The 72,089-nt window shown below is 47.5% G+C and overlaps 1 protein-coding gene across 2 annotated transcripts; it reads left to right on the forward strand.

Annotated features, from left to right (window-relative positions):
- The first annotated feature begins 22,611 nt into the window (after positions 1 to 22,611).
- Positions 22,612 to 58,694, forward strand: LOC138258027 (protein mab-21-like 3). 2 transcript variants are annotated; one of them, XM_069205923.1, is made up of 5 exons: positions 22,612 to 23,246; positions 34,856 to 35,084; positions 39,884 to 40,034; positions 42,035 to 42,281; positions 57,604 to 57,904. In XM_069205923.1, the coding sequence occupies exons 1-4, from the start codon at positions 22,697 to 22,699 to the stop codon at positions 42,269 to 42,271; spliced, it is 1,167 nt and encodes a 388-aa protein (XP_069062024.1). In that variant the 5' UTR covers positions 22,612 to 22,696; the 3' UTR covers positions 42,272 to 42,281; positions 57,604 to 57,904. The 2 variants fall into 2 exon arrangements, with proteins under 2 accessions (XP_069062024.1, XP_069062016.1); XM_069205915.1 differs by lacking the exon at positions 57,604 to 57,904 and adding an exon at positions 57,912 to 58,694 and having other exon boundaries at positions 22,613 to 23,246.
- Positions 58,695 to 72,089: the final 13,395 nt, after the last annotated feature.

The raw sequence follows: 72,089 nt of genomic DNA on the forward strand, positions 1-72,089 counted from the left end.
TTTGTTACTAAACACCAATTTAACAGAAGTAATAACAATGCAGTTATCAAAGAAAAACATTCATCAAGTTTCATATTTCTAGACACTTATAGTCAAATATAACATTGACAAATAGCGTGTGACCAGAGAGGAGGAAAAAGATCCAATAATCCTGAAACATATTTTAAGTTTTACGTAGTTGGGACAGTGGTGTCTGTAATGAAAACCCGGCATGAGTATTTATCGATATGTGAGATAGTTCACATGACTTCGAAAATTGTATCTGCTCTGATGATAATGTCGCTAATAAAGGCTCAGCAAGAATGTTGTGTCACGATATTGTATAGTTTACACCACTTAAAGAGATGCGTCTCTTTTGGCAATGTTACATATATAGTATACAACACCCGTGGGGAAAAAAATAAATTGCAATAGCCAATACTTTAAATTAATTACATCCTAACTTTGGGCCCAATATAAGTATGGCTGTGAGTTGCGGCATTATGATGATTATAAATATCCTGAGAAAACAAAAGTGTTTTCAAGCTCCAATTACCAATCCAGCATAAAACGGGAGAACGAGCTTGAAAATGTCACGGGTTAAATCCCTGGCCTTGAATCTAGCTGAGCTGTGAGCTAGCATCCTAGTTTAGCACTATATTTGAGGGAAAAGGAGATCTTGTCCTACTTCTGTCTCTATCAAGTGGCATTTTCTCGAAAGCCACAACGGCGGCCATAAAGAAAGAATGTTATGTTAGCTATCGAGGCTATGGTTAATTTGGAATAGAGCTTTGGGAAGAAGAAAAATACAAATAAATGAAAAAAAAGGAAACAATAACTCTAATCTGTTGTAACAATATAACCATCTTGATGGGTCCCTAGCATGAGGAGTGTACATACTAATTAAGTAGGTGCCATATTGGTAAAGACAGGGAATATGTTCGTGTTATATTCAATTGTCCTTTTGTAGTTTCTATTATGGAACCATTGCTCCTGCTGCATGAGTTACTAAAAGGGCAAGTGATGCCTGGTGTAAAGATATCTAAGGGTGATTAATGGACTATGTACATCTGTTATTAGATCTAGATATAGATTTATGTCAATCAGTATTTTGCTGCACATTTTAGCAGGTTAAAGGTCCATAATTTTGGGCAACTCCAAATCCTGAGGGTTCCTGTTCCATATTCCTGCACAAAAAGAAGGCAAGAGTTATTTGTTTTGCACATGTTTGTTCGGGAAACTGTGGTAGCCCACAGTGCCACCCCAGTAACCCGACCGGCAAGTGGTACCAGATGTAAACATTATCTCAGAATAATTAATGATTGTATGCATATAACTAATCAAGGCACAAAACAAATATACAATGTTGTGTTGCTCAATTTAGCAAATTTAAAGTACATAATTTGGACAACCTCATGTCCCCTGGATGGCTTATCCATGTTATTACATAAAAAAAGAACAACATAAGTAGTTTGCACATGTCCGTCTGAGCGGTTAAGGTAGCCAATAGTGCCATTCCACATCTTTGTTCAGACCATGTCGAACTGTGTCAAAACGGATAATAAGGGAGCTTTCACATTGTCGTAATTTCAGTTCTAGGTCTCCTCCTTGAGGATGATGTTTTAGGCCCTTTTTACAACCCTGGCGGTCAGTGTTAAAGCGGCGGTAATACCTTCAACAGGCCGGCAGAAAAAAAAATGGAATTACGACCGTGGTGGAAACCGCCAACATAGACAGCCACTTTAACACTCCGACCGCCACGGCGGTAGAAACAAACACTGTGGCGGAAACCGCCAACAGACAGGCGGAAGACTATGTACTGCCCACACTATTATGAGAGGCCAATCCGCCACCTTTTCCGGGGTGGAACCAATGCGAACAAAAGCACAGTGGAAACAGGACTTGGAAGGGAAAACACTCACCTCTCCACACCCCATGAGGAACCAGGACGCCATGGAGCCTGAACTCCAGATACTCCCTGCAATGGTATTCCTGCTCCTCTATCAGACGACCACGGTGAGTACTGCACCTACAACACAGGGGAGGGAAAAGAGAGTGACACACACACACGCAACACGCAAAACCCCCACCCCCACCCTCACCCACAACAACATACACACAAATACATGCTGCATCATTACATTTACACCCCCCACCGCCCCCTGGAAGAACGCAAGGACAAAAGGAAATGAGTGGAACGATTGTAATCATGAAAAAAACAGTAGTCAAAACTCGAAATACAGTATATACAAATATGTACACCAACTACACAAGTCCGGATAGTGCACCAATTATTGTCCGTGGACCACTGGGCCCAAAATGCATGGGTGAGGCCCACACAAGATACCAGGCTTCAAACGGACAGAACACTGCAGGGGCATCAGATCGAAATGAAACAGGCACCTCAGGGGGAAGTGAAGGGGGGGCACCTCAGCCGGATGAGTGCACAACGCCACTGCTCCACGAGGGGGCTCCATGCCCACTGCTGTATCCTGGGGAGTGCAAAGCCACAGTCTCTCAAGTCTCTCCAGTGGGTGGTTTGCCCACTGCATTATCCTGGGGAGTGCAAAGCCACAGTCTCTCAAGTCTCTCCAGTGGGTGGTTTGCCCACTGCTGCATCCTGGGGAGTGTAAAGCCACAGTCTCTCAAGTCCATTCAGTGGGTGGATTGCCCACAGCATAATCCTGGGGAGTGCAAAGCCACAGTCTCTTAAGTCTATCCAGTGGGTGGGTTGCTGTTGGAAGGTGGGTCATTAGTTGTGTGGCCTGCACAAGTAACGAGTCCGCACACGACCGCCACTGGGAACCAAACACCCCATTGTAGCGCTTGACTCTCATAGGGTAGCGTTGCAGAGCAGTCCAAGGCTTACTCAAGGGAGGTGGTGTGGGCTAGTAATCCCCATTCACGAGCACAAAAGCATGACTCTCAATAAATGATTGTCCAGTCTGTGCTTTTTCTTTTGATAAAGTAAAAGTACATTTATTATTCTCACACACTACTCAATACTATGCACCAATCTACAAATACATACAAAGTGATGGAATCACTCTGGGCAAACATTATGTAATCTCTCAGGTCTCCTCAAGGGAGAGTATAATCCAACAATCCACATGGCAAAACAATCCCAGTGTCCCCCTTGCAACATTTTGAACATTTGCAGTACGGGGAAATGAAGACACCTACATTTATAATCAAATACTTCCATCTTGCCCAGAGATGGCTGTCAGTGTCATTATTCAAATTAGCTTAATTAGGGAACATGTGGGACCAAATCCTAGCACTATAACCATTAGGATTACTCCTAATTGATCATAAAATAACAGTTCAATACATGGGGCAATACCAGCCTACACCTATAGTGGGCAACCTTCCACAAGCAGGAACAAAAGTTCATTTTAACTTGTGCTTCGCACACACACACCAGTCCAACCCTTGAGGGGTTATCTTCCATGTGTCCCACCCTACCTAGGGTGGGGACACCAACCGATGTTGGGGGGAGGCTGCGTTGCTCCTGCAGCTCCCCCTGTCACTGGGCATTCACTTGGTGGTGGCCCCATCTCCCTGGGACCACCACACGCCGTTTTGGGGGTTTAAACTGCGGCCCCTGTCCCGCAAAGCATGCTGGGGCAGCCGCATATGTGATGAGCAGCTCTCCCACTGCGCTGGGGAGAGCCGCTGTGCTGACATTCTTCCCGGGGGTGCCGGTCCCACCCTGACACCCCCGCACCAAACATGGAGTCCTTCGTTGGAGGGTGGCCCAGGGACCCCACCCCTGGCCGCCCCCCTGCACGGGCAGCACCTCCGGGTTCTGCCGCGGGAGCCGGCCTGCTTCCTGAGGTCTGCCCGCTCCAGCGGGCAGACCTCAGGAAGCAGGGGGCTCCAGCTCAGGAAGCAAGGGGCTCCAGCGGGCAGACGCGGAAAGACTTGCGGCCGGACGGGCCACTCGGGGGAGTGCCCCCTTCCTCCCGGCATCTTCGGGGCCCCGGGATGGGGTCCGGGGCTCTCCTCGTTGTAGCGGGGAGCGCGACGGTGCTCCCCGAGGCCCTCCTCTTCTCGGGGCCCTGGGATGGGGTCCGGGGCCCCTTCTGGCCCTCTTCACGGGGGCGCGACGGCGCCCCCGACTTCACTTCTGCTGGCGGCCCCACGATGGGGTCTGGGGCCCCCCTGCATTCCTACATGGGGAGCGCGACTTCGCTCCCCGGCTTCCGCTTCTGTTGGGGGTGCGTGACGGCACCCCCCACTCTCCCTCGAGCTTCACGGGGCCCCGGGATAGGGTCCGGGGCCCCTCTTCACATCTTCGTGGGGAGCGCAACGGCACTCCCCGGCTTTGCTTCGCCGCAGGGGGCCCCGGGATGGGTCCTTTCACACCGTGGCAGGGGGGTGGGTGATGGCGCCCCATCAGATAAAAATGTACCAGGCTTCACGGAGCCCCGGGATGGGGTCCGGGGCCCCTTCCATGTCCAGAGGAGGAGTGCAACCGCACTCCCCTCGCTCCTCTTCCTCCTGGGGCAGCCTCCAGGCCCTGGCCCACCCTGGGGGCACAGTCTCAAGCAGCTGCGGAGCTCCAGTGCTTCGCAGCTGCTTTCCCAAAGGTCAAAGGTCGCCATCCTTTTTCTTGTGATATCTCGGGCCCCCAAGGGCCAATTTTCATCCTTCTTGTGTCGTTTCGCTCCTGGTGACAAGCCCTTGCCACCAGGAGCACTCTCCTTAGGCCTCCTGGCCTCGAAGGGTCCCAGATCATAGGGAGCCAGTCCCACTGACTCCCTGCGCCAACCTTTCCTCTGGGTTCCCTCTTTTCCTTCTGGGCAGCGCGCTCTCCTTGCGCTAGCCCAGTCCTTTCCCCAACTAGTCCTCTGGGTGGGTAAGGGGGCCAGCTTGCCTGGTCCTGGCATTCGCCTCGCTTGCCTGGAATCCTTCAGGGGCAGAATCCCTGCCCCAAGGGCAGTCAGGAGGTTCTTCCTTCCAGATATCCATGACGCCCGTCTGCAGTCCCAGTGTCCAGCAGTGAAGCACAGCCAAGAGAGAGAGCTCTCCCCTGTGCAGGACCTTTTAAGTGGGGGCGGAAGTGTCCAGCAGGTCTGCACCTCTGGCCTATCCAGATGTGCCACATCACTTCCTTGCCCCCGTCCCATCCTTCTTGCACAGTCTTCTGGGATAGCTCAAAATGGCATCCTCCAGGAGTTAGTTGCCACATGTGCTCTGAAAGTCTCAGCCCCTCCTCCCTGACATTCCTCGCAGGGCCTCTCCAGCCTGCTTCTGGCACGGAATGACAGCTGGCTGATTGATGCAAGGCCCTGCTCAAGCAACTGGACAGAGCAGTAATTGGCCCTGATCCTGAGCTGAGTCAGAGAAAGATGACATCCATGGATGACCCATACGTTGTACAACTATGCCCTTGTAACCTACTGCATCATTCTTTTCTTACAGGTTACAGTGAACTTTGGTGTGACTCTGGTCTCGGTGGACCCCAGAGAACTGGAGTTGCACCCTAGGCCCTCCTTTCCCATTGACATTTAATGGTGCATCCCTACAATGCACATACCTTAAGCACACTGACATTGGCATTGAACTGAGTGTCCCTGAGTGAAAAGACAGTAAGCACACTGACTCTCCCTCACATGTGTACACCCCTCTCATGAGACCTACTCCAGGTCACCACCCACTCTGCATAGTTCCTCCTGCACCAGGATTACCTAAGCGCAGTTCTTGGGCTGCGCACACCAGGAATCCTCCTCCCACAGCCCTCACATGGGTGCACATCCATGCGCACACATGATCACATGTAACCTGCCCGGGGCCTCCTGCCCTTGCTGCGCCACAGCAGCCTTTCCTTAGCACGGCGGCACCAGCGGTATCATGCGCAGTCCATTTCACCATGTGTTTACTGTCCGTGAATCACCTCATAGGAGGCTTCCTCACAGTAAAAAGTCAAAAACCAGGTGGTCAAAAATCGAAAAATCAGGGCAGACCTGATGGTCAGAACCGTCCCCTAAAAGTTGCCCACTGCATTATCCTGGGGAGTGCAAAGCCACAGTCTCTCAAGTCTATCCAGTGGGTGGGTTGCCCACTGCATTATCATGGGGAGTGTAAAGCCAGTCTCTCTAGTCTCTCCAGTGGGTGGTTTGCCCACTGCTGCATCCTGGGGAGTGCAAAGCCACAGTCTCTCAGGTGGATGCTTTTCTCCACTGGTTCTGGAGGGGGCTTTGTGCCCAGAGTGCTTCATCCTGCCAAGGACTGAGGTAGTGGATGTGATACTCCACTGGTTCTGGAGGGGGCATTGTTCCCAGAGTGCTTCATCCTGCCGAGGACTGAGGTAGTGGATTTGATACTCCACTGGTTCTGGAGGGGGCTTTGTGCCCAGAGTGCTTCTTCCTGCCAAGGACTGAGGTAGTGGATGCCTTTCTCCACTGGTTCTGGAGGGGGCATTGTGCCCAGAGTGTTTCATCCTGCCAAGGCCTGAGGTAGTAGATGCCTTTCTCCACTGGTTCTGGAGGGGGCATTGTGCCAAGAGTGCTTTATCCTGCCAAGGACTGAGGTAGTGGATGTGATACTCTACTGGTTCTGGAGGGGGCTTTGTGCCCAGAGTGCTTCATCCTGCCAAGGACTGAGGTAGTGGATGCCTTTCTCCACTGGTTTTGGAGGGGGCATTGTGTCCAGAGTGCTTCATCCTGCCAAGGACTGAGGTAGTGTATGTGTGTAGGAGGTCTAGCAGCTTAGGCTGATAGAAGGTAGCTATGGCAAAGCAGTTTAGGCTGAACTAGGAGACATGCAAAGCTCCTACTATACCACTTATATCATATAGCACAATATCATAAGAAAACACAATACTCAGAGTTACTAAAAATAAAGGTATTTTATTTTTATGACAATATGCCACAAGTATCTCAGTGAGTACCCTCAGTTAGAAGGTACGTAATATACACAAGTTATATGTACACAAACCCAAAACAGGTAAGTAATAGTAAGAAAAGTAATGCAAACAGTGTAGAATTACAATAGGATGCAATAGGTGAACATAGGTCTAGGGGCAACACAAACCATATACTCCAAAAGTGGAATTCGAATCACGAATGGATCCCAGACCTATGGGAGCTTGTAGAGGGTCGCTGGGACTGTAAGAAAACAGCCAGGGTGTCCAAGATACCCCACCCCAAGACCCTGAAAAGTAGGAGTAAAGTACCCTTACTATGCCAAAAGGACACAATAGTCGTGATAGGGGGATTCTGCAAGAACCACAAACACCAGAAAAGCACTGAAGACGGATTCCTGGACCTGAGGACCTGCAAGGGAAGGGGACCAAGTCCAAGAGTCGCGATAGTGTCCAGGGGGGGCAGGAGCCCAGGAAACCCCGGATGAAGGTGCAAGAAGGCTGCCTCTGGGTGGAAGAAGCCAAGGATTCTGCAACAACGAAAAGGGCTAGGAACATCTCCTTTGGATGCAAGATGTCCCACAGCATGCTGGAGGTTGCAGAAGTGTTTCCACGCCGAAATACAGCAAACAAGCCTTGCTAGCTGCAAGGGTTGTGGTAGAGGTTTTTGGGTGCTGCTGTGGACCAGGAATGACCAGGATGTCACCCCTTGGAGGAGGAGACAGAGGGGGTGCTCAGCAACTCAGAGAGCCCCCACAAAAGCAGGCAGCACCCGCAGAAGTACCAGACCAGGCACTTAGAAGATTTGTGAACCGGAGTCCACTCAGAGTCACAAAGGAGGGTCCCACGACGTTGGAGTCCAACTCAGAGGGTTGAGCACTACAGGATAGAGTGCAGGGGACCCAGGCTAGGCTGTGCACAAAGGAATCCTTGGAGAAGTGAACAGAAGCCGGAGCAGCTGCAAATCACGCAGTACACAGGTTTGCAGTCTAGAGTGGGGAGGCAAGGACTTACCTCCACCAAACTTGGACTGAGGGATCACTGGACTGTGGGGGTCACTTGGATATAGCTCCTGTGTTCCAGGGACCACACTCATCGAGATTAGAGGGGACCCAGAGGACCGGTGATGCAGTCTTTTGGTGCCTGCGTTAGCAGGGGGAAGATTCCATCGACCCAGGGGAGATTTCTTCTTGGCTTCCATTGCAGGGTGAAGGCAGACAGCCCTCAGAGCATGCACCACCAGGAAACAGTCGAGAAAGCCGGCAGGATGAGGCGCTACAATGTTGTTGGTAGTCATCTTGCTACTTTGTTGCGGTTTTGCAGGCGTCCTGGAGCAGTCAGCGGTCGATCCTTGGCAGAAGTCGAAGAGGGAAGTGCAGAGGGACTCTGGTGAGCTCTTGCATTCGTTATCTGAAGAATACCCCAGAGGAGACACCCTAAATAGCCAGAAAAGGAGGTTTGGCTACCAAGAAAGGAGGATTGGCTACCAAGAGAGGTAAGAGCCTATCAGAGGGGGTCTCTGACATCACCTGCTGGCACTGGCCACTCAGAGCAGTCCAGTGTGCCCCCAACACCTCTGAATCCAAGATGGCAGAGGTCTGGGACACACTGGAGGAGCTCTGGGCACCTCCCCTGGGAGGTACTGCTCAGGGGAGTGGTCACTCCCCTTTCCTTTGTCCAGTTTGGTGCCAGAGCAGGGCTGGAGGATCCCTGAACCGGTGTAGACTGGCTTATGCAGAGATGGGCACTATCTGTGCCCATCAAAGCATTTCCAGAGGCTGGGGGAGTCTACTGCTCCCCAACCCTTTACACCTATTTCCAAAGGGAGAGGGTGTAACACCCTCTCTCAGAGGAAATCCTTTGTTCTGCCATCCTGGGCTGGGGCTGCCCAGACCCCAGGAGGGCAGAATCCTGTCTGAGGGGTTGGCAGCAGCAGCAGCTGCAGTGGAAACCCCGGAAAGGCAGTTTGGCAGTAACCGGGTTCTGTGCTAGAGATCCGGGGGATCATGGAATTGTCCGCCCAATACCAGAATGGTATTGTGGTGACAATTCCATGATCTTAGACATGTTACATGGCCATGTTCGGAGTTACCATTGTGACGCTATACATAGGTAGTGACCTATGTATAGTGCACACGTGTAATGATGTCCCCGCACTCACAAAGTCTGGGGAAATTGCCCTGAATGATGTGGGGGCACCTTAGCTAGTGCCAGGGTGCCCACACACTAAGTAACTTGGCACCCAACCTTCACCAAGTGAGGGTTAGACATATAGGTGACTTATAAGTTACTTATGTGCAGTGAAAATGGCTGTGAAATGACGTGGACGTTATTTCACTCAGGCTGCAGTGGCAGGCCTGTGTAAGAATTGCCTGAGCTCCCTATGGGTGGCAAAAGAAATGCTGCAGCCCATAGGGATCTCCTGGAACCCCAATACCCTGGGTACCTAAGTTCCATATACAAGGGAATTATATGGGTGTACCAGTGTGCTAATGAGAATTGGTAAATTTAGTCACTAGCCTGCAGTGACAAATTTAGAAAGCAGAGAGAGCATAAACACTGAGGTTCTGGTTAGCAGAGCCTCAGTGATACAGTTAGACACCACACAGGGAACACATACAGTGCACATATTATGAGCGCTGGGGTCCTGCCTAGCAGGATTCCAGTGACACAAGGGCTAAAACACACATACATACAGTGAAAATGGGGGTAACATGCCAGACAAGATGGTACTTTCCTACAATGTGATACTCCACTGGTTCTGGAGGGGGCTTTGTGCCCAGAGTGCTTCATCCTGCCAAGGACTGAGGTAGTGGATGCCTTTCTCAACAGAAGGTGGTGCATCATGGAAGCTGCCCAGGCTCCTGAAACTGACCCTCAGGCTCGGACGACTGACCACTGGGGATGGTAGCCATGTCTGCGCTGGTGCCACTGGCTCAGGATGTCACAGGGCCGCTGGCGGTGCTTGCGGCGGTCTCTGTGGTAGCGGTGCTTGCGGCGGGCTCTGTGGCATCGGTGCTGGCGGCGGACTCCATGGCAGCGGTGCTGGCGGCGGGCTCTGTGGCATCGGTGCTGGCGGCGGGCTCTGTGGCATCGGTGCTGGCGGCGGGCTCTGTGGCATCGGTCCTGGCGGCAGGCTCTGTGGCGGCGGTGCTGGTGGTGGGCTCAGTGACTGTGGTGCTGGTGGCAGGCTCAGTGACTGCGGTGCTGGTGGCGGGCTCAATGACAGCGGTGCTGGTGGCGGTGCATGTGGCGGTGCAGCTGGCGGTCTTCTCCGCTGTACAGGTTGGCGTCGACGTGGACAGAAGGTGTGACACTGGTCCCATTGTCGGTGCCACCATGCCCTTTCCTGACCTGCCCTTTATTTTCTGGCCCTTCCCCACCTTGGATGGTGGTGCAGCTGTCTTGCCACTATCCCCTTTTGTTTTCCTTGAGCCCTTGGTGGCAGGTGTTTTTGGCTTCTCCCTCTGGGATGTGGGCAACTTTTTTACTTTAGCAGTTGGCGGAATGTCCTTGCCCTCGCTCCGTGGCACACTGGCAGCCCTGATGCTTGGCTCACTCCAATAGCCTGCAGTTGCTGGCACCACTGTGCCCGGTGATGTGGTGGCTGAGGTGCTGGGTTGGGACCTGGAAAGGCAGGCCCTCGGGGACGGACGGGGGGGAGGTGTAGGGAAGAGGTCAGCATTTGAAAGGAAAAGTTTTTTAGACACACTGGGACGGGTAGATGGAGTGGGTTTGGGAGTGGAGGAAGAGGTAGTGGTTGTAGGAGGTGTACATTTACTGAATTTGGGTGAAGGTGCATGGGCTGGAGGCTGTTGTGAGGTGGATGGCTGTTGGGTGGGTGTGTGCCTGCGTTTGTGTACTTTGGGAGGAGGGCTCACAGACACACTGGTAGAGGACATAGGGGATGTGTGAATGTTAGTGGGGGTGGTGAGTGCACGTGAGCGGTGTGTGGTGATGGGCGTGCTGCTGATGGAGTTAGTGGCTGAAGATGTAGTGCATGCAGGTGTGAGTGGAGACGAGATAGGGAGGGAGGAGGATGACGTGGAGGAGGGGGACACAGTGGAGGCAGTGGATGTTGGTATGTCTGCATGGGTATGATGCTTGTGTGAGTGCCTGTGGGATGTGTGGTGCTTATGTTTTCCAGAGCCACCCTTGTGTGTTGAGGTGTGTGCATGCTGGTCTGATGGTGTGCTCGGGATAGGCTGAGGTACAGTGGATTGGGTCTGGGTGGAGGAAGTTGGAGGGGGAGGCTTGACACAGGGACAATGGCTGCCATCAGTGCTGAGGCCAGAGCCTGAAATGCTCTCTGTTGGGCTGCCTGGCCAGAATGAATGCCCTCCAGGTATGCATTTGTTTGTTGCAAATGCCTCTCGACACCCTGGATGGCATTCATAATGGTAGACTGCCCAACAGTGAGGGATCTCAGGAGGTCAATAGCCTCCTCACTGAGGGCAGCAGGGCTGACTGGGGCAGGGCCTGAGGTGCCAGGGGCGAAGGAGATGCCCACCCTCCTGGGTGAGCGGCCACGGGACACACGCTGAGGGGCTGCTGGGAGGGTGGTGCTGGTAGGGGGGTGGCGGCTGTACCTGTTCATGCGGGGTGCACAGAGGGGCCCGCCACCGCAAGGGAGCTCCCATCAGAGGAGGAGTCGCTGTCGCTGCTGTCACCTCCTGTCCCCGCCGTGGAGCTCCCCTCGCCCTCCATCCTACTGGTGGCTTCAGACTCTGTTGTCGCGCCCTCCAGGGCCAAGTGGGATGCAGCTCCCTCCTGCTCCGGTGCCACTGCTCCTCTACCTAATGATGCTATTGCACACAAGAACAGGGAGACCACAAAAAGGGGGGGGGAGACAGAAGAAAGACATGTTCAGTGCATGCAATACCACTACAGTTGGCGGACACTACAGACACAGCAGCCCTCTGCACAACGCCATGCACTTATAGTTCCTAGATTAATCACATGCCCCTGGGGTACAAGGCCTATGCCCGATTGCTGCACACATGGAAGTCACAGGAGCCTGACTAGGTGTAGATGGCTCTTACCACTGGTGGGGTTGGGGTGCCACATAGCCTGCCTCACAAAGGGTCCTTGCCTACAAAGCTCGTCCTGGCCTAGGGTAACCCACTGACCACCTCCCCCACCCAGACACCTCGTAAGGCGCGCAGAGTCAGATGGATGTGACAGTACTCACCCCCTTGTGGCTGCTGTGATGTCCTCAAGCGCCCATTCAACTCCGGATAAGCCACCGCCAGGATCCGGAACATCGGGGGGGTCATGGCGCGACGGGCACCCCTCCCACGTTGGGAGGCCATCCCCAGCTGGGCCTCCACCATCTTCTTGCTCCAGCGGCGAATGTCCTCCCATCTTTTCCGGCAGTGGGTGCTCCGTCTGTGGTGGACCCCCAGGGTACGGACGTCCTTGGCGATGGCACGGCAAATATCCTTCTTCTTGTGGGCGTTGACCTAGAGGAATAGTACAGGGGAAAAGGAAAAACTTTAACCGTCCGGACCGTCACAGTCATTGGCTCACATTCCCACCCATGCCCTGACGCACATACACTCACCGTCCGCTCATGCAGGGCTCAGTCCCCCCCATGTATCTTCCATCCACAACACTCCAAACAGGCATTGCCCATGCAGCATGCTCACAGTGTACTCACCTGTTTGTCTGGAGGACCGTAGAGTAGCGTGTACTGGGGGAGGACCCCATCCACTAACTTCTTCAACTGCTCCGAAGTGAAGGCAGGGGCCCTTTCCCCAGACACATGAGCCATTGTCGCTTCCAGACTGAGCTCACAGCAGCACTTGCAGTGTAGGTCCTCTCCTGTCGAAGGTCAGGTATCAAGTGAGTGAACAGACAGAAAATGACGGTCACGTCCGCGGCAGTGTGTACCGTCACCGCCGGCGTACATCGTCATTGGCTTCTCAGACCCATAGGGTCCAATGTTAACCAATGCAGGATTGCGCTGCGGTCTTCGACCGCCTACCGCGACGGTGTAGAATGCCAGAGCAGTTACATCATATCCCCTTGTCCCACCTTACAGGTCAGGCAGCCGCCATTTCAGGGGGCCACATGGCATTAATAATAACTGCGTCACACCTATCTGGGCCTTGCATACACACAGTAACAGGCACATTGCGGATTGACAAATGTGTGCTAATTACTTTTTGTAATACCTCAGTGTTGGCTGACTCTCTGCTCGCTGTTCTCGTCCATAGGGCACGTCCGCTGGGGCAGGTGATGAGATGGCGGCACCCTCTGGTATACAGACCGCTGGTGGACCTGTCGACAACAGAAGGGAGACACGTAATAGTCACCTACAGACTTGATTGTGCAACAATCCATGAACTGTGTGCCCAGTTGGAGCCAGACCTGATGTCAGCTATCCGCCATCCCACAGGGATCCCCCCTCTAGTGCAGGTCCTGTCAGTACTCCATTTCCTGGCAAGTGTGTCTTTTCAAACTAGAGTGGCCATTGCATCAGGGATGTCCCAGCCTATGTTCTCAAACGTATTGTCCAGAGTGTTGTCTGCCCTGCTGAAACACATGCACAGCTACACCGTATTCCCTAAGGTGGAGGATTTGCCTACAGTGAAAGGTGAGTTCTATGCCCTGGGACATATCCCCAACATCATAGGTGCCATTGATGGGACACATGTGGCCTTGGTACTCCCCCACAGGAGTGAACAGGTGTACAGAAACCGGAAGAGCTACCATTATATGAATGTGCAGATGGTGTGTTTGGCCGACCAGTACATCTCCCATGTGAATGCCAAGTTTCCTGGATCAGTGCATGACGCTTACATTCTGAGGAATAGCAGCATCCCCTATGTGATGGGGCAACTCCAGAGGCACAGTGTGTGGCTAATAGGTTAGGACAAGGACCCTATACCCTGTGAATAGTTGTCTGTGGTTGTCCCTAAGGGTTAGTGTGTGCCTAACAGTTGTCCCTCGACATATGCAGGTGACTCTGGGTACCCCAACCTGTCATGGCTATTGATTCCAGTGAGAAATCCCAGGACAAGGGCAGAGGAACGCTACAATGAGGCACATGGGCGAACTAGGAGAGTGATTGAAAGGACCTTCGGCCTCCTGAAGGCCAGGTTCCGGTGCCTCCATATGACAGGTGGTACTCTGTACTACTCACCAAAGAAGGTGTGCCAGATCATTGTGGCCTGCTGTATGCTGCACAACCTGGCTTTGCATTGACAGGTGCCTTTTCTGCAGGAGGATGGTCCAGAAGGAGGTCTTGTGGCAGCTGTGGAGCCTGTGGACAGTGGAGAAGAGGAGGCATAAGAAGAGGATATCGACAACAGAAACAACGTTATCCAGCAATACTTCCAGTGAGACACAGGTAAGAAGATGTCACTGCCTCACACATCTCATACTATTGTTTGAGCTAGCATATGTCTGTCACTTTCACCCACTGTATGGACCCTGACTTGTCACTTTGCCTTTCCCACTGTGTGACCTCTGCTATATTCCCTCATGGACTAGAGCTATGTTACATCGGTATGTTGACAATACAATTGACATTGCTATATTCCATAGTTATTGCAAATACACATTTGTGAAAGCACAGACTGACTCCAGATTGTTTTGTGATTCAAGGGTGTTTATTTCAGTGCTAATTAGTGGAGGGGGTTGTAAAATGGGCAGGGGTGATGGTGGAGGAATGTCCATGGCAGAGCCCAGTCTATTTGTTTAACAGGTGCATTGTCCAAAGGGGCATAGGAAGTGGAGCTAGGGCAGTTGATGGATGGACAGGGTGACAAAGTGGGACAGAGGGATGACATTCAGGGGGGTCTCATTTCCTGGCGGGGGTCTTGGCATTGTTCTCTGTCTTTGTCCTGGATCTCAGGGACCGTTTGCGGGGTGGTTCTCCATCTGCAGGGGGTGGGGTGCTGGTGTCGTGGTCCTGTGGCGGTGCCTCCTGTCCACTAGCGGCGGCGGAGGTGGTGGGCTGTTCATCATCCAGGCTAGTGTCAGGGGCCCCTTATTGTGCCACAGTGTCCCTCCTGGTGTTCAAAAGGCCCTTCAGCACCCCTACAATGTTGACCAGGGTGGTGTTGATGGACTTAAGTTCCTCACTGATCCCCAGATACTGTTCCTCCTGCAGCCGCTGGGTCTCCTGAAAGTTGGCCAGTACTGTTGCCATCGTCTCCAGGGAATGATGGTACGCTCCCATGATGTTGGAGAGGGCCTCTTGGAAAGTGGGTTCCCTGGGCCTGTCCTCCCCCTGTCGCACAGCAGTCCTCCTAGTTCCCCTGTTTTCCTGTGCCTCTGTCCCCTGAACCGTGTGCACACTGCCACTGCCCTCAGGTCCCTGATTTTCTTGGGGTGGTGGGTTTGCCTGAGTTCCCTGTACTGGTGGACACACTACTGCTTGACGTGTCCTGGGGACAGAGGAATGGGCCCGCTGGGTGGGTGCTGTGCTGGTGTTTCCTGAGGGGGGAGACTCTGTGGTGGCTTGTGACAGTGTCAGGGGAACCGACTGTCCCGAGGTCCCAGATGGGCCGGGCTGGTCATCTTGATCCAGTTGGACAGAGCTGCTGTCATCACTGTGGGCCTCTTCTGTGGGGGGAGTGGACATGTCTGGAACCTCCTGTCCGGTGACGTTGGGTAGGGGTCCTGCAGGGGTGTAGAGGCATGATTATTGCATCTGTGTGTGCCATCGTGTGCAATGGGTGGGTGACCCTGTACTCCAGTGCTTGCATTGTTGTCTATGACCTTGAGTGATAATTGGTTTGGGGTCTGTGTGGGTATCTGTAGTGGACATGCTTTGGTGATGGGTGTCAATGCTTTGGTGTTGCATGCAGGGCTTGTTGTTGGGATGGGTGGGTTGTGATAGTGGGACATTTGTGAGGTGTTGGAGTGATGGGGGTGAGGGTGAGGGTGGGGTATGTGATGGCATGCAGGTAGGGTGGGGGATGTAATAGTTAAGATATGACTTACCAGAGTCCATTCCTCCTGCTACTCCTGCGAGGCCCTCAGGATGCAGTATAGCCAAGACTTGCTCCTCCCGTGTTGTTAGTTGTGGGGGAGGAGGCGGGGGTCCGCCGCCAGTCCTCTGTACTGCAATCTGGTTTCTTGAAACCACGGAACGCACCTTCCCCCGTAGGTCGTTCCACCTCTTCCTGATGTCATCCGGTGTTCTTGGATGCTGTCCCACTGCGTTGACCCTGTCTACAATTCTGCGCCATAGTTCCATCTTCCTAGCAATGGAGGTGTGCTGCACCTGTGAACCGAATAGCTGTGGCTCGAACCAGACGATTTCCTCCACCATGACCCTGAGCTTCTCCTCAGAGAACCTGGGGTGTCGTTGAGGTGCCATGATGTGGTGTGGGTGATGTGTGAGGTGGTGTCGGTTGTGATGTGTGAGGGGATGTGTTTGTGTGTGTTGTCTGAGGTGCGTGGATGTTGTGTGTGTGATGGTGTTGTGTGCCTGTGGATGCTAGTGTTGTTTCTGGTGGTGTCTCTCTCTGGGCTTCTTTCTCAATTTTGGTCGTAAGGGTTTGTGGGTGATGTGGGTGTGTGTTTTATATTGGATTGGGTGTGTGGGAGTGGTGTGTGTATGTGTATCAGGTGTGTGTATTTCGAATTGTCCAATGTGGTTGTGTTTTGTAAATGTGTGTGTATTTTGAGCGCGGCATTCCTCCACTCATCTAATTTCCCTGGTCTTTTCCTAGTTTGTCCATCTTCTTCCTGATCCCATTGAACTGGCCTCCTCCTGAATTAAGCTCTATGTACACTAGTCATTTACTTTCTTTGTTCTGCCAAACTGCTACCCAGTCTCTTACTACATGAATACTTTAATATTCGACCTTCTTTATTTTCCCTTCGTTCCATCTATCTCTCTCTGCTCACATGTATTATTCTCCATTCTTGCTCTTTGGTAAATTAAACTTCCTTCTATTTATTAAATCTTTAATCTAAATGTATCCTTTGTTGTTATCCCTTAGTCTGTCCTTTTATTTATGTTCCCTCATTTCAACTTTCTTACACGTTACCTCACACTTGTTGTGCCTCCCTGCTTCTCTTCATATGAAATATCAAATAAGTAACTCTTCTATATTTTCCCTGCCTTTCTGCTTTACGCCTAAAGTCTCTGATCTTCTGGTCTCTACCAAACTACCTGTAAGTTTTGCACTTTACAAGTGTACTGTCCTCAGTGTCAATATCATGGGTACACCATGTGGTGAGTCCTGGGGTAAGGGTGACTGGCAGTAGTCTCTCTGTTGCCCCATTACGGACTTCATCCTTAATTCATGTAAGCTACCTTCTTCTTTTCTTTTTTCCTTTTCCTGTGTGTGCGTCATAGCTTGCTCTTAATATTTATTATAGGTTTTATTCAAACGTTTAAGGCCCAGATGTATGCTAAAGTGATGCAGCGCGTTGCTGTGCCAAAAATAGCAGCTCCCGCTGCACCACTTTTGAACGGAGGGGTGCGCCGTATTTAGAGGAATATTGTGCCCCCCTGCGCTCGCGCTGAACTAAGCTGCCTAGCGCCAACGCAGGCATCCTTGCACCATAGTGCAAGGGTGTCTGCATTGAGGGGATAGATTGTTTATGTGCAGGAAGGTGTCCCTTCCTGCACATAAACAATCCATAATGACGATTTGGCACTTCAGTGTGCTGCAAAAGCACACATAGAAAAAGCAGCCAAACACGAGGAGGAATAAAGGCATTCCTCCTTGTTTTGCCATGCTAATGCCACCCCTGGGGTGGCGTTAGTTTTTGGAGCTGCCTCAGATATATGACAACTTGTAAATCTGAGGCAGCGTCAAAAGCAATGGGTGTTGCGTTGGAACGTCCACAGCAACACCAATTGCACTCCCCTCTGATGCAGAAAACTGCATCGGAGGGACCCATATTTACAAGGAGGCGTAACGCCACAAAAATGTGGCATTACACCTTCTTGTAAATATGGAGCAATGCTTAGCGCCACCGGAGCGCCATGAAAAGTGACGCTCCAGTGGCGCTAGGGGCTCTTAAATATGCCCTTAAGTGTATTAATACTATTATTCCATATAAACATTAAAAACAAATTTAAAATGACAATGAAAAAAAAAATCTTGAAATCCAAACACCATAACACATTACAACCATTCTCGATGAGCAGCACTTTATAAAATGTGACATATTATTAAGAAAAATGGCTTTACATGCCGTTTGGAACTAGAAGCCTAAAGCAGGATAGGCCTATCCTTGCCTCAACATAGTTGGCGAATTTCACTTCTGTCAACTTCAGGAAATGTTTTTTAAAACCATCACCAATTTCGAATGTATGTTCTCCTCTCTTTTCCCAACCATTCATATTCAAAATATCGTTTACATTGTAGTGAGTTCAGACTTTTTGCAAGAAGGTGAAGCCACTGAAATTCCACTGATGTACACCCCAAGTTCAAGTGGCACTTAACAATGCAAAAAATAAATCAAGGAAATTAAACATGACATATGTGACACCCCAGGCCATATCAATTAATCATTGGTAGGCTGATCAATCAGTGAAGAACAAATATAGATAGGATTCGCAATGTTAAGATGGTTTGGGATGCAATAAGAGCTTCAGTTATCCATACATGTATAGGAACTGCCATGTTTCAGAATAAGAATTCTAATTAAATTCCAATAAATATGAAAGCGATATTAAGAACTTAGGAGTGGTACACATCACTACTAATGATCATGATGTTTTTGTAAAATTCTAAACCTTGACATATAAACATACAAAGATCTTCTTGAAAAATGCTGGTCATCTAACAGAATCATAACAGGCATAGGTAATGTTTTAATCTAAAAGGGGCCATATCCTTATTTAGAAAATAAACATCAGGCGTGCACACTGCTGCTGGGGCCGCCAAAGGGACAACAGTCTGTTCTAAGAATGAAATGTGCTAAAATTCAGTGGCCCTTTCTCAATCCAAAGGCTGTAAATGAAACTAACCGGGTGACTTCTGGTACTTTGATGGAGGTCGCCTCCCCCCCTCGTATTTCTCCTAAGCCTTGAAGCTCTTTTGTGCACTTTGAGTACACATGAAGATGGAAAAGAACATCAGGTTTGGGAGTCGTTGTTATATAAACAGGCTCCTCGGGCAGAGACCATCATTTGGTTTGTCTAAGATTCACATATCAGATCCAGGTACACTAAATACTGCAGAGTCCTAGTGTGCCATTTTAAAGCATACCTTCAATATGACTAAATCGTCAATGTACCATTACACGCACTTATCCGAAGAACCATTGCTAACCACATTGCCTGTCATCACCCCAGAGGAAACCACCATGTCGTCCACCCACACAGGCCCCATCTGCCCCCTGCCCCCACCACTCCTACTCCTGAGGGCTGCAACCCATCAGTGCCATGCTCATACCCATCATGAATACCTCCACCTCTTCTGCATCCTTACCAGATGCTTGGAAACATGCACCTGCCCCCCCTTTTAGGGAGAAACCCTCTACAGAGCCTTCATCACTCACCAACTACAGACTGATATCCCTGCTACCATTTTTGGCCAAAGCCTTAGAGAAAATCATCGAAAGAGACCTCAACAAATACCTCAATGTCCACCAACTACTCAGCACCATTCAGTCTGGTTTCAAGCCCAATTACAGCATGGAAACTGCCCTTATCGCCACCACGGATGGCATCTGCATGACTCTGGGAAGAGGGGACACCATGGTCCTCATCCTACTAGACCTCTCCGCAGCATGTGACACTCTCACACCCCACCCACATCTCATACTTACAGTGGTGGTTGAGCCCTCTCCAACATCAATCCTAAAACGTGGAATGACCTGCCATTTACACATAGCGGCCACCTGCTCACTTCTCGATTTCCGCAGGAAGTTAAAGAACTGATTTTTGAGTAGTCCCACTAGGGCCTGCGTTTGGTTGGACTCACACCTGTTTACTACCAGGATACCCTCCCGGGTGACTGTGCACTGTACAAATCTGCATGACGTATTATACTGAGAACAGTGTAGTAGACATTCAACATTCCAAACTTTCATTGGGAATGGAGTCTGTAGCCTGGAGGTGACAGCCTCTTGATACCCTGTTCAGCCAGCCCCTCAGAACACAGCTTATTGCACATCTTCTCAGGTTAACCTAATTGGTGGTTAGACATATCTCACAGTTGGTCACCCCCAAGACTCACCAATATGGGCCACTTCTCCAAGTCCTTGCATCCTTCTTGGTGGCTAATCGACTAAGGCCAGGACACTTAGGGGGTCATTACAACATTGGCAGTGGTGAAAGCCGCTTACCGCCGTGCAGAAGACCGCCAACACACCGCCGCGGCTGTGGAAAACTGCCACAGCTATTATGACCCACATCTCGGAATCCGACAAAATTCAGACACCCACACAAGTCCGCCACACCAAAGGTCAGTGATAAACTGGCAAAAACAAAACCTCCAGCGTCACGCCAACATAAATACGGCCACACTATCACGACACACGAATCCACGCGGCGGTCTTTCAACCGCGGTATTCCATTGGCGGTACACGCCGCCGCACTCAAAATACACACACACATAAAAAACACCGCCACATTGGACAATTCAAAATACACACACCTGATACACATACACACACCACTCCCACACACCTATTACAATATAAAACACACACCCACATCACCCACAAACCCCTACGACCGATATTACAGAGAGAAGGCCTGAGAGAGACACCACCATCCACAAACTAGCATCCACAGGCACACAACACCATCACCCACACAACTTCCACGCACAAAACACCACACACCACTACATATCACCACACTTAACACCACACACACCACCCCACACATCACCTACACCACCCCATGGCATGGCAAAGACACCCCAGGTTTTCGGAGGAGGAGCTCAGGGTCATAGTGGAGGAAATCGTCCGGGTAGAGCCACAGCTATTTGGATCACAGGTGCAGCACACCTCCATTGCAAGGAAGATGGCGCTATGGCAAAGAATCGTCGACAGGGTCAACGCAGTGGGACAACACCCAAGAAATCGGGACGACATCAGGAAGAGGTGGAACGACCTACGGGGGAAGGTGCGTTCCGTGGTCTCAAGACACCACCAGGCGGTTCAGAGGACTGGCGGCGGACCCCCACCTCCTCCCCCACAACTAACAACATGGGAGGAGCAGGTCTTGGCAATTCTGCATCCTGAGGGCCTCGCAGGAGTCGGTGGAGGAATGGACTCTGGTAAATCTTAACTATTACATCCCCCACCCTACCTGCATGCTATCACATACCCCCGCCCTCTCCCCCACCCCTATCACTCCAACTCCTCACAAATGTACCAATATCACAAACCACACATCCCACACATCTATTTTGGAAAGGTTCCTTCCATTCACAAGGCTCAGATACTGTTTCCTCATTCATTTTAACCGTTTCATTCTGTAATTTCAAGTGCTACGAGGCACATAAAGCACTAAAAAGGTAGCCAATATAACATGTCTGGAGTTCTGTGTGCATATATAAAGGCCTGTTGGTCCGGGCAGGTGTCTGTACCCGTCTTGTTGTGTGTCATGGTTACCTTTAGGTATATTACTCTGCATTTGTGCATGAACGTATGATCTGAGAAACGTCTGTCTGCTCAAGCACTACACAAAGTCAAATATATGGGCTTTGCCAAAACGTGTCTTTCCTGGAAATAGTTTATTTGTAAAATGTAAAAATTTTGTGACATACAATGGAATGTACCAAATTCTCACCCAAGGCAGCAGCCAAAAATGGTGCGCTGCATGAGAAGGAGAGAGCAGGAGAGCACCGTATTTACAGAGTTATGGCTCTCTCCTCCCCTTTCCCTAGCGGCGGTGCACAATCAGGGAGCCGTGCGTCATGCACACACCTCTGCACCATAGTGCAAGGGTGGCTGCGTGAGTCTAGCATAGGTTTTGTACTGGAAGGGCACCATTCCAGTAGAAAATACAATGATTAGACTAAGTTTAAAAACTTTTCCAACTTTGTGTATGTGCTGAAGAGAGCAGCACACATGCAAAGTCGGAAAAGAAAGGAGAAAGAAAAGCATTTGTCCTTGATAGTGGCTATTGGAAATGAGCGTTATTTTTTGATGTAACCTTCTTTTTTTTTAGTAAACAGGGTTTTGCGTCAAAAAGCATGGATGGTTGCATGGGAACGTCCATGTATCATCCATGGAACGCCCTCTTGGTGCGAAGTAACACAAAGCAGCGCGGTGCACTTGTTTACATTGCTTTCAAGTGAATTTCCAGCGAAAATAAGTTGGGAAAAAAATCGAGTTGATTTCCATCTGTTTTGTGATGCAAACAGGGCTCAAAATCTTAGTAAATAAATATACCTCATAATGTTAAAATACATTATAGGACAAGCAGGGGGCACAAGAGGGGCCCAAGGGGCAGTGGGAAGGGGGAGGAATGTGGATTGATGGGTAGTAAGTGAGATACAGCACATTATTTCGTGAAAAGATCAACATTTTTGCCATTCTCTTTCCAAAGAGAGAGGGAGCTAGTGTGTGCGTAAACATTCCTGGTGAAATCCCACTGACACCTCACCATACCAGACTGAAAGCACCTGTACCCAACTATTTATTAGAAAATACATTTATTAGGGGGATGTAATGTAACACCAACCCCCCCCCCCACCTCCCCCTCTTGGATGCCTGCCTTAGGAGCCGCCAGTTGGCCGTCGGCATTTTTTACGTTTATTTAATGACGTTACCAGTTCAGGTAGAGTCTCCCCGGAAACGAAAGTGAAAGTGTTGCGGTGTCGGTATATAAGCCGGCCTCCTGGTCCCCCCACCAGCAATACCTGCAGGAGCTGAGGCAAGGTGCGTCCTGTACCTGTCCCATCCCTAGACATGAGCGCGCCGGCAGGATGCTGGGACCAGCTGGACCCTCGGGCCCTGGAGACCTTCCTGAAGGGCCAAGTCCTGGTCAGCAGTAAGGACAACGCCCGAGCCCTGCGGGGGGTGCTGGCGCAGCTGGAGCCCATCCTGGACCAGGTCCATGCCCGGGATGCCAGGCTCTCCTCTAACTTTCAGAGGTCCGGCAGCTACATCGAGGGGCTGAAGGTGTCCGAACCCAACGAGTTCGACTTCTTGGTGCCGCTGAATGGCCTCCCCGGGCCCCCTGCGGAGCACCCTTTACCCTCGGGTCCCTCGGTAGTGGGTGTAGCTGAACCGCCCCCCGATGGTTCATTCCGGGCTGTGATGCTCAGAAGTGACCCTCTTGCACGTCCAGAAGGTTCCGCGTTCATAGTGATGCCCTGTTCTGCCCCCTTCACCCTTATTGTGCCATCACGCCAGTACTGCTGGTCGGATGTCACCGGGTGCGCGAGCCTGCTGATCCCCGAAAAAGTGATGGATCTCTTCAAAACGCACGTCCGTGAGGTCGTCAGCTCTCAGAAAGGTAAGATGTTGAGGTGATAAAGTCAAGTCTTGGGATGGGCCCTGCAGGAATGTGTGGCGCGTGCATTCACGGCCGTAGTGACCTGAGGCTGCGCCTCATCTTTAAAATGAAAAGTGTCTGGACAGAGGTGCTCTCAAGAGCCCGCAGCCTGCGCTCATGGGTGTATGGGGGACTGAAACCAGGCTGTGAAGTCTTGAATCCCACCTCATGCCTCTAACATCCTCAACTCTGCACTTCCTGGGCTTCAGTTACCAGAGGCCTCGCCGATGGCGCGCCCTGGGGCAGGCCCCTCAGTCATATATGTGAGGCGACCCAAAGTCACCCTGCGCGACTTTACACGGCCTCAAAGATAGGGAGTGAGGCAAGGCCGAGATTTCGCCGCGTTGCCTTACTCTGCGTCAAGGAGGCGTTCCATGGGTGTTAGGTGGGTTTTCCCACACAACACCAATGGGTTTTGACACATTCTTAGATTTACTAGGATCTGTAAACCTAGAAATGTCTCAAACCTGGCGAAAAAACGTTATTTATCCTCATTTTTAGGGTCGAGCCTGCGCTAGCATGCACTTGCGTATGCGTATCGCTTGCAGAACTCTTTAGTAGTTAGAAAAGGGCTCGGAGCCCCGTCCATGTCAATTGAGTGTCTTTCATTGGTTCGTGGGCTTGCCTTTTAAAATCCGCTTGCTTTCATTAGTGGAAGACACGCATACGTCATGCCTTTTCCAGTGGTTAGCCCTCCTTGAGCGCATCGACCAAGCACTCAAAACATACGAGGCTCGCAGTTTTCTGTCCGACTGGTGGACTACTTTTTATCTTTTTTCGCAGCGCGATCTCGCTTGGCAGAAGTCTAGCGATAGGTTTCACTACGAGTGAACTGTAGCAGCACAATTGCGCTCTTTTTTCCATTTAATGTAGCAAGAAAAGTCCAGTTGGGAGTTTACAACTGCTAATAGCTCTAACTCGGAGAAATGCGAGACCCGTTGCATTGCAAATGCTTGTTTCCTCTTTCCACGTGTGCTGCATTCTGTAGAAAGAGGAAAAAGCCTCCAGTGATTGTATTTGTGCAGGGAGGTGTGCCTTCCTGCACACAAACAATCATTCCAACAACGCAGACACCCTTGCACCATGGTGCAAGGGTGCCTGCGTTTGGCGCTAGGCACCAACTTGAGCACCAGCAGAAGGTGTAGGAATGCGTCGTATTTCATTAATACGGCATATTCCTGCCCTTTCCTTTCGAGAGAGGGCACCGCAGCAAAGGGACTTGCTCCACTGCCCTGCAGCAAAAACTAGTAAATGACTCCTAAGTGTTTTAAGAAAATCCGTCGCACCCAAAATCACCGAAAACTGATGCGCAGCGCTATGTACAGCCGTAAATAATAGCATATGTTTAAATTAAGAAAGTGTCCAATACTGGAGTTTATTCTGCTTGTGTCAACTCAGAATATTGACAGATAATAAAAACGATGTGCCACAGTGCAGGAAGTGAGGGAGATCCAAAAGAGGTGGGCGATTTACAATTTACGAGTTACAAGGCCAACTGAGCCAGAGCAGAGCATTCTTCATGCACTCATTGTTCGTGCACTCATTCTTCTTGCACTCATTCTTCATACATGGATTGATGCTGCTCTCATTCTTCCTGCTCTCATTCTTCATGCACTAATTCTTCCAGTTCTCAGTCTTCATGCGCTCATTTTTCTTGCACTCATTCTTCATGCATGGATTGTTGCTGCTCTCATTCTTCCTGTTCTTATTCTCCATGCACTCATTGTTCCTGCTATCACTCTTCATGCACTCATTCCTCCTGCTCCCAGTCATTCACTCATTCTTCCTGTTCCCATTCATGCACACATTCTTCCTGTCAGTATTCTTCCTGCACTCATTCTTCCTGCTTTCATCCTTCATGCTCTCATGCACTCATTCCTCATGCTCCCACTCTTCATTCACTCATTCTTCCTGCTCTCATTCTTCATGCATGCTTCATGCACTCATTACACATGCTCTCATTCTTCATTCACTCATTTTCCTGCCATCATCTTCATGCACACATTCTTTGTGCTTTCATTATTCATTCACTCATTCTTCCTGGTGGTATTCTTCATGCACTCATTCTTCCTGATATTATTTTCCCTGCCCTCATTCTTCAGGCAGTCATTCTTCCTGCTGTCATTCTTCAAGCACTGATTCTTCTTAAGTTTATTATTCCTGCATGTATTCTTCCTGCTAGTATTCTTCATGCACTCATTCTTCCTGTCATTCTCCCTCCTCTCATTCTTCCTGCTCTCATCCTTCCTGCTTTCATCCTTCCTGCTCTCATTGTTCATGCAGTCATTCTTCCTGCTATCATTCTTTCTGCTCGCATTCTTCATAAACTCATTCTTCTTGCACTAATACTTCCTGCTGTCATTCTTCATACACTCATTCTTTCTACTATCAATCTTCCTGCTCTTATTCTTCCTGCTGTCATTCATCATGCATTCATTCTTCATTCTCTCATTCTTCCTGCTCTCATTCTTCTTGCACTCATTCTTCCTGCTGTCATTCATCATGCATTCATTATTTTTCTTCCTACTATTATTCTTCATGTACCCATTCTGTCCACTATCAATCTTCCTGCTCTCAATCTTCCTGCTGTCATTCTTCAAGCACTCATTCTTCCTGCCATCATTGTTCTGCTTTCACTCTTCCTGCCCTCATTCTTCATGTCTTCATTCTTCATGCCCTCATTCTTCATGCTCTCATTCTTCATGCAGTCATTCTTCCTGCTCTCATTCCTCATGCACACATCTGTTTTACTAGTCTGCTTCATGTGCTCATTCTTTATACTATTATTCTTCATGCTGTCATTCTTGATGCTCTCATTCTTCATGCATTAATTGTAATTCAACTAAAAAATGGCTTAACTGGTGTGAACTCAGTAGATCAAAACATGAAACCCATGCAGAACATGTTCTCCAGTGACGTAGGTCCCTGCATTTAGCATCCCCTCTGAAGAGTGTTAATACTCATCCAATACCTGCTGAGAAGTGCTTCTCAAATTATATTAAAGGTAGGGAAGGCCCTGTAAGATGTGTTAGTACTGACGCCAAACTCAGGGCTCGAAAAAACTACTGACATCTACTGACCACTGGATACGGCGAGTTTGTTTTATTTTATGAGGGCCAGCTGTTTTTAGATTCCACTGGACCCTTCTGGCAAGTGGACAAAGAACATGTGTTCTGTTCAGTCAGAAACTGAAATAGCTATTAAGATGCCTTTAAATCTTATTCTTGTCACATTTGCTCTGTGTTCAGAGGCAGAGGTCATATTTTAATAGGATGAAAAAAAAGTCAGAACACTTTATTTGGTGATGTGTAAATGATAAATATTTTCTGAAACCCAGTTTTCACAGATTATTGTTAATACACTATATAGTTTTATCAGTAAAGCTTCAAGTTAGTGGGAAGGTTTTTGGATATTTCTTGGAAATTTCTGTCTGTAAATGACAGTGCGCTACCACATCATGATTTAGTAATATATTTATTAAAAGTGAGTGTTTAAACATAAACTGAGAAACACTCCTGCCCTGATGCAAAGCTATTAGTAAACTAAGGCAAGTCATGCATGGACCATGTGTACCCTATATGTGGGCTAGATTTATTACGTTTAGTGTATTTAATCAAACAAAAGAGGATTTTGTTTACAGCAGAAAAGCTGAACTCTCATATATTTGAAGGTGTACTCATGAGAATAAAGAAAAAGGACACTTGCACACCCTCAGTTCTGGCTCTGCACTGACAAGTCTTCTTTTTGTTCCTTGCTAGTGCAGCTGGAGTTTCATCGCCTGTCTCCTCTGTGGCTTCCCTCAGCCACCCTCATGTTTCAGCCTTCAAACTTATTTGGGAGGAGGACACACGGTCCCCCCCCGGGCCAATTTCTGCCCCTAGGGCCCAGCCATAATAATAATGGTGAGGTAGGTTGTGTGTCTCCACAGGCCGATTTCGGCCCTGGGGACTCCGTACCCTGAGCCCAGCCGTAATTTCAAAAGGGAGGCGGGTCACGCGGCCCCACTCCTGGAGCCATTAATGGCCCTGAAGAACCAATGCCCTAAGGCTGGCTCTTGCTATGTCCCAGACTGCCCAACCCTGGAACATAGTGGTTTCCCTGCCCACACTGGCACAGGCAGAGAAACCTGTGTTTGCTCTCATTGGCGGGAGCAATAACAAAGGTCCCGTCAAGTGAGAGGAAACACGAAGTCCGCTCCCGGCTGACCGGAGCTTTAGAAATGCTGCCAGCAGCTGGAAGCGGACTTCAGATCTCTTTCCTTGCCCACAGTGATACGAGAAGAGAACAGATCTGAATATTGCTCCCACCCGCAGGGAGCAGCAGTTGTAGCTGCTCCCTGCGGGCAGGAGCAATCCTGGCTCTGGGCCGCTGGGCCTTGGGGCTCCCACGGGGCCTCAACAAAGATATGGTAAATGCCATGGGTGTGCACCCGGGCACCTTCTTTTGTTGGCTGGGCCCTGGGGAATGGGGTCCCGGGGCGATATCAGCCCAGGGAGGGGGGCGTACAGGTCCCTTACCATTAAGGTATTGGCCAGGGGATAGGGTCCCAGGGGTCAAGTAGCCCTCCTCCTCCTCCTCATTAACTTTGGTCAGACCCCAGGAATGGCATCCCAGTGGTCAAAATTGGCCCAGGATGGGGGGCGCATACCCCCTCCCATATGTTAACAAGGCCAGGTCCCTGGGATGAAATCAACCAGGGAAGGAGGGCTGCGTCCCCCGTCCCTCATAAATATAATGCTGGGGTCCTAGGGATGGGGTCCTCAGGGCTAAAAACAGTCACAGGAGGGAGGCCATGTACCCCCTGCCCTAAAAAAATGTGCCGGGCCCTGGGAGAATGCGGTCCCTAGTGCCAAAACCAGCCCATTGAAGAAGACACGTGCCCCCCTACCTCTTTGGAATATGGCAGGGCCCCAGGGCATGGGATCTCCAAAGCCAATATTGGCCCGAGGAAGGGGGCTGCATGCCTCCCTCTCCCATAAATATAATAGTGGGCCCTGAGGGAAGGGGTCCCCAGGGTCCAAAGGGGCTCGGGATGGGGGCTCGTGCCACCCTCCTCATAAAAATGTGCCAGGCCCTGTGGCCCCCTGGGTCCAAAAGCGTCCCAGGGAGGGAGCCTGTAGGTTTGATGCCTTTGGGGAGTTGGCCACAACCTGTGGCCAGCGCCTTAAAGCAGCCAATCTGTGGGCCCCCTCCATGGGCGTTAGGGCACAAATTATAGTTACTTTAGATAACTCTAACTGCTGAATTTCTATGGTTTCATCTTTGAAAAATCTGAACCTAACCATAATATCCCTGTAACCTTTGTTTATTTTACTGACGGTAAGTGTATTTATGTAAGCATAGATGTACTATATTTAACTCCACATCTGCGTACCTTAAAGATCTATACATTGCTTTTCTTAATTCCAGCTTAGCTTGGATGGTATTTTACCAATCCAAAGCTTTAATACTGTACTTGGAGTGGTAAAACGCTTTTGCCATTTTACAGCTTGATGTGGATGGCACTGTGCTAATCCTGTGCTTAACAACTTTGCTGTAGAAATAGCGAAAGGCTTTGTCCATTTCCAGCTCGGAGTTTTGGGTACACTAGCACATCGAAGAGCTCGATTACAGTAAGATGCTGTTGCTTGCAACATCCAGACTTATGTGGGGGTATTCATTATATCCTTGAAAATCAAGTTTGCAATAACCAATGCTTGTAAAATGTCTCATTTATTATAACCAATGCTTGTTGATTATGCACATTGTATTCCACGTGCTCCAACTGTAAGTGCCAAAATATGTGCTTTTAACAATGTGATCTGTTTTGAACATGTGCGACAATCAGGAGGATAATTGCTCATTTCCTTAACACGCAACCAACTGCCTTTCCACCTGCTCCAACTGTAACTGCCAAATCAAGTGCTCTTCAAAAAAGCACAATGTGATATTGAAATGTACCACAATCAGGTGGACAATTGCTCATTTCTTTTAACAAGCAATCAAGTGCCAAATGGCACATGTGTACATTTGCTTCTTTAAGGATGTGAGGCCTTGCTTTGCCTCGTACCTATTGCTCTGCTCACCTGTTTCCAGTACAAGTCAAGTTCCTTGTTCTCCAGCCTGCCTCCAGTCGAGGTCCAGTGTTCTTTGTTCTCTGACCAGCTTCCAGTCGAGTTCCAGCATTTCTTGTCCTCCGGACAGCCTCCAGTTGAGTTCCAGTGATTCTCGCCCTCCAATGGCTTCCTGCGGAGTCCCGGCTTTCCTCTTCTGTCTTCTGCCGACGATCCCTTATTTCCTGTAAAAGAGAGAAAATAAGAAAGGTGAAAAAAACCAGTTTGGGTTCTTCTGAAATTTTCATGCAAATAATTTCATTTGAAAGTAGAGAAAGATTAATCGCTGAAATGAAACAAAAAAGAGCTCTGTCTTTTGAATAATTTATGACCATAAGAACGAGCATGATTTATCGTTCGGGTGGGAATCCAAGACACCGCTAAACAGACATTAAGGGAAGACATGCTTCCTGTAACTAACACTCCCCTGAGAATTAGGAGATATGAAACAAAGCAAGTTTATTAAAACTATTATTGACAAGCGATCACACCAGAACACAAAGAAGCCCTTTAATTAACTGGATTGTTTTTGAGTTTGGCCATTGCTTCAGAGAATCTGAAAGTATTGTAAAAAGAGGAAGAGACTTGTCCAGCTTTATCAAAACATATGCACAATGTGTGAACAATGTATAATTTCGCAATAGTTTATTCAAATTCAATGTATTAATGAAGTAATTCTTTTGCGGCCCAGCATCCTAAAAACCAACAACCCAGTATTTTGAGAAATCAGCAGTCCTGACACCCAATAGGACATGCAGTCCAGGGTCTAGTAGGGATTGTAGGGAGCGATCACTTATCCGCTAAGCCTGCTTTTTCCATACTTCACTGGCTCCCTATTAAGCAGCGTATTTATTTCAAGACCCTATGCATTGTTCACAGAGCCCTGCAAGATAAGGGTCCAATGTTCTTTAGAAAGCGGCTATATCTTTATGTCCCCTCTCGAAGTCTAAGGTCCTCCTCCTCTCGACTTGTGACCATCTTGCGGTCTAAGAGAGCCTGGGGGGCCAACTCCTTCTCCACCAAGGCCGCTCGTCTCTGGAATGATCTTCCCTCTGAACTCCGTCATGAACACTCAGAACTGCTTTTTAGAAAAAAACTTAAGACCATTCTTTTCTGTAGGTAGCTCTCTGAATTCTCCTATTGCTAGCACTGGTCAGGTTAGGTTTAGCGCTGGGATGCCTTCGGGTCACTACGCGCTTTATAAATCCTTAAAACTAAACTAGTAGTCCGATTCTGCAGTTTACAAAGCAGAAGCTGGTATTTTCTCTTTTTTCTCTTACCAAAACCTCCTTTCCCTTAAGAACTTGCGAGAGGGCAATATACTCTTCCTCGCAGTCACGTTGGTCCTCACCAGGATTGGGTAAGTATCATTGCCCCATCCGAACGCCTGGAATTTAGGTGAGTGGCACGCACAGAACACTTGGTGTGCCTCGCACTGTGCTAATCCTATGCTTAAAAACTTTGTTTGAAAAACAGACATTTGTGGTGAGCAGATTCAGAGTGTTGCTGGTACTGTAGGGTGCTCTGTACAGGAGCTGCTTTCCTCTTCTTGTTTGCATTATGTTTGCAGCACTCTAAGCCTGAAAGCGTAGTTTTTGGCATGTACTGGGTGTTCCCTTGTGTCTGGACAAAGCTAAACCTCTCTGAAGAGCTATAATGATAACAAGGCATAGATTGCTGTTATTCCTCCCAGGTTAGCTTGGGTGGTAGTTTTCTAGTCCAAAGCTGTAATACTGTGCCTGGAATAGTAAAAGGCTTTTGTTATTGTACAGCTCGCAGTGGATGGCACTTTGCTAATTCTCTGCTTAAAATCTTTGCTAGAAAAACAGACATTTGAAGTGAACAGATTCAGAGCTGCACTGGTGTTGTAGGGTGCTCTTTACAGGAGCTACGCTAAACCTAAACTTGGGAACTTCCCAGAGTTCTTTGCTTCTTTTTTGCATAATTGTTTTGACTTATATTGGATCTTCCCTTGTGTCTGGAAGAGCTAAACATCTTTGAAGAGCTATAATGATAGTGAAACACACGTCAGATGTTGCCTTTATTCATTCCAGGTTAGCTTTGATGGTATTTTACCAATCCAAAACTGTAATACTATGCCTGGAGGGGTCAAAGACTTTTTTCATGTTACATCTCTTTTTTTATTGTTAAGTAAAATGCCCATTGCAATGCATGGTGTTGGGGGTGGGGGAGTTGGATGCGGGGCCTGGCCTGGGATTGTGCTGCCCGCACCCACGCTTGCTGCTCCTGCGCCACCTCCTCCTTGCCATCCATTGTCCAAGTCCATGAACCTGCTCCCTCATTACAGCCTTGTGCAGCCATTGTTCTGCTATTTCCCTTCACACCTGCACTGAACAGTTAGCTTCCTGCCCCATCCACCTCCTCCCTACCTTTTGTTTGAGTCCATGCACTAGCCCCCTCCCTGGTTGTCCGATGCACTGCCACTGCCCTCTATTTAACTTGATGTCCCTGTACTCCTCTCTTGCCCTCCATTGACTAATTCCATGCCCCATTATTGCCCCCTGCTTAGCCTCTGTGCTTACCTTGCTTCTCCTCCTCTCCTCCCCCTGTCCTCTGATGCCTGTGTGCTTTCCCCGCTCCCTCTTATTTGCACACCATGTTTTGTGGACCTGCCACTGACCCTCCTGTCTACTCTGAGTGTTCAGTTGAGCTGTCACTACCCCTCCCACCTGCCTAGCATGGTCCGATGGCTGCCTCTTGTCCCTGCCACCTCCACCCTGCTTGTCCAAGTTCCATGCCCCTATTTCTTCCCTCCTCTCCTCCATGGTCCATTTTGCTGCCACTTCCTTCTGCCCTCTATGATCTGTTGTGCTGCAACTGCTCCTCCTGCCTGCCCTGCATGGTCTGTTGTGAAGCCCCTTCCCCTGCCCTATCTTGTTGGTGACCAGCCCCTACCCATCCCTTCTGTCCTCCTGGTCCTTTGTACATGCCTCTGCCCCCTCCCTCCTGCCCACCATGGCCGTTGTGTTGCCACTAACCGTCCTGCTTGCCATGCATGTCCTTCTGTGCTGCCACAGCCTCTCCTACTTACCGTGTGCAGTCAGGTTGCTGCCCCTAACCCCCTCCCACCTTCCCTCCATTGTCTGTGTGTATGACATAGTCTCACTGGTGTGATGTGCTTCCAGTGCCCATCCTGCCTTGCTGTTCTAGCCCTAACCCCTTCCCTCCTGCCCTCCGTTTTGCATGTGCAGGCCCCATCCCCTCCCTTCTGCCTTGCCTGGTAAGTTGTTGTGCCCCTACTCTCCCCCTCTTGCCCTTCATAGCCTGTTATGCTGCAACTGTCCCACCTGTCTGCCCAGTATGGTCATCTTACTTGCCTTTTTCCCTCTGCTTTCTGTTGTCCATGTGCATGTCCCTGTCCCTGGAGTTTTTGTTTTTAAAAAAGACAGTGCAATTGATTTTCTCCATTGACTTTCATTATAAAAGAGGAGATTTTAGGCACGAGACAGATAAAAAAAACATTTGGGGCTTAAATACAGCGGGAGTCTCCTGCCTGAATCGGTTCTATTGCCTGTATGATTGTACGGACACTGCCTTTCCCTTCCGCCCTCAGTGGTCTGTTATGTTGCCACAGCCTCTCTTGCCTGTCCTGCGTGGTTGGTTTGTTGCCCCTGCCCCACTTTCCCCTGCCCTCCATGGTCCGTAGTGCTGCCACTGCCCCTCCTGCCTGCCCTGTGTGGTCAACTTTTTGCTACTGCACCCTCCCCCCTGCCTGCAATTATCTGAGTCCATGCCCCTGATGTCTGCCTCCCCACAGTAATGAGCAACTAGATTGCTGACATTCTATATTTATTACCAAAGTAAGGTATGTATGATGTCATCTTGATGCAATCAAAAGTGTAATACCTAAAGCATATCCTTTAGAAATTATAAAAATGAAAGGGTCTTATTCCTATAGAAATTATGGTTAGTGCACTAAAAAACTAAAACAAGGACATAGTTTCTGAGTTCTCTAATAGCGGCAAAGCACTTTTAAATTATTTGCAATCTTGATGTGCTTTTTTATCCAGTTGATCACTTGATTATATGTTACATTTAAGGGAGAGAATGTAGCGTTACGGCCAAAGCTGCAGACTTTGCATCTTTGAGTTTTAGGGTTGGTACGACATCCTTTGATTCTGGGCAAATAACTTAATCTTCCCTTGCCTAAAGCCTAAAAGGAATATGTCCTTATGTAATGTAACTTATGCTCATGTAAAGCATTCCTATACTTCTGGGTCAAGTCTGTGCTATATAAAACTGCAGAAAACAAAAGAAATAAGTGTTTTGCACACTTCTATCATTGGCCTATACTTGGGTTATATTTGGGTGATATTTGTGCTACATTTGGGCTCTTTCTTCACTGGTGGCCATCCTGGGAGACCTATTTGTTATGAATCTCCCTAATCTCATTTACTACAGTATCCTCAGTAGAAAATGCTTTCAGTATTCCATTTCGATTCCATCAAGATGGTAGTCAGATGTGTCACACTTTTGGCATGAATTCAGAATGTTAGCACTCTAGTTGCTCATTAGAACACTGTAGTAAACTGCTGATAACCTCTATGGGGAAATCATGAGAAAACTGTTTTCTCTCAACCGTGATTCATGAAATCGCAGCAGAAGGCTTTTTCGAAGGATTAAATCACCTTAGCAACAAATAATTTATATTGTAACTAAAATCTGTTATCACCCGTTATACATTCTCCTTTTTGTGAACCACAAAGCCTGCCATTCATTACAATGCATTTTAACGGGGTGCTATCATGTATATGGTCCCAAAATGGCTGCCAGCACTTTCTGGTTAAAGAACTGACAGCCAATCAGATCACACCATGAGATCCGTGCTTAGGGTCCGCCCAGATAGCTATATTTCTTTTTCCTTTAAAAACTACTGAATGAATTTACACCAAATCACCAAAAGCACGCTTTCTGGACCAAGAGCTAGCTTTCTGCCAAATTGGGTGTAGCTCTGTTGAGTGGTTCGGGATGTAGTCGTGTTCAAAATCCCTATGGAAATTACCATGGAAAACCCACTATTTTTTACACCCCCTACTATTTTCTTAGCTCCCACTTGACAAAGCACCCTGGAACCTACCATGCACAGTAAGACCAATAGGACACTGTTTTTTGAAAAATTTCATGAAGATTCGTCAAACGGTCAAATAAAACTTTCCCTATAGAAACTAGTATGTAATATGCACACACATATCATGAAGGTAAGCGTATGTACATAAGCATACGTTTACTATAGTAAACTCCACATCTGTGCACTATATATGTGTGTGTGTGTGTGTGTGTGTGCATGTGCATATATACAGTATATATCATGACGGTAAGTGTATGTACGTAAGTACAGATTTATGGCAGAAGGAGGAGTTTGGGAAGAGTCAATATATTTGCAGTCCCTTGATGATATCTGCATTTTGAACTATTGTTTCTTCTTCCTCCACCCACCTGTACACTCCTACTGGCTAGGTGCAGTAACAGTCCGGCCACTGCTGAAGGAGACACCCGCCGTCACACTCATGGTGACCTATTATAGGAAGGAGATCAGCGTGGACCTGGTGCCGCTCATCAAGAATCCTTTCTTTGGGTGGACCATCCCATGGCCACGTTCTGGACAGTCCTGGCTGTCTGCAGAGAAGATCAGTGAGATCAAGGACACTGGCGTGGACCTGGTGGCCAAGCACAAACTGTACTGGAGGTAGGAGATGGACTGGAAAAATAATAACTTGAAAAGGATTCTTGTCTTTACGAGGCTGTGACGTGGTTTTGGGTCTCCTTTTTGCTACTTCCATGAGGAGAATGGGATTGCATGGTCCCCTGCAACACAGAAAGACAGTTCTAGTATCCACTTCATTCCAATCTCCCCCCATATTAACAGCTTACCAGCCTGGGCTTTGTTAGTGCTGAGTGCACAATACAGCCCTGCAATGGGACAGTGAAGTCACATTAAACAATCAAATGTGTAGGGGGCTTAATATTGGGAGTATCTGGGGTAATTGAGAGGCTTAGGCACTTCTGGTAGGACTTTAGGTTTGTCTGTTTTCCTCCTGACCTCCTTTTGTGCTCTTTCAAACCCCTTCTACTGAACTAGCCATCTCAGGCCAAACCACCCCAGTCTCCTTATGATATAGGAAGCCTGTGTCTACAAAAGTGTGCACCTCGCTCCCCTAATCAGTGACAGCTGGTTACTTTTGAGATTGATGGTGGTGCAGAAGTCATTGGTGAATTTCACTGAGCAAGTAAGTGAGCCCAACTCATACAAGGAGTGCTCGTGGACAGCAGTGTTTACCTCCCCAGAAAATGTTAGTATGTATGTGGAATTTGTGTAGCACAAAACTAGTCAAAAGGCAGTAGCATGCTGTACAGGGTCAAACGTAAGCATGCTGGCAATAAGTGATAGGGGAGGCAGCTGGTTTGTGGATTGTTAATGCATCGTGATGTGGTGTTCTTTAAAGTGGTCCATCTTCAACTGTTTCCTAAATTCGGGCAGTCTTGTGGCAGTCCTGATGAGCGCCTCCATGGAAAAGGTGTACTGTTTGTTTTAGATTTTTTACACTTCTTAGTCTGGAGTCTGATGGTGTCCCGGCTACAGGTGTAACCCGCCAAAGTACCCCTGCCAGAACACCGCTGCGCGGTCAAACGACCGCCGTGGTGATTCTGGCTTTCCCGCTGGGCTGGCGGGCGACCGCCAGAAGGCCGCCCGCCAGTCCAGCGGGAAAGCGCCTTCAACGAGGAAGCCGGATCCGACTGGAGCCGGCGGAGTTGAAGCCGTGCGACGGGTGCAGTAGCACCCGTCGCGATTTTCAGTGTCTGCTTGGCAGACACTGAAAATCTTAGTGGGGCCCTGTTAGGGGGCCCCTGCAGTGCCCATGCCAGTGGGCACTGCAGGGGCCCCCAGGGGCCCCACGACGCCCGTTACCGCCAGCCTCTTCCTGGCAGTGAAAACCGCCAGGAACAGGCTGGCGGTAAGGGGGTCGGAATCCCCATGGCGGCGCTGCAAGCAGCGCCGCCATGGAGGATTTCCTAGGGCAGCGGGAAACCGGCGGGACACCGCCGGTTTCCCGTTTCTGACCGCGGCTGTACCGCCACGGTCAGAATTGCCCTGGATGCACCGCCAGCCTGTTGGCGGTGCATCCACGGTCCCCTACCCTGGCGGTCTCGGACCGCCAGGGTAGGAATGACCGCCTAAGTTCCCACTTAGGTGTGTACGGAGAGAATTGACTCAAATAGTGTTCAGGGTCCTACAACAAAGTGTTGTGTACACTCAGGGCCCCTTGCTATGCCACTGCGTCATTGTTTTTCAACTCAGTGGTGGTGCTAGCAGTGTACTACACTACTCCATATTTACAAACTGACACATTGGGCCCAATGCATCAGTCTGCGAAGCCCTGTGTCACATTATACCTGCGCTGGGAATATTGTTTGCAAGGTAGGCAATCCCACTAAAAAAGTGACATACAACTGACACAGTGAAATTTACAACTTTTCACTGCATCACTTTATGACTTCACTGTGTCAGAATTTTACTGCCTGCTCAGACCAGGCATAAAATTGACGCATGGCTTTTTCCAATGGGACTCTCCTCACATTGCTGGAGCTGAGTCAGTTTAACGACGCAACTCCAGCAATGCATCACTTTAGCACCAACAGATGTGTCAGAATTTCTGACGCATCTGTGAAAACGTGCGCCATGGAGCTCTGTGTTGTAAATACAGCACATCCATGACGTTGTTAGGGGATGTGCGGCAGGCGCAAGAAATCTGATGCATCAATGACGATGCATCTGTTTCTTGTAAATAAGGCCACAAGTTTTTGGCTCAGCTCTTCAACATTGTTTTCACACCCACGAGTGGCACGAATGAACTTAGTTCATTGCACCAGCGCTGAATGTGAAAAAGTGATTCAGCAGAACCCCATCCAGTACATAAAGGAGGTGGTGTCAATGCTTTTGGGTTAGTAAGAGGGAGCTGCGGTAATCCAAACGATCGTTCATTAATGGTTTACACACTCAAGAGCACTAAAAACGGAATATGTATTTCAACATATTTATTTTAAAATGGTTATTTTAAAGTGTTGAGATCTAGTGCACATAATATTGGTAATATCACACAAGATAAAAAAGATCAACTGAGCTTTTTAATTATAATCAAGATAGGGAAAAATCGTAACATTGCAATTTATAGCCCTTACTTCCTTACTGTGCTGTCTCTAAGCGCTATGCTAGTTCTAGCAGAGGAATAAAAAATAAGCCTGAGTTTCGGAGGCTGAACGGCAGGGTTGGTTGTCTGCTTGGAATAGCTTGTCAGTTACGTCAAGGCCAAGAGCAAGGAGACTGCGAGCAAGGAGACTGCGTCTATGAGAGAATAAAATCCTGACACCAGTATGTGAAGGCAGAATGGAATGCTTCTCAGAGCCTCGTGGAGTCTCGCTGGAGGCTTCCTTGGTCACAATGGAATCTGGCGCTGTGCTCATCTGGATCTGCGTCTGTGACCAGGGTGAAGTTTCTCTCCTCACTAAGTTGTCAAGTGGTAGTCCTGATATATTGTATAATATGTAAGATGGAATATGGAATATGCAATGCCACCTTAAGAATGTTTTGACACAGTCATATGACATAATAATTTATATTGTCAAAGGTGGCAGCATCCATGGTCTGAGATGGTGACCTTCATCATCTAGGATAGATTTGGGACCAAAGGTAAACAAGCTGGACAGGCTAACTAAAATAGACCCCATAGCTAAAATGTCCTGTATGTGCTTAAGCACCTAAAACTAAAAGAAAGATGCCTAAAAGCAAGAGATTAAAATAATAAAATTATGAAGGGAAACAGACATAAAATGTATTACATTCCTGGAATAGTTTCTAAGCTAAATAGTCACTAATTTATCAGTGAATGTGTGTTTGATTGATCTTGCTTGTCAAACATATTCATTATACACGTGCCAGAAATGTGCATTTGTTGAAACATCAATTCACACTTGCTGCATATTTAATAGCACATGTCTTGAAACTGAAAGGAAAAAGGGTTCTCTGTGCTGGAAGAAATGATCCTTACAACAGAAGAACCTGGTCCATGTACATTATCTCACTAAAGTTTCTTCTAGATGCCATCATGAGCCAATATAGGGTACATGTGGGAGCCAGGCATAAACTTACTGACAGTGAGATGACCCTGGCAGCATCATTTTGGATCTTTTGTAGCTGACCCAACTGGATATTATTCTCTCAGTTTTTTGTGAATGTGTTCAACTGTGTTTCATGTATGGATGATGGCTGGATTTCACATTCAGGGTTTTAAATTTGAGGTCACATGAAGAACTAAGGGCCAGATGTAGTAAGCCGTTTGCATGATGCAAACTGCGAAAATCGCAGTTTGCGCCATGCAAACAGCCTTCTGCGAAGCACATTCACAATTTGCGAGTCAGTACTGACTCGCAAATTGTGAATGCGACTCGCAAATAGGAAGGGGTGTTCCCTTCCTATTTACGACTCGCATCGCAATGCAGAATTGCTTTGTGACCGCGAATGCGGTCGCAAAGCAATTCGCAGTTACCACCAGTGTCACACTGGTGGTAACTCATTCGCAAAAGGAAAGGGGTCCCCATGGGACCCCTTCCCCTTTGTGAATGTTGCCCAAAAGGTTTTTTCAGAGCAGGCAGTGGTCCAATGGAATCGCAAATGCAGAAGTTGCTACATCTGGCCCTAAGAGTCTGTAGTGCATGCATAGAACCAACAAACATCAACTCTTTTTTGGAGGTGTTGAGAGAAAAATAGTTATTACGCATCCCAGAATGTATCATCTTCTATAGCTTGGTTATACTTTGGCATCCATATCTTCCTCCTTACATAGAGGTGATTCTAGCTGAGTGTTAGCGACATAAATGTGCAGGCATACAGATTCCTGCAGCCTGCTGGCATTTTATAGCATGGCACGTGTTCGTACTGAAGACAATAGGTTATTTGAGGAACACCCTGATGGATCCCAGAGTGATCAATTGGACATCAGGATCCAAAGACCCTGGAGTTCATTGCATTTACTTTGGGGCCCTCATTTCTTTCAAGAGCAATTCCAACCACAAAATGGATGAAACATAGGACAGAGCAAGTGCAGAAGGGGTAAATACAATGGGAGACAGGCAAGAGCTGTGATTGGAAAAAGAGAACAGGAGAAGAAAAGGGATTCATGAAGGGTTAGTAGGACAGAGATGGAACATTGGTTAGGAAGGGGTGGAAAAATGATAGGCTCAGTGAAGGGTGTGTCTCCCCCATGTAACAGAGGTCTCAGGGGTGGCTCTGCTTTCCAAATGGGTTGCTGGATGGGCAAGAGTTGTGTTGGAGGTAATATAATGTTGATTATTTTAAAAAGTTGAGAAACCTGAACCTCTCAGCACATATTAAAAGATCTTCACATGCTCATTGTATAATGTAAGGAATCTTTCCAGGGCCTACTCTGTTTGTGTTTCAATAACTTGATGTACTTTGCTTGCATTGGTCAGATATTCATTCTCTCGAATTGAACGAGTACTTCTTGCAAAGATTGATGAAGATGGAGGACGTCGACGTGACAGTCTTCGTATCCTGAAGAAGGTCAGAGAGGATAAGTGGAAGACCAAGTTTGGGAAGGTGTTGGTGTCATATCACCTGAAAGTGAGTCTGCAGTCTTCTCATCTCCTTTGTGTACATTTTTCTGGTTACGCTCAAATCAGTCAGGAGCATCAGCCATGATCTCGGTACCTCTCTCACCCACACCTCACTTGCTGTACATTCATCATGACCCGACTCTCACAGTAACCTAAGATTGCAACGTTCATACCTTGAGGATGTTCTGCTACCTCCACAGCCACATGAAATTATTATCAGAGAAACACCCATGGACTTATTTCTGGTGAAGGGTAACACAACCCCTGATTGCTGCTGTTCATGATCTTTGCATTCACTGATTGAGCCAAGAGATTCCCAGAGCATGTACCTTAGCCAGGCTGTTTTCTTCCCAAGATCTCTTTCTGGCATGGGACTTCCAATTTTGTATTCATCTAAAGTTTCATACCTCAGATTTATGATTTTTTTTGTTTTCATTCATTTTCCTAGAAACTCCCACACAAGAGTCTGGTTCTAAATCTATAGAGGGTGTCACTGTAATCACATTTGCAGCTATTTTTGTAATCACTCAGTAATGAGATTTTCCTCCTTCAGTGGTTGCTTCTCCCCTAGGGCTATAATGCATCCCTTACATACCTTTGGGTTATATTCACTCTCCACAAACCTCCTCCCAGTGCTGTCTTTTCAGTTCACAGCCTTGGAATGTAATGTTAAAAGCAGCACAGGTGAGGTAGATGACCAATCCTATGCATATCTGAGCGGAGGTTTCCATTTCTCCTGATATCCATCCTTTCTCTGCTCCTTACAGAATGAGTAACCCCTCCGATCTAGCCAAAGCCAAAGAATTGCTAAAACAATAGAAATCTGTAGCCACCCTCCCAGGCTCCACCAACTACCCAAGGACCATGCCTGTAACTAGATGGCACCTGGCATCCCTGGTGGCAGATGGCACCTATCATCTATGGTGGCAGAAGGTGCCTGGCATCCATGGTGGCAGATGGTGCCTGGCATTTGTGGCAGATGGCGCCTGGAATTTATGGTGGCAGATGGTGCATGGCATCTATGGGGGCATACGGCACCTGGCATCTATGGTGGCAGATGGTGCATTACATCCATGGGGGCAGATGTGAATGGCATCTATGGTGGCAGATGGTACCTGCCATCTATTTTGGCAAATGGTATCTGGCATGTATGATGAATTTGGCACCTGGCATCTATAGTGTCAGATGCCACATGGCATCTATGGTGGATGATGGCACATGGCATCTACAGTGTCAGATGGCGACTGGCATTTGTAGTGGCAGATGGTGGATGGCATCTATGGTGACAGTTGGTGACTTGCGTCTATGGTGTCAGGTGTCACATGGCATCTATTGTGTCAGATGGCACATGGCATCTATGGTGTCAGATGGCGACTGGCATTTGTAGTGGCAGATGGTGGATGGCATCTATGGTGACAGATGGTGACTTGCGTCTATGGTGTCAGGTGTCACATGGCATCTATAGTGTCAGATGGCACATGGCATCTATGGTGCCTGATGGCACATGGCATCTACAGTGTCAGATGGTGACTGGCATTTGTAGTTGCAGATGGCACATGGCATCTATGGTGGCTGATTGCACGTGGCACCTCGCAACAAGCTACAAAGGTGCAGGTCCTTGTTTTATTGTGCCTAAGCATTAATGCTGATATGAGAAGAAGAAAACGAGCATCAGGGGCTAATCCGATGTGCTGTGGCCAAGTGGTGGAGTCCGTGTTAGAACTGAGGTACGGCTGGTGTCTCCTAGAAGAGACGGGGGTGGATAGCAGCTCCGAAAGTCAGTCAGCTTAACCTCCCCGAAGTGTGACTCCGTATTTATAAAACAAAAAGTAAACATGTAAACACAAGTACCTCGGGAAAACAATCCATAGACAGAAATGTCCTAAAAAGACTTGCCATAAACAAATGCCATAAAACCCTTTGAATGCAGTGATAAGCAGATGGTCATCATGGGGTGATTAGAGCATCCTTTTTGTGACTGACTAGTACATATGCTTGTTTCTTCAGACTGTGCTGTTCTGGGCCTGCGAGGAAAACCCCTCGCCGAGCGATTGGAAGGACCTGGCGAGGAGCTTTGCAAGGCTGGTGGATAAACTTGTGTCTTGCCTCAAGGAAGGACGCCTGAATCATTACTTCCTGGGCTCAGATGTCAACCTCTTCAAACCGGAGCACAGCTCCCGCCTTAAGGACCTCTGGAAAGACGTCATCAAGTTTAGAACTTCTCCAATGTCCCATTTCCAATGACAATTCCCAGGTAAACACCACCTCATTTTGGGCAGATGTTGGGTAGCGCTTTCGTACCATATTTATTCACACCTTTTTTGCAGAGTTTCTGGTGCAGGGATCGCAAACGCTTAAAGAGAATGAATTGTTTATTTCGGTTAATAAAAAACGTACACAACAGCACATTAAAACACAGAGTTCACCCACATTTTAACATAAAGTCCAAAGAGCATTTGTGCTAATGTGTTTGGTAGATTGTCCAAACGAGAAGCATTGCTCGAACTCAGCTTCAATAATTATCAGAGGTTCTCTTTCAAGGGCTTAAATATTTAATTAGCCCTGGAGGGGACAATGTCAAAGTTGACGCACATGGTGACTTTAGAGGCTGGGTATTGGTAGGGGTAAGTACACACCTACCACCAGCAGTACAACCCCACAAAGTAGCCCCCTGGCTCAACCCCTGGTAGCATGGCATCGAGGAGTCAGGCTTAACTCAGGAGAAAGCATTTAAATACACCAGTACAGTAAATAAGTCAGACACAACACACAATAAAAATCCCTCACCAACGTATAAAAATAGTAAATATTTTTATCTTTAAAATGACAAAAATCCAATATAGGGAACCAAAGACATGAAAGAGAAGCAAATGGCACTTAAAGGGAAGGTTGTCTGTACCAAGACACAGTCAAGAGTTCCAGCCGTCCAAAATGTAGCATTTTTACACTTACTTCTAGAAATGTTTTTAGATGCAGGACAGCGGTCCACAACAACCCCAATCCAAGATTCCAGAATCTCTGAGTTACTTCTTGGGAAGGTGGGACTACAATTCCCACAATGCACCTAGCCAAATCCTTGCAAGTCCACTGGACACACTCCAGGATGGGGGCGTTTGTGGAACTTTGATGGAGGAAAGTGATTAACAACCCCAATGCAAGGTTCCAGAATCTCTGAGTTGCTCCATGTGTTGTTGGGACTACAGTTCCTACAATGCACCTGGCCAAATCCTTGCAAGTCCGCTGGACGCACTCCAGGATAGGGACTTTTGTGGAAGTTGGTGAAGTGAAGCTCTTTTAACCTGTTGCTGCAGGGAGTCCACTCTGGAGTCCTTTTTTAAGCAAGGAAAAATCCTTTGTAGTGTGGTTCCAGTGTGCAACAGGCGCCGTCCTTAAGTGTGCCGGCCTCTGCGTTGCAAACCAGGGTTTCAGCAAGGCAGTCCTTCTTATTCTTGGGGTTTCAGGTGGCAGATCTGAATGCCAATGCAGATCAGCCATTGTTATACATTCATCTTGGGGGACAGTCGGTGGGCATCCTTATCAAATAAGCTGCAGGGTGCCACCCAGAGGTACGACAACTTTCTCCAAAGTGTGGCATCTTCTTGTCCCATAAAGCACAGCACTTTAACTTTCCAAGATGGAACATTTTCCTCCAGAGGAGCAAGAGCTGGCTACACCAACCCCCGGTGTAGCTAATTTCCATTTACTCCCCCTATGCGCATCTGCAGATCCCTTTCTTGAGCATACCATCTTTCTGTGGGGCACAGGGGTTCGAGGGCAGGCCTGGCTGCATTCCTTTCTGACTGGTATCCTTTTGAAGCCTCAGCTTGCTTCACCCAGCCCCCTTTCGGGTCTGACTTCACCATCTGCCTACCTCCCACATCAGATAGCCTCTGCTCAGTGAAGGCCACTTATCACCTCGTCAAAGCAGCCTTTCCAATCCTGTTAGGGCTGACCAATCAGGAGAGACCTCTAGCATGCTAGCATTTGGCTTATAGTAAAATCTCACAACATCTTTTCTGTACATGTTAGGACAATTCCAGCAATTGCAAATTGTTGCATTTATCATTTCCATTCATTTGAGTCATGGCATTTTTAACTTCTTCTTAGCAAAGTTAGGCTCATGGAAAATATTTCCATTTTAGCCTATGGGTGTAACTTTCTACAATGGGGGGAAATTAAAGGTTCAGTTTCCCCCTTACCAGGGCATATAAACTAACTTTTATAATGTCCCTGCTTACAGTTACATGGCACCCTACCTCTAGAACATGTAGGGGAGGGCTTGGGGGTGACATATGTAAAAATAAGGTAGATTGATACATTGGAAGTACCTTTAATTGCAAAGTCGAATTTGCATGCATTTTACATTTTAAAGACAGTCTGCAAGGCAGGGCTGCCTTTGAAAATGACAGCAGGCTCTCAGTAGTGCACACTCAGTGCAGGAAATCTACTGGGCCTCTAAACTTCCCTGCCCTATTGGAAGAACTCCCGGTTTAGGGTATTTCTTTTTTTAACATTTCCATCTATATTTATCTTAATAATATTTATCCATATTTATTTTGCTGTTGGTGAATAAGTGGCGTAAAAAATGGAACATTTCCACATTTATTTAACTGATAAACGCGCACTCATTCTTTGATGCCTGTCTTGTTTTACCAAAGTCAGCAGCAAAATATAGCAAAACACCACACCCGCAGGTAAATGTTAGCAATTTGATGCAAATATCTTTTAACATATGCATGTATTTAAAGATATTTTAATATGTTTTTTACCTCTGCATGCTGCTTATCTGCTCATGTGTTGTCTTGAAATTCACAACATGCAGCAAGGAAAGTCACAGTAAGAAGCACAATTCTGAGTTTTCTCCACTTTTAAAAATAAATACAAACAGGAGACACATTGGGCCAGATTTAAGAAAAGTGGTGCTACATTACATGTAGCGCCACTTTTCATGTGGCCCTTTGCACCCCCCTATCACCACCATGTGGGCGGCGTATTAAAAAAAACAGCTCACCGTGGTGCAGGGTAGGGGGCAATAGCGTCCGAATTTCAGACACTATTGATGTACTGTTCAGGGTTGGCACCAAAAGTTTAAGCAGGCATTAAAAATGCTGAAAAACATTTTCAAATACATTTTTTAGATTTCTTTGTGCCATTTTTCCAGCTCCCCCTAATGGGGGAATGCCTCCCTCTGCATACATTATGCCTGGCGCAGGCATAATGTAGCACAAGGGGTTACAAATTTGTGCAATGCATGTATTGTGCCACTTTTTATATTTAGCGCAGTGATTTTGGCTTCATTGGGCCACATTAGCATAATAAAAATGACACTAATGTGATGCAAGGAGGCACCAGTGCTCTTAAATCTGCCCCATTGTCTTCTGTCTATGTATATCTGTAAAGGTCAGTAAAAACTGAAAACTGGGAAATGTACCTATTAAATACTAGGGACTTAGATGTAGTTTGAATCCCCCTTGCCCTATTATCTACTAGGGAATTAAAGGGTCTGCCATTGCTAATTGGAATTATAACATTGTAATGTATGACCATATACCATTTATTCAGAGCACTGAACTTGTTAAGCAGAGCCCAGGGCACTGTCAGGGTCAGTTACTATCAGTATCAGTCAGACACAGGGGAGTGAACATACTAAAAGGGTGACCTTCTCACATCGCCCCTCCCAAATGAAAGGTGATGGATAACAGAGCTCAGGGCACTGTCAGGGTCAGTTACCATCAGTATCAGTCAGAAACAGTGGGGTGAACATACTAAAAGGGTGACTTTCTCACATCACCCCTCCCAAACAAAGGTGATGGGTAACTAACTGCCACCATGGCAGGCCTCATCAGCTAAGTGGAAAAACTTGGAAAGTCCATCTGAATTAGCATGGGCCACCCATGGTCTGTGTTCCACTGTGAAGTCCATCCCCTGTAGGCAAAGGGACCACCTCAACAATTTAGGATTCCCTCCCCCCTCATGTGCATTAGCCACCTGAGAGGTCTGTGGTCAGTTTATGCACAAAAGTGGGTACCAAATAAGTATGATCTCAGCTTTTTCAGGGAGCAAACCACAGCAAAGGCTTCCCTCTCAATGGCACTCCGTTTTTGCTCTCTGGGGGTCAGTCGAAGGCTGATGAAGGGAACTGGCTGATCAAGGCTCCCTTCATTTACCTGTGCCAACACTGTCCCAACCCCATGTTCTGAAGCCCCTGTTTGAACCACAAATTCCTTTGTGTAATCAGAGGCCAGCAGCACTGGTGCTGAACACATAGCAGCCTTCATAGGGTCAAAAACCTGACACGCTAGAGTCCAAATCACTTTCTTTGACATCGTCTTAGAGGTATGTCCTTTTAGGGGATCCACAATGGTCCCATAATTTTGAACAACCCTTCTATAATACCCAGTCATGCCAAGGGAAGCCATGACCTGTGTCTGGGTTACAGGAGCAGTCCAATCCAAGATGGTTTGTATTTTAGACTGGAGAAGTTGTATATGGCCTCCGCCTACAAGGTGACCCAGGTACACAACTGACCTCTGCCCTATTTGACACTTACTGGCCTTATTAGTCAGGCCTGCCTGCTGCAGGGCCTGAAGCACTTGCTTTATGGGGGTCAGGTGATCCGTCCAGGTGGAACTGTACACAGCTATATCATCCATATACGCTGCACTAACAGCTCCAGCTCAGACAAGGCTCCGTTCACCAACCGGTGGATGGTGGCAGGTGCATTACTCTAAACTGACAGTGCCCCTCTGGTGTGGAAAATGATCACCTCTCTTTTGCTCCTCCACTTCGTGCAATAGCCTGAAGTCAAATCAAATGTACTCATCTCTTAGCAGCCCCTAACCTGTCAATGAGCTCATCAGCTCTAAGTATAGGGTGAGCATCAGTCTGTGTGACTGTATTCAATTCTCTGTAGACCTCACAGAACTTCAACTCTTTCTTTTCCCCCTGAGGATTAGGTTTGGGTATCAGCACCACCGGAAATGCCCATAGACTGTCAGAAGCCTCAATTATCCTTAATTACAGCAGCTTAGCTACCTCAGCTTTGATACTGGCTCTGACCTGGTCAGACAACCTGTCCAGCTTATTTTTGACAGATAGGGTGTCCCCATTGCCATGGACACACCAAGTGGTGAGTCCAGGGGTGAGTCAAAACGGACAAGCAAACTGCCCAAGCACCTGCGTGCAGTCTTCGCGCTGTTAGGCTGGCGATTTGGGACAGAGTACAATTCCCTCCACTGACCCATCTTGCACATCAGTGGAGAGGAGGTCCAGCAGGGGCTCAGTTTCCTCTTCGTCTCCTTTATCTGTGAGAATCAACATGATCATGTCTGCCCTGCCTTGGTGGGGTTTCAACCAGTTAGCACGCAGGACACTGTGGGGGTTCCTGTGGGTGTTAAAGTCCATCAGATAGGTAACTTTACCCTTTGTTCTAGGATGGTATAGGGCCCAGTTCCCTTGTCCTGGAGGGCCCTAGGAGCCACAGACTCCACCACCCACACCAACTGACCTGGTTTGCATTTAGGCATGGTAGTTCTCTGGCCATACCAGAGCTTCATGAGCTCTTGCCTGGCCTCCAAGTTCCTGCTTGCATTGTACATGTACTCTGCCATGCGAGATCTCAGTCCTAGTCTAAGACTCTCTCACTAGGCACAATGGCCCTCTTGCAGGGTGCCCAAACAATAATTCAGAGGGACTGAAGCCAACCCCTTTTTGTGGAACCTCCCTGTATGCAAACAGTAGGCCTGGCACTAGAACATCCCATCTCCTCCTGAGTTTGTCAGACAAACCGTTAATCACCGTTGATCACATGGATTGGCCACCATCCATGTGATTTTTGCGATTCCCAATGGGTATCAAACCGAGACCTACCTCATGAATATTAATGAGGTAGGTCTATTTGCAATCCACTAGGAATCGCAAATGAAACTCAAAAGAGTTTCATACATTTGAAATTGCGATTTCCTAATTACGATTTGCATGAAATTGTAATTAGGAAATTGCATTGTTAAATCTTAGTACATGTTGCCCTTAGTAATTAATACTAGTTTTCCATATTTCCAGATTTAGATAGTCAGTTGCCCCCAAATCCACTTTGTTGTAGGGATTTGCCTCTGATATAGTACTCTAGATTCTTTCCAGTGCCTTGAGGCAGGTTATCCGCCTGTGCAGCGCTTTACTAGCCAGTAAACAGCTCTCCAGCTTCTCCCGGGTAATCTGAGAGAGAAAATTCCCCTGATCGGAGCTCACAGCCGTTTCACATGACTAGTCCACTCTTCCACATGCAGCCCTTAGAATTGCTAGCGCCGGGCAGGTGAATCTGTACCGTGGACAATCGATGAAAACAGTACCATGTTGATCACACTTTATCCTGATATCTGAACATTACAGTAATATCCTGCACACACATCTCACTGACAAACTATGGAACAGAGTTGTGACATTAACACTTTCTTGCTCGGTCAAGTCACGTTTCTTTTTTCCTCCCGGTGCCCGTAGAAAGCCAGCCAGTGCTTAATTTGTGCAAAATAAGTGCCAAGGCTCTCATCTGGAGGCCACTGCAGTTTGCAGTACCCGTTGCCTCTGCCAGCGCTGCCGATGATAGTAAGAACACAACTACTAAGCATCACACTCCTACAAGTGTGACTATTCAGACTATTCCAGCTCCCAAAGTTATAAGAATTACTTGTGAGGCAGCTATTAGTAATTTTAAAGCGTATTGAATCAGCAAACAGCGCCACCATGTGGCAAATGTTCATAAGTTCTGGTGTTGACAATTAAGAGCTGATGCCGAGGACCGGAAACTACCGGTTCAAATTAAGCCCTGAAGCCAACCCACTGTTTAGCCACAATAACCAGGCCATTAACTTCAATCCACTGCACAGGATACTTCGGCCCATGTTATTCCTGACTCATTTAATGGATTTTCCAAACAGGCAAGCAGGGTTCCTTCGTCAGGCCCCATTCAGGGGCTGACGGGGCAGTCAGGGGTTGCCTAAATGTGATGGTTGAGGTCCTTGCCCACTGGTGTTTTTGAAAACTGTGCGTATTACAACCCTGTCCACACTTAACTGTCATGATAGTGAGAGCGTGGGTCACAGGCATTTGGGGAGACAAGCGCTCAGAACTCAACAGGCAACCAATGGAAACAATAACATGTTTTCCAGACCATTGCTCACCTTTCAGTTGTTCTCTCAGCACAACTAAACACTGCACGGCCAAATTACGTTCTCAATTACTGGGCTGTTTGATCTACCTTGAGGCACTGCACCTCGTTCAGTGCCTTCTCCCTGCGGTGTATGGCAATAGTATCGGCATGGATTAGGCACAGTTCACTTAAAAGTGCCCCATGGGATAGATCAGTGATACTCAAAGTACGGCCCGAGGTCTCAAGCGGCCCTGCTGACCTTTATACTGGGCACCGTTGCGTCTGCATGGACCTCAGTTACAACTCTGAGGCTCTAGTACATTGATACTCAAAGTACGGCCCGGAGGCCTCAAGCGCCCCCCCCCTGACCTTTACACTGGGGACCATGTGGTCTGCATGGACCTCCGTTACAGCTCTGAGGCTGTAGTACATTGATACGCAAAGTACGGCCCGGAGGCCTCAAGTGGCCCTGCTGAGCTTCACAGGCAGCCCCAGCTGAATGACCACACCAGGCTGCTGAGAGGACTTACGTTCATAAAGATGTTAATTAAACAGGCAAGCACTAACTAAAAGAAAAGAAGCAGATAACGTGTCCTGCACCATTTAACTTTAAGGACACATTCATTTTGAGACATCTTTCAACATGTAGAAATAAAGGGCCTGATCACAACTTTGGAGGATGGTGTTAATCCGTCCCAAATGTGACGGATATACCACCTACCGTATTACGAGTTCCATAGGATATAATGGACTCGTAATACAGTAGGTGGTATACCCGTCACATTTGGGACGGATTAACACCGTCCTCCAAAGTTGTAATCAGGTCCAAAGTCTCTTCAAATTTTTAAAAAAGTGTATTTCATTAACATGCGTTTCACCTTAGTACATAAGATTCTATTAGTGCTTTGAGATTTTTTTTAAAAGTGAAAGTTTTCCAAATGAGCATAGAAACAGTCATGACTCCTCCCAACATGGCAACAATGCCAAAACTGAACTGAGAGGCAAGTCAGTTACCTCGAGGCACACTCTGAGTGATCTTTGTTGTTATTATGGATGGACAACATTGTGCTTTCATAAATCAAACACAAGAGAACGTTTTATACAGAGTATATCTTGACCACATGCATTTCAAGGTGCTCTTATAGGTCAAAATGAAGAAAAGGAAGGCAAACGGAAATTAGACAATTGCTTAGAATCACACAATTTGGTTAAGTGAGGAAGCCATGATTAATTCTAAGTTTTATGGTTTCACATTGTGCAATCTATATCATTCCAGTTCAATAATTAAGTTACTTCCTTTTTAAACTTGACTTTCCCAAGGTAGTGATAGCAAGTAGGGAAGGCTTACTCCAAGGGGTCGTAGAGGCTTTAAAACTCAGATACAGCTTAACAAAAAACCCCACTGCCACAGTGATGCCATCAATGCGGCCCTCGGGCACACCACAGACTTCAGCCTGTTAGTACCCATGGTCTAGATGTACACATCAGTTCAAGTAACTTCAACCAATTCACATTCACCCAGATAAATCGTACTGCAGAATTCAGCTTTTTCAATCTCTCATTCCACTCAGACACCACTCTTAACTGCTTCAATGTAGGTGCTGTTCTGGTGGTGTAGCCAGGTGTAACTTGGATAAGGCTAAGGCAGGTGCATCTTTTGAAACAATCATTACCAGCTTCCTTGGTTGAGAGATTCAGGCTTCTATCCTCTACTTGAACTCAGTGGTTGAATTCCTACTAGGTTCGGCAGAGTACCCTCTCCACCAACCTAAAGGTCCGCCTGACTGGTTTACAGAAGGCCGAAGTTGAGTATTTCAGCAACAGAGACGAGTATACTAGAAGTATGAAATCTTCTGCTGGGGTCAACACAATGAGCAGTTCCTCACTTGGGCTAATGACAACCTTCATATATGAATCCCAAGTAGGCACTAGACAGGAAGAGACTGGTTCATTCCAATATATAAATGGCAAAGCACAAAATATTATAAGGAATGGGAGGTGTGTACAAATAATGTAAAAGTCATCTTTGGGGCCAAGCCTTCACACATTAATCAAATCAGTTAGTCTTGTAAAGCGCACGGCTACTCTACAGAGTGTCCCGGCACTACAGGGGCTTTAACCACTGGTCTCACAAGGGACGAACGGACTAAAAATCTCCATTAAAAAGACAGGTTTTCAGACTACCCTTAAAGGTCCAAGTATCCTTCGTGGCACGAAGGTACAGGGGGAGGGAATTCCAACTCATAGCAGCTAGCGCAGAGAACGAACTGCCTCCCCCATCCCTTCCTCTCTGTCTTAGGCACCGCTGACAGCAGGGCATCAGTAGAGCATAAGGTTCTGGAAGGATAATGATGAGGAAGTCTCTTAGATAAATATTTGGGGCCTCGTCCATAGAAAGCTCTATGGGCAAGGACCAACCCCTTGAACTTCACTCTCGCCCTGCTGGGTACCTGTGTAACTCCTTGAGATGAACCTGGACAGAAATGTTCCTCGGAACGTTAAGCAGGAGCCAAGCTGCAGCGTTCTGCACCAACTGGAGTCTCTATAGTTAGTACCCAGGGAGTCCCCAGGATAATGCATTGGAATAGTCCAGCCGGGATGTGATGAGGGCATGGACTGCCATCTCTGGCAAGGGGCCGGGAGCAGAAACAAGAACTTTCTCAGGAACTGAAAAAGGCCAAAACATGTTCCACTTTCCACTTGCGGCTTAATGGAGGGATTGCTACCAAATTTCACTCCAAGATTCCTAACCACTCAGGTGGGAGTCAGAGGAGAAGGAGCAGAGCTAGGCCAGATCTCACCACCCCACAAAGGGGGGAGAGAACAAAACACCAGAACCTCTGCCTTACTTGTGTTGCACTGGAGATTACTCCGGCACATCCACTGAAACACCACTGGCAGACGCTTTAAATCTATCCTGGGCACTAGAGATGTTCCCGTCCCAGGAGAGAATGATCTGCACTTTGTCACCATAAGAGATAATCTGAACTCCAAAGGATTCCAACAGGGTTGCCAAAGAGGACAGGTAGACATTGAACAATGTCGGACTGAGGGCAGAGCCCTGAGGAACCCCAAACGATAAATTTAGGGCCAGGTGTGAATGGCTGCATCCACACCGACTAACATCTGTTTGATAAAAAGGAGCCCAGCCAAGCCAGTGTGGTCCCACCTACCCTATGTCCTGCAAGCCCTGCACAATGATAGGATTGGAAACCATGTCAAACGCCGCTGAGAGATCCAGCAACAGCAAGGCCACTTTCTTCCCATTGTCCACGGCCAATTTGATTGCATCAGAGACCTCTACATGGGTATAATCAGTGCTGAGTCCCGGGCAAAACCCAATTGGGAGGGATGTAGCAACTGATTGTTATCAAGATATCTAGAGAGCTTGGTATTGATTAATTTTTCAAGAACGTTTGAGAATGTTGGCAAAAATAAAATTGGCCAGGACCTTCTTGTCTGGCAAAGGTTTTTTCAGCAGTGGAATCAATCTAGCGCTCTTCCAGCAGTTGGGTGCCATGGTGCAATGAGTTGTTGTGCAACAAATTGAGAGAGGGTTTAATGGCCTCAATATTAGCAACCGAAAATCAGGGAGGGCAGGGATCACCTGGGGAGCCAGACTTACAAGCTCTGAGAGCTTGCTCTAAGTCTTCCAATGAAATAGTGGAGAACTCCGTCAAAGAGCAGGGCTGTGAGGGAGGAACTCACAAACTGAACTCTCTGCCATTTATAGCAGTAGATGCCATTTGGCAATCTGACCTATAGACATCTGCAATATTGGCTGTTCCTGCTCCTATTAAGGTCTCAACAATGCACAGAATCTTGTTCTTAAAAAAAATTAGAAAGTTGAGAACAGAGTTTCGGAGAAGCTTCTAGGAGCTGAGAGAGAACAGGCAGTTTGATAAACAGCTTAGTGATTTAAAAAACCTTGTTAGGTTTTTAAAATCACACACGCACTCACACATACACACCCACATATACACAAGAAGCATCACACACTTACAGAGTAGCAGAGGCAGGATGTCATTGAACCACCAAGGTTACTTCTCTGTTGTGCTCCCAAGACCACACTCTCCCACGAGGCCCTGCACAGTGTCTACCTGTGGGCATCTGTGCCCTGTGAGGGTTATGGGTAGAGCTTCAGGTGCGAGTGGTAAAGGTCTGTGGATCATGAGGGTAGAAATGCATCATCGTACCCTCTATCCTGAGGACTGCTGGGGGGACTGGATCTTCTGTCCATCTCTGCTGACATCTAGGCTGACACTGGAAAAGGACACAACACCTATTTTGGGCTGACTGGCCACACAGGGTTGTTGTTTTCGTAAATAGAGACCCACATGCTTCACCTACCTGACCTCCACCTGGAATTTGCGTGACAGTACCAGCAGCTGGTTTGAAGCAGTCCCAACATTCAGAATGCACAAGGAGTCCAGGCCACACTAACAGACAACCCACCAACAATCACACGGAACCAAGCGATCACCTACCTCACACTAAAGACCTTCCTCAGAAACCAGGCCAGAATCCCGAAAGAGTGAATCCAGCGGTTGTAAAGCACTGTCACCCTCCCCTCTTGGTTTCTCTCACTCTAGCTCCCTCTTCGCAGACTCCCTCTCTCACTCAGGCTAGTCTGGCGCAGGCAGACTTCACCCATGTCCATCTTCCGGGCGAGTCACCCTCTCACAACAGACATATGCCCAACCAGATTCTCGCTAGGTGGACTCTCAGACGACCCTCTTATTACTGAGGAGCACCCCTCACATGATCATCTGCAGCACTGCCACCTAGTGGCATCCAAGTCACATGCAACTTCCTAACACCATCACACACATCTGAGACAGTCACTACATTTGCTCCAGTTTTCATAGTTTTTACATTTATTTTATAGTATATAAATTACCTACTAATGGTCGCCACTAGGTAGTTATAGTTAGGGTGGCTTTTCCATAGAAAGAACATTTTTTGGTTTGCTAATAACTTTGGCCCCGTTTGACTTATCTTCACAAAACATTCCCTGAAAAAATATCCATCCATCTCATCTCCTTTCCGGAAATTTTCAGGGTGATACGTCAAGGGGGTCCCAAAACTCACAATCCCCATGCATTTTTCAAATACTTCTTTCGACAAGGCTACAGCAACAACTGCTGAATGGAATTATACTACATTTGGCAGGAAGCTAGATCTTGGTCCTCAGATTTTGCATTCTGTGATTTGAGTAAATTTGTTCAGTAGTTTTTGAGAAATTAAGGGTAAAATTAATTGTATATCTGGAAGGTTGGGCTCGCAACCTTCTTGAGAGATTCTCGTGGGACAGCCAATACAAAAATAGAGCATTCGGATCGGCCCAGTAATCTTTATTTCCTTTGGGCTATATCGCTTCTGCGGGAGTCGGACTCCTGTGAGAGAAAGCATTCTGATTGGCTGCTGGCAACATGAGAAAAATTTTACTGGCAGCCATTACTGGACTTGGGGACTCAGTCCCTTCTACTGAACTTAAAAAATAAAATAGTAAAGGGGGCAACTTGGATATACTTTTATACTCTATGCTCCATGGGGGAGGACTCATAGAAACCCTGTGGCCTGCTGCCAACCCCCCTAACCACCCAACCCGATGTTGTGCACAGCCTTTTGCACATGCACGGCGGAAGTTAGCCACGGCTTCTGTGGGTGTGAAAATAGGTGTGAGAGGCTGAATCTGGGGGTAAGAGTGTTTGTCAGAGTGTCTGTCTCAGTGTGAGAGTGCGTTCATCGGTGTTTTAGTGGGTGCGTCAGTATGTGCGCGGGCCTGTGAGTGGGTGCATCAGGGTGTCACTGGGTGTGTGAGTGTGTGTGTGACAGTCTGGGTGGGTGTGTGAGTGAGTGTGTAACTGTCTGAGTGGCTTTGAGTGGATGCATAAGGGTCTGACTGGAGCTGTGAGTGAGTACATGAGGGTCTGAGTGGGTCTGTGAATGGGTACGTGAGAGTCTGAGTGGGTGTGTGAGTGTCTGAGTGGGTCTGTGAGTGGGTGTGGAAGTGTCTGAGTGGGTGTGTGAGTGGGAGAGTTGATTGAAAGAGAGAGAGAGAGAGAGAGAGAGAGAGAGAGAGAGAGAGAGAGAGAGAGAGAGAGAGAGAGAGAGAGAAAGTGAGAGGGAGAGATAGAGGCCCATATTTATGAAAAATGCTGCACAACTGTGATAGCACAGTTGTGCGTAATTTTTTTAAACACAAGCTAACACCATCCCTGCATCATATTTATAAAATGACGCACTATGGCACTAAAGAATGGCTAGCATCTAAAAAAAAGACACTAGCCAGTGACAGATGGCATATGGGGATATGGCGCTAGTGGGTCAAAAATGCCGTTAGGCTGATGAGCGGCAAAATATATGCCACTAGTCGGCCTAGCATAATTTTTGGACACACAAGCAGCTAAAAAAATACTCCTGTCTAAGTGTAGACAGAAGTCATTAACACTACCCCTATGCCCACCACAGGGGACCAGTGTCCCCAGGCAAGCCCAACAATACCCAGTGCCAGCCAGGGGGCCCCACGTAAGGGCCCCCCAGTGGCACACCACACAGATATACACATACACTTACCTGTAACTTACCTGGGATGGGCTCCCTCCTCTTGAAATGTCCCTGTGGTGTGGGTAGTGGTAATGCTGGGGGTGGCATCTAGCCCTTTATGGGCTTTCATATAATTTAAGTGAAATAGATTTAAAAAAAATAAGTGCCAATGCTTCAGCAGCCACGAGGACCGCCACCTCCCTGGGGCTGTAATCAAATACAAAGCGGGGGCCACCCGGGCCCCCTGCAGCCCTGGGAACCGCCACCTCCCAGATCTCAAATTAAATGTAAGACAGGGGACCGTCCGCCCCCCTCTGCCTCCTCACCGCAGCCCTTGGGACTGCCATCTGCCGGGGCTCTAATAAAATGTAATGTGGGGGAGCCACCTGGCCCCCTGCACCCAGGGACCGCAACCACCCTGGGGCTAAAATATAACAAGGAGGGGGGTCATTTAAGATCCCCGGCCCCGGGGACAACCACCACCTGGGGGGTAAAATAATGAGGGTAGTCCATTTCACGGCCCGGGAACTACCACCTTCCCGGGGCACATCCAACATTTGAGGGGGCTGTGTGGCCCCCCCTTGAGGAGCCAAGGATGGCCTCAGGGACCTCCACCCCACAGGGCTGGCTCCTGCTATCTCCCAGGGTGCCCACCCCGGGACATAGGTAATTACTTTTGCTTGGTGGGAGCTTTTTCAAAACCGCCAGTCATTGCTTATTGTAGAGCTCCCAATTTACAAGCTCTTTTTGCGAGAACTGATCTCAAGCAAGCTGTAACAAATGCAGAGGTTCATTGCTGTGAGCAATGTATCTTAGCCATACCCACATGAGTTTTGTAGTATTCTTTACCTTTTTTGTGAATATTCTGTTTCACTATATTTCTGTCTTGTTATTTTGGTAGTTTACATGGTATGTAAACTCCATGTTTTTGTAGACAATGTTTTTGACACGATATTCTAGTATTATGATATTGTTCTCAATATTCTGTCATACAACCATCCCTACAGTTTCGTAGCTTTGGTTTTATAGCTTGTGGTCTGGCACCTGGCTGTGCCCTTTTCACAGACGCACTTAGATACTCCTTTGGCCACAATCTCCTGTGTGAATCACTCCTTAGGAAACAAGTCCATTGATGGCTCATCTGCTTTTTAAACGGCAACCACAAAGAGAAAAATTGGGAGGCTTATTTTAGGATATCGCTCCTGCCTCTGAACCGTCACAACACAAAAGGATGCAGTACTCACTTATTCGGGTACTTGAGTCTTTCTCAAGTGTCTCCAACTGATTTAGATATTTGTCTGCTCAGTTACCTCCATTGCAGGCAATTCCAATAGTTGGATAAGGTGGGCTCACTCACTCAATGTGACATGCTTCATCATTGCCCACCTCACCTCACTCTGGTAAGATAATACCAGGGCATACTCAACCTCAAAATGGATTTTCTTGTGGGAGTTCTTAGAAATGATCTAATCTGGATACATTTCTGAGATCCATGTATGCTTATTAAAATTACCTAAGGGTAAACCACAAGATATCTCTTTATTCAATGGTACCTTTGGTATATTAAAACAATACCATGGGGTATTTATGGGAGGAAGAACTTGGGTATTATGGCCCTTGTTTCCCTTTCTCACGCCAACATGTTTCTGGTCAATTAACCTAGGTTTTTGAAGGCCCCATGCCTCATGGTCGGTGGGGGGTGGCACTTCCTGTAGTCACACATTTGTCAAGGAGAGTCATCCTCTTGATTTCTACCCTGCCCACTCTACAGCCCTCTCATATTCTGTTTTTTAGACATGTCCACTAATTGCACATTGTTCTGCTGTGCTTGCCATTCTGAGTCTTCCATTCTATGTTTAATAAATCTCCCTCTTTCTTGAAGGTCTTGTATGAAGTTATGAAGCTCTGTCATACCACTGTATGTGGCCTCCACATATCCCACTCTGTCTACTAATGTGGTCTGCTCTCAACAGGTTAAATTACATTGCCACAAAGTCTGTTTTCAGTTTCATTGATTTTATGGACTCTTGGATATCCTGAAATATGGAGTCAAACTTGTATTTTGAGTCTTTTGTGGGAGCACAGCATAGTGTGCTTGTGTTCCTTAGCTGCTCATCCATGTGTCAACATGCGCCATTCCTAAAGATTACTACAGCGTTTTTTGGCCTCATTTATGTGTTTTTGCCACAGGGAAGCGCAGGAAGTCACTTTGCTGCACTGCCCTGCATCAAAAGGAAAGGGAAGGAATGCTGCACACATAGAACCTGCACCAAAAGTCGACTTGTCCTGCAGCCCAGCAACCTTCAAAGTCCTGGCAAGCCTGCCTGCCTTCGAAAAAAAAGGCTAAGATCTCCTGTGGACAGTGGACCTGTCCCAAAGAGACCAGCTTTAAAGAAGAAGAAGTCTGCCTGAGGAACCGCAAAACTGCCTGTGGAACCATCTCTGCACCCGACGCCCATGGCTTGAGTCCAAGTAGCCCACTGGTCCTGTGAAAGTTCCCCATTGCATAACATTGGGCACCAGATGCTGTATTGGCACTTTGCACCCGGCTGCCCGTGTACCGCTGAGGATGTAAGTTTGGTGCTGCCTTATGACCCACCCCGCCGGTGCTTACCTTGACCCCTGGAGACTAACCTATGACGCCGCCTGTACTCAACTGTGTACAGTGCATCTTCGTGCATCCCCAGTCTCCACTAGTTAACATTGGGCACCCAACTCCAAATCCGACCTCTGCACCCGGCCTCACCTGTGCCGCTGTGGGTGCACTCTTGGTGCTGGTTTGAGCCTTGCCTGGTGTGACCTCAAACCAGAAGACTGATTTGTAAGTAATTTACTTACCTGCAAAACTGCATTCTTGTTTTCCTCCCATAGGATAACATTGAAGATTCTGAACATTGCACTGTCAATTTTTGAAACTGAAAAGTATTTGTATTTTAAAAACAGCTTACCGTGTAATAAAGTTTTTGTCCTTAAAAATTATATAAAGCTCCATGTTATTTTTATTAATTGGACTTGAGTTATTCTTTTGAGTGTGTCTTCATTTATTGATACTGTAAGTACAACAAATGCTTAGCACGATTCCTAGATAACCCTAACTGCTCGCCCACACAACCACAAAAATAGAGGATTAGGTTGTCTAGTCTGGCCTCTGGATACCAAGGTGGGGTTGCCTGGACTCTATGCACAGTGCATGTCATTTTCATTCACTACCTAGAGAGACAGCCTCCTACACCCAAACAAATCCTTTACAGCAAAATTAGGATAATCATAGACTGGAAAAAACAGAACTTTCTAACCCGGACCATGCAGTGTGCATGCAGCTCTTTGATTCAGTTCATACCTCACTGTGCTAAATGATGATTGTAACTTATGAAGTACACAGTAGCAAAAAGATCTCTTTGACAAAACCAGTATCGCACTGAGCTACACAATAAAGTACTGTTCTGTGGTCTGCATGGTACGCGTTCTTTGCAGAAGGCATATTAAACCTCCATGCTACCTTAGATGAGCCACAATTTCCACTAGACAAAAGTTTGATCTCTCTCCAGCAGGTGCATGAATCACCTGAGTTATCTTGGCACTTTAATTGTTGCCTTAAAACTGTTGTACATACAAACAACTCTGCAGTGATTTTAAAACTGCTGCATTGCTACACAACCGGACCTCAGTGACAAAAGAAGTAGCCCCCAGCCTCCTGGGGACACGCTTAATGCCAGTCTGACCTTGTTGAGTGCGTATCTTGGCACATTCAAAGAGACACGAGTGAAGTCCCAAGCAGGAAGGGGATGGAGCATGCCCATTTTTACCCCTTTGTTGCCAGGCCTTTTCCCCCTCCTGTGCCAGGCCTTTTTTTGTCTATTTGGGTCTGTTCGCGCTTAGACTCTGGTAACTTCTTGTCCACATAAGCTAGCCAAGCCAAATTTGCATCCTTTTTTTCCAACATCCTAGGGATTCTAGAGGTACCCAGACTTTGTGGGTTCCCCTTGAAGAAGGCCAAGAAATTATCCAAAATACAGTGAAAATTTCGGTTTTTTCAAACAAATGGGAAAATGTGGCTGCTGAAGAAGGCTTGTGTTTTTTTCCCTGACAATGGCATCAACAAAGGGTTTGCAGTGCTAAAATCACCAGCTTCACAGCTTTCAGGAACAGGCAGACTTGAATCAGAAAACCCAATTTTTCAACACAAATTTGGCATTTTACTGGGACATACCCCATTTTTTCTTTTTAAGTGCTTTCAGCCTCCTTCCAGTCAGTGACAGAAATGGGCATGAAACCAATGCTGGATCCCAGAAACCTAAACATTTCTGAAAAGTAGATGAAATTCTGAATTCAGCAAAGGGTAATTTGTGTAGATTCTACAAGAGTTTCCTACAGAAAATACCAACTGAAAACAAATTATTGAAATTGAGGTGAAAAAAACAGCCATTTCTCTCTGCGTTTTACTCTGTAACTTTTTCCTGCAATGTCAGATTTTTTAAAGCAATACACTCTTACGTCTGCTGGACTCTTCTGGCTGCGGGGATATATAGGGCTTGTAGGTTCATCAAGAACCCTAGGTACCCAGAGCCAATAAACGAGCTGCACCCTGTAGTGGGTTTTCATTCTATACCGGGTATACAGAAATTAATTTGCTGAAATATAAAGAGTGAAAAATAGCTACCAAGAAAACCTTTGTATTTCCAAAATGGGCTCAAGATAAGGTATTGGGAAGCAGTGGTTATTTGCGCATCTCTGAATTCCGGTGTGCCTATACTAGCATGTGAATTACAGGGCATTTCTCAAATAGACGTCTTTTTTACACACTCTCTTATATTTGGAAGGAAAAAATGTAGAGAAAGACAAGGGGCAATAACACTTGTTTTGCTACTCTATGTTCCCCCAAGTCTCCCGATAAAAATGGTACCTCACTTGTGTGGGTAGGCCTAGCGCCCGCGACAAGAAATGCCCCAAAACACAACATGGACAAATCAAATTTTTTGACAGAAAACAGAGGTGTTTTTTGCAAAGTGCCTACCTGTAGATTTTGGCCTCTAGCTCAGCCGGCACCTAGGGAAACCTACCAAACCTGTGCATTTTTGAAAACTAGAGACCTAGGGGAATCCAAGATGGGGTGACTTGTGGGGCTCTGACCAGGTTCTGTTACCCATAATAATTTGCAAACCTCAAAATTTGGCTAAAAAAACACGTTTTCCTCACATTTCGGTGACAGAAAGTTCTAGAATCTGAGTCGAGCCACAAATTTCCTTCCACCCAGCGTTCCCCCAAGTCTCCCGATAAAAATGATACCTCACTTGTGTGGGTAGGCCTAGCGCCCATGACTGGAAATGCCCCAAAACACAACGTGGACACATCACTTTTTTTTACAGAAATCAGAGGTGTTTTTTGCAAAGTGCCTACCTGTAGATTTTGGCCTCTAGCTCAGCCGGCACCTAGGGAAACCTACCAAACCTGTGCATTTTTGGAAACCAGAGACCTAGGGGACTCCAAGATGAGGTGACTTGTGGGGCTCTGACCAGGTTCTGTTACCCAGAATCCTTTGCAAACCTCAAAATATTGCTAAAAAAACACGTTTTCCTCATATTTCGGTGACAGAAAGTTCTGGAATCTGAGAGGAGCCACAAATTTCCTTCCACCCGGCGTTCCCCCAAGATCTCCCGATAAAAACAATACCACACTTGTGTGAGTAGGCCTAGCGCCCGTGACAGGAAATGCCCCAAAACACAACCTGGACACATCACATTTTTTGACAGAAAACAGAGGTGTTTTTTGCAAAGTGCCTACCTGTAGATTTTGGCCTCTAGCTCAGCCGGCACCTAGGGAAACCTACCAAACCTTTGCATTTTTTGGAAACTAGAGACCTAGGGGAATCCAAGATGAGGTGACTTGTGGGGCTCTGACCAGGTTCTGTTACCCAGAATCCTTTGCAAACCTCAAAATATGGCTAAAAAAACACGTTTTCCTCACATTTCGGTGACAGAAAGTTCTGGAATCCGAGAGAAGCCACAAATTTCCTTCCACCCAGCATTCCCCCAAGATCTCCCGATAAAAATGATACCACACTTGTGTGGGTAGGCCTAGCGCCCGTGACAGGAAATGCCCCAAAGCACAACCTGGACACATCAAATTTTTTGACAGAAAACAGAGGTGTTTTTTGCAAAGTGCCTACCTGTAGATTTTGGCCTCTAGCTCAGCCGGAACCTAGGGAAACCTACCAAACCTGTGCATTTTTGAAAACTAGAGACCTAGGGGAATCCAAGATGGGGTGACTTGTGGGGCTCTGACCAAGTTCTGTTACCCAGAATCCTTTGCAAACCTCAAAATTTGGCTAAAAAACACGTTTTCCTCACATTTCGGTGACAGAAAGTTCTGGAATCTGAGAGGAGACACAAATTTCCTCTTCCACCCAGCGTTCCCCCAAGTCTCCCGATAAAAATGATACCTCACTTGTGTGGGTAGGCCTAGCGCCTGCGACAGGAAATGCTTCAAAACACAACGTGGACACATCCCAATTTTTGACAGAAAACAGAGGTGTTTTTTGCAAAGTGCCTACCTGTAGATTTTGGCCTCTAGCTCAGCCGGCACCTAGGGAAACCTACCAAACCTGTGCATTTTTGAAAACTAGAGACCTAGGGGAATCCAAGATGGGGTGACTTGTGGGGCTCTGACCAAGTTCTGTTACCCAGAATCCTTTGCAAACCTCAAAATTTGGCTAAAAAAACAAGTTTTCTACACATTTCGGTAACAGAAAGTTCTTGAATCTGAGAGGAGCCACAAATTTCCTTCCACTTAGCGTTCCCCCAAGTCTCCCGATAAAAATGATACCTCACTTGTGTGGGTAGGCCTAGCGCCCACGAAAGGAAATGGCCTAAAACACAACGTGGACACATCACATTTTTTCACAGTGTTTTTGGCAAAGTGCCTACCTGTGGATTTTGGCTCTAGCTCAGCCCGCCTGGGGGGGGGGGGGGGGCAGAAAAGGCCTTTCCCAAACAAATGCCCCCCCCCCCTGGGAGCGACCCTTGCCCAAGGGGTTGCTCCCTTATGCCAATTTCTAAAAATAAACAAAATCCCTGGTGTCTAGTGGGCGTTTCCAAAAGCCGGATTGCTTTGCAATCCGGCTTTTGAAAAACTCAGAGAGACTTCAAAGGGAAGGAAATTATTTTCCTTCCCTTTGAAGCCTCTCTGGGCCTCCCCCACGTGATCGAAAGAGAAATGCTTTGCATTTCTCTTTCGATCGCATGGGAGGAGGCCCTCCGTGATTGTCAGCGCGCTGACGTCACTGGGGGGTAGGAGGGGTGGGGGTGGAAGGGGAAGGGCTTCCCCTTCCATCCACGACTGAGCCCATGGGGGAGCGCTAGTGCTCCCCCCAGTTCCCGGGTGCCTTGGACGAGATCACCTCGTCCAAGGCACCGTAGCAGTTAAATCAAATTATACTTATCGAACTGAGGGCCAGATTTATGAGGGGTTTGTGCCATGCTTGCATCACACAAAGTGGTAGAAGCGTTGTGCAAACCATTAAGTCATATTTATGAAGACACGCAAAGTCACTTTGCATGGCTTCAAAAATATGGAGTACAGCAGCGCAAATCGCTGTGATACCCTTCTCTGCGATAGTGAGGCAGTTCCATGCAATTCCCATAGTTTTTGAAGCATTCCCAGATTTACCAACCCCGGTAAACCTGGGAATGCCCCAAAATCCTGCGTCAACCCAGGTGAGGCATAACAAGGAGAAATATTGTTATTTCACCTTGTTTTCTCCTCTTTCCATTCTGCAGCACACATAGAAAGAAAAAAAGCCTCTTAGGATTGTTTTTGTGCAGGAAGGTGTCCATTCTTGCTCTAAAGCAGTCCTACATGCAACGCAGGTACCCTTGCACTATGGAGCCATAACGCTGTGCAGCAAGGTGACTTGCTTTGCCGCCCTGCGCCACATTTTCATAAATCTGGGCCTGGGTGTACAAGCTCTCCCTCACTGATCTCACAAACCATTCACTGTTTGCCTCAGGGAGCCTTGGAGGAATGCACTTGGCAACTGCAAAAGAGTAGTAATAGAAAAGAGATCTAAACCACAGAACAACAGAAGAACAGGTCAGAATGGCCTATGCGCTTTATTAATTTAGATTGTTGTTATAATCTGTTGTATTACCCTATTGTATTACATTTTTAGTTTAGATTAGATTTACATTGTTTTACAGGCAATCAGTATGGTAGATCAAAGCATGAAATCTCCGCCATCATGCTTACCAACTCCTGGAGACCTACCAGTACCATGGAAACAATTGAAACATTATTTTTAACATATATTTTAGCCATAGAGGAGAGATCTATAGACCAATCAGAAAACAAGCTATTCTTCTTCATCATTAGGGAATTAAAGGAAAGAGATTATATGAGGATTTATCAGAACTATCTTGAGGGATTGGGAACAGTGAGCCAAACAACATGTATGAAATGTCCTTACAAATGTTAGATTCATAATTTACATCAAAGATTAATGTTGTACTTAGGCATTACAATTTTTTTCCCATCGAATGCTAAGGATGGATCAATACATTGCTCCTTAGGTAGGCGCATTAAAGGGATTAGTTTTGTCTTGTCAGTTTGAACAACTGACTGAATCCGTAATAAGAGATCAGAATGTAAGGTGCACCAATAATGAAAGGATAAAAGAGAAACCTTTAAAATAGGACCCTAACTTGGATAATACTATTCAAATAACTGTAGGCATGGAGCACACAGCAATGTAGTTAAAAGAAATAGATAGCTCCACTAACAGCAAACTAGATAATGTACATGAGTTGGACAGGCACAAATATAGAAAAACAAAGAAAAGATGAGAAAATCAAATGTTGTGTAGGTTAAATATGAGGGAAATGTGAAGTAAAAGGATTGAGTATTCATGGATGAGCTAGGTTTGTTGAAGAGAATACCTCACAAAATAATATCGTAGAAGGATGCAAAACCAGTAACCCTAGGGTGAGAAATGTTCCTAATAATAACACCAAAAAAGATTTGAGCCCTTTGAAGCATCAGAATGGTTGGTCATGTGTAGGTTGCACCAAAGGAAGAAGGCTAGATTAGCTTGTGTATTGACTTGTGAGACCTAAATAAAAGTATATGGGTGGATGAAGGCATGCCCTGGGAGGCTAAGATGGCGGACGCGAGCTGAGAGAGCTCTGCACCACTTCTCCTACTATCGTCATGATCAGGACTCACTGTCTGCACTACGGGGGCCATTGAGGACCAGCATGGACCAGGAGTGACAGCCATCACCTGTCGAGTGGGCTGGTTGGCAGGCCCTTGTGGCAGCTGTGGAGAGTGCAAGGCCCCTGGACCATGCCCGCGGCTGCCCCACTATCGAGGCCTTTGAACCTGGTGGCTGTGATCTGGTAGCAGTGAGTGGGGATAAGCGCTGCTTGGCCATACAACATCTGGTCACATTGGAGCCGCTTGCTGCCTGTGTAAGGCCCCCACTTGCTGCTCCGCCTTCCCGGCGGGCAAATCGAGCACATACCTGGAGCCGTTGGGAGCATAAGGCTGCATGCTAGACACCTCAAGTTCGTCCACTGTTCCCTGGGGTCCCTCAGACGTTTCTGACCCAGACTACCCACTGACACAAACAAGGAGTTCCCGCCTCTTTCTCCTGGGGAACAGAAACCACCATTATTCCCAGGGAGATATACTCCCATTGACCACAAGATCCACCCCCTACGAACTCACTCTACAAGACTCGACAGCTGTGCTACCGCTTGCCTCTCCGCGACCTCCCCACGCCGCTTTGCACTGCAGCAGGGACGCATCACTCCGAGACCAGCTTAATCTAGAACTATCTGGCATGTGTCATGCCATCCACTCCGCCAACTCCACACAAAGTGCACTTCTGTCCAGAAGCCCTTCTTCCACCTCCGCTGGACTCCTGTACCGGGCTGCTTGTTCTGTGAGTGGTCAAAACCTATCCTGATGGTCACAAGCGGGCCCCCAACCACTGTGCTCTTCCACCATTCCAGAATGACTGCCCATGGGTTGTGTCAAAATGGTGCGCCCCACAACGGGCTCCTGACCATCTACATCGTCTCCCAGCTCACAACATAGTACTGAACCTGGGCATCTGACTGACACAGAGTCCTTTAACGAGGAACTCAATGTGGTTTTTGCCATAGTCGAGCGAACACGTACCCCATGAAGTCAACAATCGATGCTGTTGCCACAGATCACTCGCTTCTGTGTTGACCACCGGTTGGTCAAGGTGTACTTGAAGAAAAAACAGTAACAATCATTCAGCCACAATCATTGGGCCTACAGACCCACCTCACTCCCCTACAGGACAGGGTCTGTACTCTAGAGGAGCGGGTGGAGGATGCCGAAGGGAGATCCAGACGGAACAAAATCAGGTGGTGGGCCTCCCCAAAGGCATGAAGGGAAATGATGCAGAGACTTACATAGATACATGGATTCACAGCTTCATCCTCATAGATCTTTTATCTCTCCGTTCTTCTCTGTAGAGGGTGCCGATAGGGTCCCAATGTGGAGGTCCTCACCAGACGTCCTCTTCTCGCCATTGATTGAATACTTAATTAACTACCGAGGCAGAGACGTCCTAAAAGAAGCACGCAAACACAACAATCTGAGTGTCGATAAAGTTTGGATAATGGTGTTCCCTGCCTAAACACTGGCTGTCCAGCGTCAATGACACACATGACTACTGGTGAAATACAGACTGTGGGAACACCATGTCCAGTACGCATTAATCTTCCCGGCACGCCTACATGTACAGTTCGAAGGTAAGACTTATTTCTTCACTGACTTTGCAGCTGTTTGGTCATGGGTGGAATAACATGGATTGGCGGGGTGCAGCCCCTCCTCGGACCCTTACAAGTGGCTAGCATAGATGAGGAAAAAGTGTAAGAAACACACCCGACAATCAGGCCTGGTGGCCTCTCACCCACATGAATTCCCCAGTTCGGAAGAACTCATTCAAGAACACCACAGGACGCAACAGGTCGCCGCCGTTTTCAGGTATTCTGCGCCATGCTACAGCGCAGATGACAAGGACTCTGGATCCTCAGGGGATAGTGACTCTCTTACATCTCACATCATTCCCTGAGCACTGATGGGATGCCAGGTGTGACTCCTCAGACCTCAGGCGATATCCTTTGAACAGTTGTGTGTCAGTGTACCCATCCTTTGTTCTCATCTGTTATGCTGTTCCTGTAGCTGATTATTGCGATCAGCCTCCTGTTCTGCTTGGAGGAAGTGTTAACTTACCTGTTTTTCCACTTCCCCTCTTCCTCTTCATGTATTACCCACGCAGACCACGGGCACCGCCTTTTAAGATCTTTGGGCCCACCTTTCACACCATCAAGTGGGCCCGGGTGCCTGCCCAGACTGTACCATTCACTGTCCACTAGGGTAGGTGGCAGATATTTCTCAACTTGCCCCTCTTGTCCACCCCCTAGACCTGCTCCTCCTCCTCTTTCACTTATTTGGTTTAGACAGGTATCTGTTGCACCCCTGTTCTCAATGGTATTCATTGTTTGTTGTAACGTTGCACTGTTTTTGTATTTTTTTTACGTAGATACGCACCCGCTCTTCCTGCATACACCTCATACAACACATGGATCAACGCCAATGGAAGCTGGAACTCTCCCACTGTTACCCACTTCCTCATGGCTGCCACTAACAATGTCACCTGGAACATGAGAAGAATGCATACACCCTCTGAAAGGTACAGGGTATAACCCTATCTCCTCCCTAGACATGCGCACATAGCATACATCCAAGAATCTCATATCATGTCCTTAGAAGCTCCTAGTCTACAGAAGTGGTGGCAAGGTTAGGTGTTCTCCACCTGTGCCTGAGGAGTATTTATTTGGGTGAGGGTCGGGGGTCCTCTTAGCTGTCACCCACACCATTGTCGACCCTGAGGGACAATGATGTATTTGTAGAAGGATACCCAGAGTTAAGCGGCTACTTCTCGGGGTGATATATGTGCCCTATGTAGACCAAACTCCCTTTTTCCACTCCCTAACCACATTCCTGCCCCACTGGAGTGATATCCCCGGGGTGCTAGGTGGGGATTTCAACAGCGTTTTGGATTTGGGACTTGATCGCTCCTTCCTACCACTGCCCCCACAGTAACTATGTCCAATGCACTCACCCTCACCACTTGGCTATGTCAATGGGAACTCTTCGATGTTTGGCATCACCCCAACCCCCACTCTAAAGTATATTCTCACTACTCCCATGCACACAACCTCCACGTCTGCATAGATAGCTTTGTTTGCACCTGAGAAATCAACCCACAGACACTGACTTTCTCAGCCACACACACTCAGACCACTATTCACTCCAACTGCAACTTCGCTTTGGAGCACCTCCCACCGATCCCCACCTGTTGGCTACAAGCCTACATGCTAGAAGACCCTTATTTTGTGCTTCCATCACCCTCACCATAGCAGAATATTTCAACACCAACACTGGCTCAGCTTCCTCACCCCTGATAGAGTGGGACACCTTCAATGTAACCATACTGGGACACTGCATGGGCAATGCCCTCAATTTGCACTGTCGCCTCACCACTGATATCATTATCCAGGAGGGTCAACTGTTGAGCCTTGAGGAACTAGTCTGCTCTTCTGCTCCTGCTCGAGAGCGGTTGCTTCAATCTCAGCACAATCATCTTACACTATTAGAACGACTCCAATGTCTCAAGTATGAAGCTCACATTAAGCTCACACATGCAGATGCAGACCATCCAGGCACTCTACTGGCCTGGCTGATACAACAGGACACAGATGTCCCATCCAGACTCCTTGCTGTGATCCAGGTCAACTGCTCTACACAAAAAGAGACATACACTTCACCTTCATGCCCTGCTACAAGCAGCTATACATATCTGCATCTGCGGCCCCTCCCAGAGCCAATATTGACTTTCTGTCCGATATCACTCTCCCGCGGATATCGCCGGAATCCCAGGAGGAACTCAACAGGGAAATCACTGTTTTCGAAGTGCAGGAAGCAATACGTGCATTGGCCACTAGCAAAATCCGAGGGACTGGGTGACCTACCGGCTGAACATTATAAAGTGTATGTCCCACTGTTGGCGCCCCACCTAAAGGCACTATTCGATGTCCCCCTCATTGCAGTAGTCCTACCACCCACGATGCGTGATGCCTATAACCAATTCTCATGAAAGATAACTTGCCTCATTTCCAAAGCCAGGCAGAGACACACCAGATCTGGGTCTTATAGACCACCCCCGCTGTTGAACACATACTACAAGAACCTTGCCAAAATATAGGCAGATTGCCTGGCCCCTCTGGTGCCACAGTTAGTCCATTCTGATTAGGCTTCATACCTGCTAGAAACACCTCATTGAACCTCCATCATGGCTTTTTTCTGAGATTCTCCCCACAAAGCAAAATCCCCACTCGGGGTGCCTGGTCTTGGACATAAACAAAGCGTGCAATTCCCTTCAATGGCCCTTTTTATCTGAGGTGTCACAGATACAGACTTGGGATCCGCTTCCTCTGACTGTTCAAGCTTTCATACACAAACCCCAAAACTGGGGTATGAATTGGCTGCCACATATCATACCCTATCCCTATACACTGCAGGACTTGTTGGGTTGTCCATTCTATTCTCTTTGGCACGTAAACCCCTGGCATAACATCTGTGCACGCAAGGCCAACACTGGAAGATCCTCCCATTAGGAGATGATACACATTCGGTCTTGCTCCTCTACGTCAGAGATGTTAGGGCATACCACTCCATTAAGGTTAGCTGGACCAAATCGTGCCTCTATCCCTTCAATACACATACTTCGAATCCCATGTATAAGGTGAATGGCATTGAACCTGAATGGCAGACTGCAACATTTTGTTACTTAGGGATCCGTATATATCATAAACCAGAAGACCTCCTGGAGGGCAATCTGGTTTGTGTGGTCTCAGCGATATGCCAACAGATGTCCTTCTGGCAGTCACTACTGCTATCAGTGGCGGGACGTGTGCCTCTGACGAAAATGGTGGTTCTTCCACGGCTGCTCTATTACTTTGTTAACCACTGCCCATTTTTTTCGCTCCCTGGAATGCATGATGGACGACCTCATTTGGCATAAAACGCATCATAAGGTAGCAATACTTAAATGTTGCCTCCAGACGGACAGTGATGGACTTAACGTCCCCAGTATTGAGCACTACTACTTGGCTTCCCAACTTCTACGAGTTTCACTCTGGTTTGCAGGTATGACCCTTCCTGACACCGCCTTGCTTCTCCCCTCCTGGGACCTTAATTGTGTATTGCACTTATTTCACCTACTTACCATGCCTCCACCAGAAAACATTCCTCTCCCTAATGTGTTACCAGTGCTGTTGCAGGGCAGTATTCCTTGCCTGGTTGATCACACCGTATGCCTCTGTATTGCCACTACTTGGCATGCCACGCAGCTATGTATCTACTTCCCTCAGAGAACTGACACCATGGCATGCGGCAGACTTGCACAGCGTACGTGACCTGTACAATGACGCCTATCTTCTATCAATGGACGAATTAATGGCTAGCACTGAACTTCCTAAAGGCCAGTTTTTGCTGCATGCCTCCATTATTCTGTTCTGACTCATTCATTGGGTGAGATACAGCAAGAAATTCTGCAACATTTAGTCATGCAATATCTACACATATTGGGCACGGGTGGACACCAGACCCGGTGGATGTCCTGCACTTTGCGCTTGCACACAACATCACCCATTACTGCACTGTGCGGTCACTGGGACACAGACCTTGGAGGCACCTGTACGGACGCCGACTGACAGGTCATGCTGTCATACCATTCCTTGGTGTCTCGCAATACTCAGTTCAAACTGATCCAATTTTACATTCTGCATCAAGCTTACTTGACTCTTAGTAAGATCAACCAAACTGTTCATCGCACTGTTCTACCTGCCCTCCTTTGACACTAGATGGGGGTTTTGTTCAAATGCTCTGGTCTTGCCCCTCCCTGGCCATCTACTGGCATGCTGTCACAACCCACTTTGCCCACTGCATTGATACTGTTCTCACCTATACCTGGGAGGTGTGCATTCTGGTACTTTACCGGTGTACTAAAAAGCACAAGATGGTAATGAAATTTGTGACCTGGCCCTCCTCCTGGCAAAACGCTTGATCACATGGAAATGGAAGGCGGTGAACTCCCCGCTCCCCCATAGCCTCTGCATGAGTACTTTCTGTGCTGTCATGGGCTCAAGCTGAGGGTACATTCCTGCACAGGGAGGTGAAGGGGCTCTGCAAATATCCCATCTTAGAGACATGGGACGCCCTCCTGGAGAAGTTAGGTGAGGGGATTCTGACCACACCACCACTCCTTAGCCATATATGCAGACCGTGCCCCTCTACTCCCTATTCTGTTCTGCATTATCTCTCCTCTTCCCCTCTCACTGCCCCCTTCTGGCTTTGTGGCACATGTATTACCCTAAACACCCCAAACGAGTGCATCCACTGTTTCAGGTTCTTTTTTCGATACAGTAGAATGCTGTTTGGGCCGTCATCAGCCTTTGCTGTGCTTCAGAGAATAATGCAAGATGTCTTTGTAGACATGAGGATGAGTTGGGTGTTATCGGTGTAGGAGATGTCGGGGATGTCTTCTGATCGGATGATGTGCTTCCAAGATGACATGCTCATAGTGGGGAAAAGTGATCTAGAGCATGACAGAATATAAAGAAGTAATGGAACAATTGGAAAAACGTGGTCTAGCTATGAAAAGAAACATGGCAATCAAGAAGGAATGATGTTACTTTTTTAGGACATGAGATAACTGCTAAAAGGATTAAGCAAAAGAAGAACATAATGGCAGCAGTAAATCGACACTAAGACCATCCAATGAGGACGAGTTAAAATCATTTATTGGTCTTGTTGGAGTACTGCTAAAATATTTTAACAATTTTTCTGAGATACAAGAACTGTTAAGACTGATAATGAAGAAAAATGTTACATTTGTTTGGAGTGATGAATGAGAACTTTCTTTTGAAAGAGTGAATGATAGCATAGTATGGACACCTACATTGGAGAACTTTGATATGCCAGGCAAAACCTATATCACCACTGATGATAGTATTATAGGTGCTGGAGCAATGTTAACACAAATCATGAATTGAGAGGAGAGGCTTACCGGTTTTGCATCCAGGCGATTACAAGGAGCAGAAACTTCACAATCTGTAATTGAAAGAGAGGCCCTGGCATGTTGTTGGGAAATCATTCATTTTAGATTTTATGTATGGGGACTGACTTTTAAAGTTAGGGCTGATCATAAACCATAGACATATTTGTTCAAAGGTGGTAGAGTTGGAAGGAAATATCACACCACATGTATCA

The sequence above is a fragment of the Pleurodeles waltl genome, chromosome 1_1 (assembly GCF_031143425.1).
Source record: "Pleurodeles waltl isolate 20211129_DDA chromosome 1_1, aPleWal1.hap1.20221129, whole genome shotgun sequence".
NCBI classification, from domain to species: domain Eukaryota; kingdom Metazoa; phylum Chordata; class Amphibia; order Caudata; family Salamandridae; genus Pleurodeles; species Pleurodeles waltl.

Bases quoted from the DNA above. Each gene is read 5' to 3' on its own strand.
- LOC138258027 (XM_069205923.1), top strand. From the start codon at position 22,697: ATGAGCGCGCCGGCAGGATGCTGGGACCAGCTGGACCCTCGGGCCCTG. The intron at 35,085-39,883 runs GTAGGAGATGGA...TGCATTGGTCAG, and splicing joins AAGCACAAACTGTACTGGAG to ATATTCATTCTCTCGAATTG. The intron at 40,035-42,034 runs GTGAGTCTGCAG...TTGTTTCTTCAG, and splicing joins TGGTGTCATATCACCTGAAA to ACTGTGCTGTTCTGGGCCTG.